At 46.5% G+C, this 62,490-nt stretch overlaps 14 protein-coding genes across 14 annotated transcripts; 4 read left to right on the plus strand and 10 right to left on the minus strand.

Moving 5' to 3' along the window:
* Positions 1 to 3,720: 3,720 nt before the first annotated feature.
* E1B28_006908 (uncharacterized protein) lies at positions 3,721 to 5,181 on the minus strand (the record flags this gene model as incomplete). Its single annotated transcript, XM_043151612.1, has 2 exons — positions 3,721 to 4,667; positions 4,722 to 5,181. 2 exons carry the CDS (start codon positions 5,179 to 5,181, stop codon positions 3,721 to 3,723), a joined length of 1,407 nt encoding a protein of 468 aa, XP_043009692.1.
* A 1,244-nt stretch (positions 5,182 to 6,425) lies between these two features.
* E1B28_006909 (uncharacterized protein) lies at positions 6,426 to 7,880 on the minus strand (the record flags this gene model as incomplete). The annotated part of the gene is made up of 10 exons (XM_043151613.1): positions 6,426 to 6,622; positions 6,694 to 6,832; positions 6,886 to 6,924; positions 6,987 to 7,067; positions 7,118 to 7,209; positions 7,263 to 7,358; positions 7,423 to 7,643; positions 7,690 to 7,709; positions 7,766 to 7,803; positions 7,856 to 7,880. 10 exons carry the CDS (start codon positions 7,878 to 7,880, stop codon positions 6,426 to 6,428), a joined length of 948 nt encoding a protein of 315 aa, XP_043009693.1.
* Positions 7,881 to 9,036: 1,156 nt separating this feature from the next.
* On the minus strand, positions 9,037 to 9,704 carry E1B28_006910 (uncharacterized protein; the record flags this gene model as incomplete). Its single annotated transcript, XM_043151614.1, has 4 exons — positions 9,037 to 9,356; positions 9,413 to 9,513; positions 9,570 to 9,649; positions 9,699 to 9,704. 4 exons carry the CDS (start codon positions 9,702 to 9,704, stop codon positions 9,037 to 9,039), a joined length of 507 nt encoding a protein of 168 aa, XP_043009694.1.
* Positions 9,705 to 14,134: 4,430 nt separating this feature from the next.
* On the minus strand, positions 14,135 to 14,615 carry E1B28_006911 (uncharacterized protein; the record flags this gene model as incomplete). Its single annotated transcript, XM_043151615.1, has 3 exons — positions 14,135 to 14,154; positions 14,212 to 14,260; positions 14,340 to 14,615. The coding sequence occupies 3 exons, from the start codon at positions 14,613 to 14,615 to the stop codon at positions 14,135 to 14,137; spliced, it is 345 nt and encodes a 114-aa protein (XP_043009695.1).
* Positions 14,616 to 14,743: 128 nt separating this feature from the next.
* On the minus strand, positions 14,744 to 15,003 carry E1B28_006912 (uncharacterized protein; the record flags this gene model as incomplete). Its single annotated transcript, XM_043151616.1, has 2 exons — positions 14,744 to 14,848; positions 14,911 to 15,003. 2 exons carry the CDS (start codon positions 15,001 to 15,003, stop codon positions 14,744 to 14,746), a joined length of 198 nt encoding a protein of 65 aa, XP_043009696.1.
* A 3,633-nt stretch (positions 15,004 to 18,636) lies between these two features.
* E1B28_006913 (uncharacterized protein) lies at positions 18,637 to 19,927 on the minus strand. Its single transcript, XM_043151617.1, has 4 exons — positions 19,370 to 19,927; positions 19,133 to 19,310; positions 18,968 to 19,080; positions 18,637 to 18,912 (listed from the first exon to the last, which is right to left on the minus strand). Exons 1-3 carry the CDS (start codon positions 19,642 to 19,644, stop codon positions 19,003 to 19,005), a joined length of 531 nt encoding a protein of 176 aa, XP_043009697.1. The 5' UTR covers positions 19,645 to 19,927; the 3' UTR covers positions 18,637 to 18,912; positions 18,968 to 19,002.
* Positions 19,928 to 22,905: 2,978 nt separating this feature from the next.
* Positions 22,906 to 25,606, plus strand: E1B28_006914 (uncharacterized protein; the record flags this gene model as incomplete). The annotated part of the gene is made up of 6 exons (XM_043151618.1): positions 22,906 to 23,099; positions 23,155 to 23,292; positions 23,344 to 24,447; positions 24,507 to 24,935; positions 25,009 to 25,113; positions 25,179 to 25,606. Exons 3-6 carry the CDS (start codon positions 23,457 to 23,459, stop codon positions 25,604 to 25,606), a joined length of 1,953 nt encoding a protein of 650 aa, XP_043009698.1. The 5' UTR covers positions 22,906 to 23,099; positions 23,155 to 23,292; positions 23,344 to 23,456.
* E1B28_006915 (uncharacterized protein) lies at positions 25,549 to 27,240 on the minus strand. Its single transcript, XM_043151619.1, has 4 exons — positions 26,780 to 27,240; positions 26,167 to 26,717; positions 25,933 to 26,113; positions 25,549 to 25,874 (listed from the first exon to the last, which is right to left on the minus strand). Exons 1-4 carry the CDS (start codon positions 27,150 to 27,152, stop codon positions 25,750 to 25,752), a joined length of 1,230 nt encoding a protein of 409 aa, XP_043009699.1. The 5' UTR covers positions 27,153 to 27,240; the 3' UTR covers positions 25,549 to 25,749.
* An 833-nt stretch (positions 27,241 to 28,073) lies between these two features.
* E1B28_006916 (uncharacterized protein) lies at positions 28,074 to 30,143 on the minus strand (the record flags this gene model as incomplete). Its single annotated transcript, XM_043151620.1, has 1 exon — positions 28,074 to 30,143. One exon carries the CDS (start codon positions 30,141 to 30,143, stop codon positions 28,074 to 28,076), a length of 2,070 nt encoding a protein of 689 aa, XP_043009700.1.
* A 1,438-nt stretch (positions 30,144 to 31,581) lies between these two features.
* On the minus strand, positions 31,582 to 34,163 carry E1B28_006917 (uncharacterized protein; the record flags this gene model as incomplete). Its single annotated transcript, XM_043151621.1, has 19 exons — positions 31,582 to 31,797; positions 31,865 to 31,933; positions 31,994 to 32,030; positions 32,091 to 32,266; positions 32,322 to 32,363; positions 32,414 to 32,431; positions 32,487 to 32,611; positions 32,664 to 32,742; positions 32,804 to 32,887; positions 32,943 to 33,124; positions 33,181 to 33,241; positions 33,298 to 33,347; positions 33,400 to 33,427; positions 33,489 to 33,513; positions 33,564 to 33,709; positions 33,764 to 33,796; positions 33,846 to 33,912; positions 33,968 to 33,989; positions 34,043 to 34,163. 19 exons carry the CDS (start codon positions 34,161 to 34,163, stop codon positions 31,582 to 31,584), a joined length of 1,581 nt encoding a protein of 526 aa, XP_043009701.1.
* Positions 34,164 to 36,870: 2,707 nt separating this feature from the next.
* E1B28_006918 (uncharacterized protein) lies at positions 36,871 to 37,396 on the plus strand. The gene has a single exon (XM_043151622.1). The coding sequence runs from the start codon at positions 36,977 to 36,979 to the stop codon at positions 37,298 to 37,300; it is 324 nt and encodes a 107-aa protein (XP_043009702.1). The 5' UTR covers positions 36,871 to 36,976; the 3' UTR covers positions 37,301 to 37,396.
* Positions 37,397 to 39,861: 2,465 nt separating this feature from the next.
* On the plus strand, positions 39,862 to 41,502 carry E1B28_006919 (uncharacterized protein; the record flags this gene model as incomplete). Its single annotated transcript, XM_043151623.1, has 1 exon — positions 39,862 to 41,502. One exon carries the CDS (start codon positions 39,862 to 39,864, stop codon positions 41,500 to 41,502), a length of 1,641 nt encoding a protein of 546 aa, XP_043009703.1.
* A 7,841-nt stretch (positions 41,503 to 49,343) lies between these two features.
* E1B28_006920 (uncharacterized protein) lies at positions 49,344 to 51,074 on the minus strand (the record flags this gene model as incomplete). The annotated part of the gene is made up of 7 exons (XM_043151624.1): positions 49,344 to 49,578; positions 49,628 to 49,770; positions 49,821 to 49,916; positions 49,982 to 50,159; positions 50,209 to 50,432; positions 50,486 to 50,621; positions 50,686 to 51,074. The coding sequence occupies 7 exons, from the start codon at positions 51,072 to 51,074 to the stop codon at positions 49,344 to 49,346; spliced, it is 1,401 nt and encodes a 466-aa protein (XP_043009704.1).
* Positions 51,075 to 51,456: 382 nt separating this feature from the next.
* E1B28_006921 (uncharacterized protein) lies at positions 51,457 to 55,784 on the plus strand (the record flags this gene model as incomplete). The annotated part of the gene is made up of 10 exons (XM_043151625.1): positions 51,457 to 52,944; positions 53,008 to 53,237; positions 53,300 to 53,549; positions 53,608 to 53,771; positions 53,834 to 53,939; positions 53,993 to 54,364; positions 54,429 to 54,698; positions 54,756 to 55,036; positions 55,104 to 55,370; positions 55,427 to 55,784. The coding sequence occupies 10 exons, from the start codon at positions 51,457 to 51,459 to the stop codon at positions 55,782 to 55,784; spliced, it is 3,786 nt and encodes a 1,261-aa protein (XP_043009705.1).
* Between the last annotated feature and the right edge of the window lie 6,706 nt (positions 55,785 to 62,490).

Raw genomic sequence — 62,490 nt, forward strand, 5'->3', positions numbered from 1 at the left:
GTTTCATTGTCAACTCGTCAGAAGCTATTTTCTTCTTGTACGAGGACAATGGAGCTATCGTAGGCTCGATTTTTGCACGAGTGATCAAAGGGGTTCCTACGGGAGCCGCCGCTTTCACTCCTAGAGTCTAGCTAACAGGATCTAAGCCCTGAGGTGCGTAGCAATCGCCTACTAACTCATTACTTATGGTCAAAGCCATATCCCTAACTTGGGAGAAAGCAAAAGGGTCTAGCTGGGAAGCCACCCACCCACTATCTACTTCTACGGGCTTTTCTGCCTGCAGGTTTCGAACGTAGTGAGGGTCCCATAGCCTCTTTCTGATCTCTCGCCAGAATGTCGGGTCTAGACATTCCGCAAACTTCTGTACTTTCTCTCGATTTGACAAACTTCCTGCAAGTTTGTCTGCTTCAAACTCAAACTCCATATTAAACGAAGTAAGCTTTTGTAGCTGCTCTTCTCCTATACCAGAGAACCTAGCCTTCAACAGATCTAAATTCTCCAGTGCTCCTATTTCTAAATCCCTAATCGACGGGAACAAATCAAACATCTCTTTCTCAAAAGCGGCCCAACTATAGCCTCTCGTAGATGGCAAATGATGTGCCAGGAGTCGAGAGGTCTCGAACTCCATTTGAATCATTGCTAGAATGATAAAAGATTCATCTAACTTCCAGCCCTTAACTTTCCCATATTGTAGGATAGCCGCCATCCATTCCCGTAGATTTCCAGGATCTAGACGGTTGAATGTGGGGAGCCTTTGTTTCGACGTATCCTTGTCTAATTCTTTCAAAGCACCTTTAGAGAACTCCGTCCAGGACTTCTTTATCGGTCTTTCTTCATCTGGCGCACCTGCTGCTACTGGGTCATTCGATATATGGGACATACTTGTTAACGGTCTTTCAAGAAACAAACTCGGGTTTAGTTCAAAAGAATAAAACTCTTCTTCCCGTAGGTCGAAGTCTGAATTATATTTGGAGGGTAGTGATGATAACGGTGAAGAAAACAGTTCAATGTCTTCAGTTAAAATCTCTGGGGTTTCGTATGGGGTTTCTAACGCTTGGTTTCTAGGACCTTGCGTAGATCTTGTATCTCGGAAAGCTTCTCTCGGACTTCTGTCAAAAGAGAAACCGGGGTTTCTTAAATCGTTTGGGATAACTTGGGTAGTCTCTCTCCCTTGCGTAGAATTGCACATAGATCGAGAAGACTGACCAGCTCTCGGTACTTGAGCTGGGGTACTAGATGCTAAAGCCGTAAGACTATGTGTCTGTAAGACTTGTTTGCCAGCCGCTAGTGAAGTGCGAGTATTACGTCGCTGTGAACTAATCTTTCTGAGAGAAGTTCTTTTGGTTTTTGTTGTTTTTATAGTTCTTGCCGTAGGGCTAAAACTACCGGAATTTCACAATATTTCGTTTGATACTGAATGTAATCTTATTTCCACCCCCTGCAGTGGTCACCAGATAATGGGCGAAGAATACCACTCAAGAGTCAACCTAATATCAGAGCTATGGGAGTAGCACCAACACCAAATCAACTCAAAAACTAGTAAACCTCCGTGTAAAGTCTATCAATAACTCTACACACCAGGAAAGATTGCAAGGGTGGACTGCTTGGCAAAGGTTACGCACAAGATCACAGTCTCAATATCGTATGAAGTTCTTATGAAATCAATGTGTAACTGCAAGTGTAAAAACACCACAGCTACGGGGATTCTAAGGTCTGTAGGGGCTCTGTTTATTGTCCAGTGGACTAAGTGGGACTATGAATTTCGTCTATGGTAAGACTAATTCGAACAATTGGAGACTATTGCCCTCGATGGACACGAAAACTAAGTCCTCGGCAGACACGAACGCTAAGACCCTCGACGGATCACGAAACAGTAATCAAGACCTCGGCGGCCTATGGACGGATAGTTCTCTAGTTTTTGACCTCAACGGTCTCGTATGGTTCAAATCAAATCTTATCGTTTCACTGCACAAAGACAGGGCAAATCTCTCTATTGGTGTCAAGAGCAGTTACTCACGGGCAACCCACTCAGGACTTTCCTACACACGGGTAGTACTCTTTTATCTACGGATACATGAGCTGTTTTTATACTACTTCTACACTAGCTTTGTAATCCTATCTCTACTTGTTTCATCTCTAAAAATAATGCATCGTAGCTACGAATCCATGTGGAAGCTTATCGCTAGGGACTGCTACATGTGCAGAATCTTGTCTACAGAGCTTTTCCGTATTCGAATCATATGTTTTGGACCAATCTGGACTGATCTTCATTTTTGTTTCAGCATGTAGAATGGACCTACATAGGCGTACCATATGGTAGTTCCGAATCGCCATAGCACATGAACAGTGTGGACTCCGAGATCCGTTGTTCATTCCTGCCTCGTTCCTAGGTACTCTATCTGTGATCTGGGATCTGTATCATGTCTTTTTGTCTTTTCCTCAGATCGGGACTCGATCTACGGTCACATCAAATTTCTCCTAGTCTGTGTGGTCCTATGTCTGATTCCTTGTCAACTAAATCCCCCGTAGAAGTAGGTACTCCTAGTATGAAGGTCTTTTGACTTTGTTAAGTTCTGCTATGAACAGTTCTGTGAAGACTACAAGTCTTCTAATAGTACAATCCCTTGATATGCCAGTGCATAGTAGAATGTAGAGAGTAGAACTCGGTGAATTACTGCTTAAGTCCTCTGCTCATAGTGTTCTACAGGTTTCGAACGGTCATACAGTTTTCTGACACGATCTACGGCTCTCTCTAACTGGTCTAGCTGTGCCTGCGGCACATCCTACTAGCGGCACTAGCTTTAACTAGCAATTTGGGCTCACTCTAGTTCTTAATACGATAAATATCGCTCCGTAGCACTGTTTTAAAGTGCAAAAAGAACCTTGTAGCATAGTCAACTAAGTCGCATTAGCGCAAGCCATCCTGAAAAGACTCTGACAAACTTGATGTCCTTGGGTTATCGGTGGTTTGCATGAGGTCGACAGCAGTTGTGTATGTGTAGTGGATATGTGAATGGAATCAAAAGCTTTCAGTTAGGGAACCATGAAGCGTGCAGAATACTCCGTTGGATATATGGCGTAAACATCTTAGTTGACTAGATAAATGATTGAGAAATTTACAAAACCCCCCACCACTAAGAACTCACCATTTTCCCTATGAAGAAAGCTTATCGTCGATTGCCTGCGTCAATGAGGCCGCATTAATGATTCAGGTGTGATTCGACGTCGGAATGAGGGACGGTAACCTCGACTGCTGGCAAGGACGGGCACACAGCTACTGTTGAGGCCACACGAATGTGTGATTTGACATTGGAGTGAGGGATGGAGAAGCTGGTAATTCGGTTAATGATCCTTTGGTTTCTACCAAGGATCCTCGCACGACTGCTGTCGAGGAGAGGGTATACATCGTAGGAGAAAGTTGGCTAGATGTCACAGCTATCTGAGTTGGAATATTCCCGGCATCACCGGATCGGCAGATAGTGGTATGGTCTCGGAATAAGCTTGAAGTCTGCGGAGCCACACAGTCGTGACATCAACTCGTCGTTCTCATTGACGGTGAGCCTGATGGCAGCGAACTTGTTTAATACAAGCTGAACCTTCTCAAATCTAAGTATGAACGGAGGTTGAAGTGCTAACCTCTGTGTTTACAAATTCCAGCGCAGCTGGAGAATATTCATTGTATTCAAATACACGTTCCATATTTTGAGTTAGATACACCTGTCACCCAAAAACTCTTGGTAAAATGGGAGGATGTCCTAAGAAATTGAAATATGTCTGTGCATAAGTTTGAAATAGTAGAGTCTCCCACTCTTTTCCCGGTCCCACAAGATGCGGCAGATTGGGATCTAGTCCACAATTCCAAATTCCAGACTTATCAACAGGCCAGTCACTCATCAACCTCCAAAAGCTTCGCAAAGCACCCACTCTATGGGCCCAAGAATCAGCCACAAACCCAGTCCTTAGAGTTACATCACTCCAGGTAAACACGTCTCCTCCGTTACCGAAAATCGCATTCACAACTCCCTTTCGATTACGGCGATGGTTGGCAACCAGTACCTTCAATTCCACAGCAGTAATAGAGGCATTTGGTTCTGGAGCAGTCTGGTCCACTACTGCGTCGAGCGAAAGAAGCTGGTGTCGGAAGTTGATGAAGGTGAGCTCACGTACAAGTCGTTTTGCCTCTGAAGTAGAAATTGTCACCGAATTCATGCTGGAGATGATAGAAGAGTTAGGCCTGTGACGGGTAAAGACTGTTTCGAGCAACTGAGTAGCAGCCTGATGGTCGCTGTCTTGTTTTGATTTCACAGGTTTCTCTGTCTTCCAAGGCCCAATTGAAGGAAGGCTGAGTATTTTCTTCCAGATGGTACCACTAACTGGCTCTGCTGGAGAAGATGACTCACGACAATAGGAAAGCCAGGCATCACGGACATGACACCACTGCTTGAGGTATAGCAGTCGCTTTTCCTCATCTGGAGACCCGAAAATGAGAGCAGGGTCAGGGACAACAGTGGTCAGTTTTGGAGGTTGTGCTGTGTCGTGGAGTATCCCCGAATGTCGAATGTTGATAGTGGCATTGATACCTCTACATGATGGCAAAAGGGGAGGCAAAAGAGGGCTCTGTACTGCCAGGTCCTCGAAGCGCGATGGTTGAGATTGAGTAGGTAGGTCTGTGAACGGTGTATTTAAGCACCAGAACTAAGCTGTAATTATAGACGACGTACCGCTGCCTCTGGCTCTAGAATGTTTTTTAGCTTGTTGTGGTGCTTTGTGGCTTTTGGGGTATGGCCCAGCGCGAGTAAAAGAAGAGGAGGTTCGGACAACACCAGTAAGACTGGATGTCGATGGAACAGACACACCGGGTGAACAAATTTGTTTATGAGATTGAGATATGGAAAATGAAGATGCATAGGCCCCAGGCAAATGCATGTTTTCAAACGGACTTTGCACATCAAAACAAGAGATGGCTGCAGAGCGAATTGCCGCAAACTTCTCGTCTGACCCAGCCTGGCAGCTAGACAGCAATATTGGGTACGGAGGCGACGCAGTCACCATGCAAATCTGAGGCGGGGAAAGCGGTACCACGGATGAAATGACTTGTTGATCGAATGCATTGTATGGCCGTATGTAGAAGACTGGTAGGTTTGCATTGAACAGCTTCATGGCATCTGAGTCGTTCCACATGAATGCCCCCATTCGGTTCTCGACGTGTTCCCCTCCTTCTTCTCAACCCACGTAAATTTGCGTTGTGTGCGAATGGAATATTTGGGTATAATCCAGCAAAGCGACAGAATAACACCATCCTCTTCGAATTTCTGACAGGCCGCACCGCAAATCCCTTATGGGCATCGATACTGATCTGATTCAGGAGAAACATAATGCAATCGTGTTCCCGAACTCTTCCAACAGCCTGATAACGTTGCGGTCCTTCGATTCATCACTGAGCATAGTATATACCGTGGTTCTATCGCGCAAGCGCCCAAGCGAGGCATCCAGTTGATCTGCCAGGTACGTGCCCAAGGTTCCCTCTTTCTGCTGCTTCCCTTTATAGGTGAATTCCATACCACTCTCGTCTATGTCCATCCACATACACATATCAGTGAAGTATGGGTGATCGTCCGCAGTTGGAAGACGCGGAATACACGATAGGTAGATGTTACGTTGGTTGATGGGCTGCGGCCATTGTATCGGGTCGTCGTCCCCATAAAGCCCGTCATTTCTGCGGTATAGATCACGAGTGGACCCAAATGGTGGTGAAGAAATGGTATGAAAATTCGGTGAAGTGATGAATTCCCGAGTTCAAGAACACAGAGACCCTATGAGACCGTCACGGTAGGTGATTCGTTCTAAGGATACCATGTTTCAGTTGACTGCTAAGAGAAAGAAAAATAGGGAGTTAACTCATGCTTGACTCCAGATGGATGCAAATTTCTGGTTAAATCGTTTGCTGTGAGTTCCAATGCCATGTTGAGTTCCTGGCTTCTGCCAAGGACGCTCTGCAACTTCTGTTACGAATTCGGTTCAGAAAACAAAGTGCAAAATGACACTGAAATATGCTAGATGGAGTACATAAGGGCATGTGAGTAATAATAAACTAGAACTCACGTTTGGGGGAGTTAGAGTTACTCGTAGCTCGCTTGCCGATCGCACAGTAGGTGTAGTCTCCCAAAGGCAGATTATAGTGAACGCGACACACGTTCAGACATAGAGTAGGTTTACCGTTCTACTCATCAACAGCCACTGATTCGAACTTGTGGCGGTTTGTTTGTGTACCCATGTGATCTGATCTAATCTAATCTGAATTCTGTCACTCCAGAGATTACAAGAATCGAAGTATCAAAGTATGTGCATATACAGTGTACTAAGTGACAGTGAAAGGTTGAGTGTTAAGTGCTGTGCATATTTTCGGAGTATTCAGATCATCATCCTCATGCCGACGCCATAGTAGGACCCTCACTTTCCCCAAGTCCAAGTTTTTGTTTCTTCAGCCATTTGTTGATCTTGTTCAGCTTCCGTTTCTCCGCTCTCTCTACAGCCTTTTTCTCCATTCGGGCTGCTTCTTCCTCCTGTGTAAGCATCACCCAGGTAGAGCTAACGATGTAAGTCGATGTTCGACAAGTAGGGCCTAAGTTTTAGCAAGTCATTATGGTCGTACTACGCAACTTTGAAACATGAAACCTGAATGGATGGACCTACATGAAACACGTCCTTCTTTCATCCCATCGCTGATGTCTTGAGATTCTTGAACAGAGCGCAGGCATTCCAAACAGTAAACCTTGAAGCGACATGAACAGGCTAGTAGACCCCTCAAGGGTTTCTCTGTCTCGGCACAAATCTGTGAAGTAATCGGTGAGTGTAGTTGAAGGTGATGTGAGGTGCATATCTTACCATGCAGCCAGCTTTCCAGTTGTCAAGCCACCTGGAATCCTGTGATCAAAAGAGGATCGTTTCAGACAACGGCGACAGGCGTACACTGATTGTTGATTTACTTCTCTGGTGTCTTGGCGGACCTTTCGATAGAGAACTTGGGATGCATCTATCTTTTTAGACTCCAGCGAGTGGTGGACAATCTTGGGATATGTCATGATTCATGGAAACGGCAGGTAATAAATTCACAAACCTGATACTTATCATTAGCCGTCAGACCTTTAAGCCCAAGACACTCGGGATCAGTCCAGAGTAGGCCAGGATCCGGGATAAGACATGTTCTACCTGCATATTCGTCAACCGGAAAGCTGAAAATGAAGGTACTGAACGTTACGCACTGAGTCCATCTAGTGCAATAGCCCTTGTATATAGGCAATCTGGTTCGGAAATGGCAGGTAACTCTTCTCCTTGATCAAGTCGCGCCTTGCACTCTTCTATGTCGCCAGTATATGTATGTCAATGCAGTGGATTAAGCTAAGCGAAGTAAGCACACATTACCTCTAAAGCTGTTGCTGCTGAACACCTCGATGCCTTCCAATAGTTCCATGGTTCGACCGAGATATTCCATACCCACATCTCTCCAAAACTTTCCCAACATCCAACTGCAGCTGTTCAGTGAGGAGCCGGGTTCCCATCTACTTGTTGAACTCGCTTCAGATTCTGCCTTCATGACAACACATCTCAATGTACGAATTTTCCGTTTCAACATATCCAGCCCACTGCACAGGAATTGAGTAAAAGGGGAGACATATTCTTATGGTAAACCTCACCTTGACATAGTATAGCTAGATTCAAATGAATGATTAGACATAGATCAAATCATAGCACTGTTAAAACTCACCCATTGCTCCTCTTCCCACTTGGCTTTCTCGATTGTTTCTGGCCCAAGAGATCAGACGAAGTAAAGTTCCGTGGAGGTCTACCGACTTACCGACCTCATAAAATGGCTCAGGCATTGACTGCTTACGACCCTTCTTGGACCTCGAACTTCGTGTAGTCGTACAATGCTTTGGCATTCGAAACCAATGTCAGTATTTCGATGTTGTTCGATTTTTGTTTAGACGCTAGTTGGGGATGATAGTCAATTTAGCTAGGAAGACACCAGATGGCGGCACAGATGGTAAGGATCTGGAGGGGTTAAATTTAGTTAAACGCGCTGGAGATCAACACGTGACAACAGTTCACCGTATACTCCGATCGCTCGGTATACGACCGAAAGGGAGATATAAAAACTGGTAGAGGAATCTATGTATTTGGTTCAAGAATCGAAAAGTGCAATTATGGAGAGTCTACTAGCTTGTAATGTAGGTACAGAATGATCAATTGATTTTTATCAGGGTTATTTTCCAGGCAAATACGGAATGGCGACTCGTGAGATCTAATTATTGCTCAATATAAACCAAGTCTCCAGGGACTCGTGGGCGTTTCACACCGTGACTTCATGATAGGTCAGTATGACGATCATATTGAGTTGAACGGAGTACTCACAGCTCTTTTGCGTGTAGCTCTATTACCTCTCTCCGAGTACCTGAGTAGAATACTGAACACCTGGCGCATGCCCAATGACGACTTTCATTCCGATCCTCTGATTTCGTGACGGGTTCGAATCTGGGAACGGTAGCACCATGATAACGGTCGTGATGATCAATCTAAGGATATGTGCATGGTATGTGAGATGGAGTGCGTGTTAAAAGGCCAACTTGTACTTACACATGTCTGCCACTTCCCAACATGAACGTAGTCTGTATAACAGTTGAGGCATTTGAATGAGGTATCGTATTGGTCCAGATGGTCGGCAGTGGTGGTCATCACCGAAAGACCACACAAAATCAAGAGGTGTATAGCGGTGCTCGTCGGCGTGAAAGTGAACTTTTTCCCCGCTAGGTCTGCACTGGGTTTACAAAAATAGGCGTTGTTGAGATGTCTGATGGCTCCTCTGGTGCTGGGGCAGAGTGTCCCGCACTGTTGGCAGGTGAATTGGGCCACGGCCAATTCGTGGCATGCGTTGTTGAGGCACCACCCCGTAACCAAGGGCAGGAATTCCTTCAGCAATCCGAGCCCAACAGCGGCTATGACAAGTCGATGACGTCCTTCGACGAAGGCCTCGAAGAGTCATCGACGCTCTTCCTGTACCCAAGCTCTGAGGTCCCGAACGATGGCAGCCCGATTGATGATCAAAGTTTGTTCAGTTACCGGTATGTTATCAGGTAGGATGATAAGGTCGGCGCATATGGGTAGGAGGCAAACGGTTTGAGGGTCAGGAAGATCCCGCCTTTTGGATGCGACGGAGGATAGTAAGTTGTAGAAGAAAGATTTGACAAGGGTCACACGGTAGGTCATAACGTGGTCCAATAAATGACCTTCAAACATGCGGGCGCGCCTGTCTTCGTCGATTATGACTTTGAGCTGTGGGAGAACGTGGTAAGCCCAATCTACTCAAAAAGAGCATTAGAGAATGTCTACCAGATGTTAGAATTCCAAAACGTACCAAATTCTTTCAATGGGGCGCATGTTTTGACTAGGTGGTGGCCACTGATAGCATCGATATCATGAAGATTACAGCCTGTGGCGAGTAGCTTGTGTTGGATACTGAGATAAGGAACATCAGGGCAAGGCAATTAAAAATCAAAGTGAAGGTAACTCACGTTGCGACCTGGCAGTCTGTGTCCTCGGCCTTCTTGCGTTCCGCTCTGTCGTCCATCCATTTCTTGGCTGCAGTTGCCAGCTATTTCCGCATCAGCCAAATGTTGCCACACAGTACAAAAACGACGCACTGCCATAAGTTCTGTGCAGGTGCTTCTGATACTCTGCAGTGTTTCTCCGTTTTGAAGGCGACTGGTCAATCCTTCTGCAAAGCTCCTCAAATACCTCTTTTCAGCACCATCCACTAGAAAGCGTTGATTAGTGGCTTATGACTAAAATCCGTCTTGGGATCGCATACTGATGAAGGGTATTACATCGTAGAGCTCTGTGGGGAGCTCGACCCCAAGGTGTTGTGGAGTGCAAAGCCTAGTAATGTATAAATGACAACGCAGTCACTGAAAAATAGTTGCCTTACATAGATCGAGAACAAGCACGACAGAGCCACTTAAGTGCTAGGTAGACCAGATCGAGTTGGACCCCTTGCCATCTCTTGCAGTCCTAATATACCAAAGGATAAGGTTCGTGGGGACGAAGAAGAGTGACGACAACAATGAATAACTTGCCTGGCACAGAGAGTGCTCCATTCGAAAAAGAAAGAAAGCCAACTGAAGACCATTCACCGAAAGTGGTGGTGTCGGACAGCCCATATCTGTAAGAGCTTTTTCCCAGAGCGCGTCGGAACAACCAAGAATCTGGCGGAAAACATTGTTCACGTTCGCCATCGCCAAAAGACCTCTGAGCCCGAGCTTCTTGAGGATCTAAAGGGCCAAGTTGAGTGAATGCGTCGATTAGAGCAACTTTTCAAACTGACTAGGACAATGATTTCGAGAGGGACGCGTCCATCAAGAAAAAGTAATGATGGTGGACGAGATGGATCAACCCCTATGAGGTCTTCGGATGGTGAGAGTCTTTGTCTCTTGGATTTCACAAGTGCAGATGGATGGCATAGCAAGACGGAATCGAGGGGCACGAGAAGAGAGATGTAGTAAAAGAGGGGAAAGGTTGAAAGGAATTACAAATCCGATCGAGTGAGGGTTAAATAGATTGTTCATTGTGCCACTCCCTTTCATCGCAATCCTTTCATTGGAAAGGAGGGTAATTCTGAGGCACGCGTGTTGTCACACATTGCCATATAGGGATACGCGGTATGACTTCTGATCTCCAGATAGATAGCGACTTCAATCCACCTGAGATAACGTGTAGGAAACATGAGGATTTGCAGAGTACTCTGTTGGATATATGGTGCAAGCCATCCTAAAAAGACTCTGTTCGGCCTCGATGTTCACATGGTCTCAGTACTGGAAACAGGTGAGATATGGTGACAACAATCGTTGACAGCGAGCAACGGCGGACAAGGTTTCCAGAACACTTCCTTGGATATATGGCGCAAGCCATCCTAGGAAGGCTCCGTTAAGCCTTGCACACACGAACTCGTGGCGAAAATATGACAGTAGTTGGGAAGATGGGATTGATACGCCTGTATACGCTCGTTTGAAAAAGTTCAGACGCTACCGATGGTTAAAACTCACCAAATGATAACCCCTCGTTTACTGAGCGAAGACATTGCTCCAGGCCTGTATTTGTGCTACGGCGAAGAGTATGTGTTGTGGGCCACGAATATTGGGGAACATGGGATACTGATGGAGCGATGGGATAGATTCGAGATTGATTTAGCCTCAGAGAGCAGGGACAATCCATCGAGGAGGTTTCGAAAGGAAGGAAATCCTCAACTACTGCCAAGGAAGGAACACACAGCTGCTGCCAAGGAAGGAACACACAGCTGCTGCCAAGGAAGGAACACACAGCTGCTGCCAAGGAAGGAACACACAGCTGCTGCCAAGGAAGGAACACACAGCTGCTGCCAAGGAAGGAACACACAGCTGCTGCTGAGGTTGCACCGATAACTCGAGCACGAGTCGAAATCTGGGTGAAGAAGCGGTGGGGAAGTAGCTTGAAAACGTCCCTGGTTTCTACAAGGGACTCTCGCACAACTTCTGTCGCGGAGAGGAACTACAGATGGAGAGCAAGCCAGTGGTATGAGGGAGAGGAGAAGTCGTGGTGTAGTCACAGCTGTGACCGCATTTCACGCTCGGCCGTGTCGGACTTTCGTTTACCTTTCTGTTTTGACAAATGACGGCGCCTCATGACCGGCAGAATACGGCGGCTGGGCTTCATGACAAGGCAGGTCAAACTTGGGGAGCTGACGGTCTGTGGGATTGCAAGGCAGCAACGATGCCGCAACCTTTGTTCAACGAAACGGCCTCGCTTATCGCGCGTTCAGATCTCAGGTCAGGTGGCTCAAAGCAGCCCCCATTTCTACATTAAGCCAAATATTTTATTACAAAAATTTACTTACTTTAGCACCAAAAACTCTTACAATACGGGATGAAACCTTTGTTCCTGTCACATCAGAGTGACGAGGGTCCATTCCAGTTGACAGGTACTGGACAGATTCCTGATGACATCAAAATGTCCCCAGTGTCTACTAGCCAGTGCTACTTCAATCCAGTGTTGCGAGACAAAAAACCATGGTGGACATGGCAGACATATTCTGAATGATATGTGTAGAGCAAGGTAAGTTGATGAAGCGGAAAAGCTATGTGATGCGACATCTCTCCCCATGTTTCTCCCCTATTATTGCCTATTGTATTATTCCACCTATTATTGCCTATTGTATTATTCCACCTATTATCACCTATTGTATTATTCCACCTATTATCACCTATTGTGTCGTTGCAACTATTATAGCCTATTGTATTATTCCGCCTATTATTACCGATTATTGCATACAATATCGATCTGCATATTATTACCTAGTATGTCGTATTAGTTTTAGCATATAGTGTAAATAGTTCAGAATATGCCAGAATAGCAAATGTTATCCATGCCATTGTAATCCACATTGAACAGTGAATACCTGGAAATAGTTATTACATGGAATACGGCGTAATAGCTAGGAATAGAATACGGCTGGGACCAAACTGGCTATTGTCAGCGGATTTCTCATATTGTTTTTGGTGTCACCTAGCAATAGCGGGGAAGGGCGGAGAATATAGGCGTTCAATGACATGGTTTTGATTGCTTGGCAAGGCAATAGCTAGCAATAGCTAGAATTGAGGTCGAACTACCGTTTTCCACCATTGTCAGACCTATCCCAGCTATCGATGGGATATTTTCACCTAAACTTGCACACAATGATAAGGAAAGGCAGAGAATAGTTGCATTAATGACGTGTTTTTTACCCAGTGTGATGTCGCAATAGCTAGGACGAGGTTGAACTACTGTTTTCCACCATTGTCAGAGGTATCCCAACTATTGCCACTAAAATTTACCTGACAATTGTAGACAAAGGCCGATAATATTGTCGATTTTCACTGGGCTTCACCTCTCATCTTTCCCTGTTCTTTACGATACATGAAGAAGATTGATTTGTTAATTGAATCCGAACGAACACAGTCGGTAACCTGGAATTTCTATGGATCACTGGGCAATCGGATTACATCTCCAGTCGGGAGCGGTCAAAGCAATTTCGGATCTCCTCAGAAATATATTTCCCCCTTATCTTGAAGGCTCCCGGCCCGGTCTGGCTCGTTTGACATTTTCCCGTCTGAGGCGGATACAATTCTAGATTGAATCGGGCTCCGGGTGATCGTCATCAAATGGGGAGATTAACGGTTTCGTGGATAATTGAATTGCGATCTGAAGATCAAGATCTTCAAGCCGATTTCCCCCCGCCACCCCTTTGATTGTTTCTCACTTTACGGGCCTTACTCCTCACTTTTACTTCCACAATCTACTTCCGATCGAGATGGATCAAGAAGGAAAGTGCGAACGGGGTTGGATGAGAAAAGTTCCATGTTAAATCCCGTATCTCTCCGGGATGGCGCTTTCGAAGGCATTTTTGGCCATAAATCGTTGACGGTTTAGAAGGGGTCTCGTCTGGTGGGGTGTGGGCCGTGGCATTACCGAATAACTGTTTTTGGCCCGAACCGAAGGTTAGATATGTATGTACATATATGGAAAACTTACCGATGCTGATGTCTTTCATTGAATTGCCCGCCATACAACGTACGAGAGTCGCCCGACCGGAAGCAAGTTAAAGCAGACGTGTCAGCAGTGCAAGCGCATCAAGTCAGGGGAACTCGTCTCGACAACGGCATATCACTCGGCATATCATCATTCGGCATTCGGCATTCAAGTGCATCCACAACTTCCAACGTCGTCTCATAACAACGCCCGTTTCATACTCTTCCATCCATCACCCTATCCGAATAACGGGCTTGCGGGCAGAGAAAATAACAATAGCGGCGTGTGTTATAGATTTATGGATTTGAATGGCATCAAACCTAGCGTATCGCTACGCTTGAACGGTTTCTATGATTTCGAGTAACGTAAGACCATAAGACATCACGAAAACAGAAAGTGGGAAACGAGAACCTCGATTTTGCGTGCTGTCCGTTTGGCCCCAGCCCACACCTCAAAAACGGGGTTTTGATACGATAGCAAACTGCGTTTTTGGAATGGGGTGTGCAAGTTTGTTTAAAAAACATGGGACCCGTTTGCTAACCTAGTAGTTGACAGATTCTGCTATTGAGAACTCAATAAGTCAGGAACGTGAACATCCGAAGAACCGGTATGCCTCACCATCTTGGGGTTGAATATAGCTATTGAAATATTGACAGATAGGAACAAGCTTTGGAGTCGGAGTTTGGAGAATAAGATTTCAGTTCATCAGTCCAGAGCGCCTCCGAGGGTAAAAGAGAACACTGAACAGGAATCCTATCGCTTAACAACCAATCCACAAATCTTTCTGAGCGGTGTGAACAACGGCAGATGTTCTCCATCCGGTGGTTGGCCGGTAACGGTCTCCAAAGGCTCAGGGCGAAGTAGGAAGTTTCTAGGCTGCTGACGGTGCATCGGTGCTCTTGCTGCTTCTCTAAATTACCATAGGTGAGTGGGATGGTTGAAAGAAGTGGTTGTTTCGCGAAAGATGTAGAATGTGGAGTTTCAATAAGATGTCGGATAATGCGCCAATATCGACCCGTCATTTGGCCAGCTTTGGATATAAATATACGACAGGTATTGAAGTGATTGATTCGTTACTCCCGGGACTTCTGGGACATTAGGAAAATTCACACCCAATGCGATGACATTCTGAGCACATACCCAAACTCTTCTAGTGCATTGCTTTCCCTTGCAAACCCCACTGCTCGATATACACGCCGGTTATGTATGATTTCATTCCAACTCTTCGGTTGATATCCCGGGGAGGCTGCAATGTCTAGAGATTCTCGAAAATGCTGAGAACCCGGAACAAGGAAGGGTATAAAGGGGTGGACTTGCCTTACAATCCGTCCTCATCTTCTTCTGCTCCTCCTTTGTAAGTATCTTTGCGGGGTCACCGAGAGTGTCATCAACAGTTGCACGCAAATCCATAGAAAATCCCCTCGTACGAACAGTGGGGTACACCAACGGGCCAACATCGAGTGGATGGAACTAGTGGAATGGAATTTGGGGGAAGTCGGACTCGTTGTATGTGTTCGTTGTGCAGATTTTGACCAAAATGGCGGAAAATCTAGGTCGAAAGAATCGGGACGACTTGGATATTGACTCACTAAATCTTCCCTACCTCCCCGCTGGCTAATCTGTGGATGGCCGTTGTGATTTTCGTTATTTTGTCTCCGAGTGTCTTGTGAATTTGCTCTCTGAACGGTTTTGACTGCAGGGAGATAAACAGAGTTACGCTACAGCCAGTAAAGTAAGCAACGAGGAAGGTTAAGAAGAAAGAACGAGCTCAACTCACCTAAAACTCCCGAATACAGAAAAACGACGCTTTGACACGAAAAACGAAAAAAAGAAGATAATAATAATGAGAAAAATCGAAGGAACAACTCTGTTACTTACTATTACACGTTGAGCGCTCCATTTAAGATGGCGGATTACGCGCACGATTGACACATAACTACTGAGTACTGAACTTTGGCAGAGGGAACGACCGCGCGGACATGATGGTGGTAGGCAGCAAGGGTTAACAGCAAACCACGTGGATTCTCACGAGGTAGGCGAGATCGGATGATGCCGAATACTTGACGAGAGTCGGACGCTTCAAAGTACCAAATCAATTTTGCCGTTCATCTGCATCGGCGGTGAGGATTGCAAATATAAAAGCACTTTGTTAAGTTAGCTTTGTTGTATTTTTTACATTATCACTGTAGCTCGTCAAGAGAAGGTCAGAGAGACCAGATGTGAAAAGGTATATAGATTCCGAATCAATCCCGAATGAAAGGTGAAGGAAAAATCTTACAAGGCAGGGGAGAGAAAAATACAATCAATAACGATCGAACGCGATATAAAAGCTGGACACATGTACGACAGTTACGAGTGCAAGAAACAAAACATTGTGATAGCAGATTCCACAAAGACGAGGGAAAAACGGAAAGATGGACACCGAAGTAAAACTTCATGCCTACACGGGTGAGTCTATCCACATTCCTAAGGTCAGGAACGTTCTATAAAATTATGAAATCTTGAAGCAGAGAAACTCACCGACATTGTATCCATCAATGATAGGTGGATTCTCCGTGTTTGGGCCTGTCAAAGCAGGCTGTGGACTTGCTGGGACAGGAGTCCGTTGTAAGAGCTGGTATTGTGCATGGGAGCGTGATGCCCGCAGTAAACAAGCCTATCATTTGTCCTCAGTGGATTATCAAATGGGGGGAGGACGATGGTAAGTGCTCACCTCCAAGTTGCGTATAAGCAATTGCGCCTCACGGTGACACATGACGATATCTTTCAGCCTTTCCCATAAGAACGACGTCCTTTGGGAATGATCACGAAGGAAGCTTGAGCTTTGTTCCTGGGTATTGGACTCGTCGAGATGTATTCGAGATGCAATCTCGGAAGCACAAGAGGTAACTCTGCTCGATAAGCTCAATCATGTATCTTTGATGTATTAAAATAAAAGAGAGAACGCACTGGTCGAGGGTCATCTGGTATCTATCGTATTCTCCTCCACGAAATGCACGCACAGCATGACACTCGTCGAAAAGGTTTGAAGCTCGGTCCACGATTCTAGTGAGCGACGACGGCGAGCGACAAGGATACCGAAGGCGAATGATAAAATATACGATGACCAAGACAACAATGGATGCACCAGAGACTCTGGCAGTGGCGGAGTCGAGTCCGAAGAGATTGAGAAGGTTGAGGCTGGCACCTAGCCCTGGTTCCCGTTCATGTTGTCGTGCCATATAGTTCCTTGGTAAGTCAATTTCGGCTGCTGAGTTGTATCGTCGTCGGTGTTGATGAGCAGCAGAGAACCGCTGCGATTGGAGAAGAGTAAGTTTTTTGAGGAGATCAAAATGCTGAGTTTAAATTTTTAGGTTTACGACGAGTTAAACAAATTCGTGACCAAAGTAGTGTAACTTGTCACCTTATTCGTAGAGCGTATAGGAACCGGTGCCCGTTCCTGTTGTGATTTGATACGGTAGACCACTTTGACCTAGGGGCGTAGCCGGCCCGGTTTGGCTATGGAATAATAGGCGCCTATTGGCCGAAACAAATGACCAACACCGGTGGATGGATTCCGTCTGATTCCTGGTCCAGAGGATGCCGAATGCAGGACCTTCACGGTTTACCGGCTTCTGTGAAGAGCCAGAGTCGAAAGAGTCCAGTGAGATATAGGAGTAAGCAGGAGGGATATTATATGACTCCACGGAAGACGTGTGATCACTGATCAGACTCGAAGGTTCAATTCCTTTTATATAGCCGCCAGTAGAAGTAATAGCCGGTGGCGTGGGTGTGAGGCAGTGCTCATAGCGTCGTCGGGAGACGTTGTACAGCTCATGCCTCCAACCTGTTCACGCGTTCGAAAAGAAGAAGACTTGTCGGGGATGACATGGTGAGTTTCTTAATAGAAAGTTTGGCAGAAGTTGTACACTTACATTCACATGTCTCAGCTATTGTTCCCGTTCGAAAAGAAGACTTGTTGGGAATGACATGGTGGGTTACTTGTTAGAAAGAAAGGTCAGCAGAAGTCGAGTCCGCGGTTTGACTTGTTTTTACGAAAAGGTAATAATCGGATGTGAAAGACTTCCACCTTTCAGCAAGGTGCATAAAAAATGCCCTCAGTAGCGGGGTCGCAGGGTTTGTGAGTTCGAAGCAAGGTTCTTTGAAACTCAAGCATGAGGACACTGGGATGTGCTCGGAGTTTTCTTATCTGCCAACTAAAACTTACTGCGGGAAGTTGGAGGAGGGACTCGGGAGAGAACTGAGATACCGTCTCTGTCTGGATCATCTTGATTACCTATATAGCCAGAGATAAGGAGGCCCCTCTGTGACCGCATACTGATGGCACGTCGGTTCCCAAATAGAACAAGAGATTCACTTAGATGGTCCTGACCTGTTTGAGTGAGAACGGATTGCCGTCGCAAAGTAGAGCGCAGATTGGTCCTGTACTGCGTAGGGGGTAATCGCTGAACTGTAAGTGGGAGTGGTTTCCTTCTGACCTCGATGAAAATAGAGTGCTGATCGGGTGTCGGATTTTTTGGGATGATGATAACGATATCTAGTATGCTCAGTAAAGATGTGGAATCTCTCACGGAACAACAGCTTTTCTTACTTACGCTGCCATGTTATTTTGGGCAATGGTGATATACCGTTGATTGCCAGGCTCTGGCCCCGTGAACCGTCGGATTTGGCATGGATGATGCCTATATGAATGTTTCCAAGCGACGAGTGGACCTGCGTCTGTTCAAGTACGGCCTTGGAGGGGCCCAATCTCGGCATGTATGATGATGAAAGTGATCTGTGCAGGTTGTAAGGATTGTCCTCTATCTAGGTGAGCGACGTTCCCAACTTCCAGAAGTAAGTTTGAGTTGATGGCGGATATACGGATGCAAATGGCTGATCCCGGATCAGGTCTGACCATTGATGCCGAAATACCTTCTCCTCTGGCGGAAGATATGGGCAGGTTTCCTCAGCACACAAAACTTTACAATTCGGTACAATGGCTTGGGATTGTTAGGAATATGGACCCATCACGGTGTACAGTTGAACCAACTAAAGATAGGACCGAAAGGGAGCTCAAACTTGAGAGATATTCAAATATGGATCTAATCGAAAGGTGGAGGAGAATCAGAAAAATATCAGGACCAGGCCGGGGGAAGGTTTTAACTTAATAAAAGAGAAAATAGAAGACAAAAAAGTGGAGCTGAGCACAGCAGTATGAGACCAGAAATAACACGGGGGAAAAAACTGGGATATAGTTAGATCCGGAGCAGATGGAGACAATAGCCCACAACAATGAACGGAGGCCAAAGGCAGACTGCGAGTCTGTCATATTAGAACCTAAATATCAGAATTGCCATCCCGATGCCTAAGGAGTCAACTATGGTTTACTTACACTTTATTTTTATTTATCAGCGACACCTACAATGCTCAAGGACTCGCCGGGACAGTAGCCCTCTGTAGGAGTTGAAATTGTGCTTGGGAATGAGATGCCCGCATTAAACAAACCTATCGTTCATTCTCAGGGAGCCGGATGTAGGCGAAAGAAGTCAGGGCTCACCTCCAAGTTGCGTAGAAGTACTCGAGCGTCACGGTGACACTTGACAACGTCTTTCAATCTCTTGCATAAGAAAGACATCTTGTTGGAATAATCATGGAGGCTGGAGTTTTCTCCTGAGGCGTTCGTCTCGTCGAGACAGTGTGTTCTGGATGCGATTTCCGAAGCACGGGCGGTTACTCTGGTTCAATGAAGTCAATCGACAATTGATCGAGATTCGAGGATGAGGACAGAACATACTGGTTAAGTGTTCGTCTGAATCTGTCGTATTCCCCTACATGAAACGCATGTGTAGCCAGGCATTCTTTAAATAATGCCGTAGCTTGACCCACGACTTGCGTGAGCGACGAGGACGAACGACATGGGTATCGGAAGTGAAGGACGAAATATGCGATGATTAAAACAGCTATGAATCCACCACAGACCTTGGCGGTGGTTGAGCTGAGTCCGAAGAGATTGAGAAGGCTGAGGCCAGTGGCTAGCCTGGGTTCACTTTCATAGAATTGAGCGGCCATTTTGTTTTGTCTCTGCCAATTTGGTGAAAAACGTGAGATCGACTCGTTCCAGGTCGAAAGCACAACGGATGGTGATGAAGACGGGGTATATAAGTATAGTCAAGAATTAAGAGAACCGTCTTTTATCGAGGGGCGAGAACTTGTAAGCAGATGCAGGGTGGAATGAGAAGGAATAGAGCAGGGGAATAAGCAGGGCAGGCGAAAGATGTGGAGGTTCACTCTTTATATAGTGCCGCGTGGGGAGGAAGTATCTGAATTATAATTTGATTTCGCTTGGGGGTCGTGGAAATTGTCGTCGGATGTATCTGAATGAGAAACAGGGGAGGGGCGGTGCCGACATTGGATGCCTATCCATAGGAGCTTTTTCTAGATTTCTGTTTCTAAATTTCGGGGATAATTGTTGGGACCAGGTTGGAAATGACGAATCCAGACCACAGATAAATTTTCCCAGATAACTTTCTAAATTCAATCCCCATATGGGAAAACCATGCATTTTTGTACATAGTTCTCTCTTGCAGGTTACTCATTGAATAAAGGTGTCACAAGCTGGATAGAGGATTCTAATTCGATTCTGTGTATTGATATATTAATGACAACGACGCGGAGAAGGGAAGACGACGATGAACAGCTCAAAATTCATTAGCCTTCATGCATCACATGACCAAATGTGACATCGCCACGGGTGTCAAATGCTGGGTTAGCATAAGCTAAGCGCGGTCTAACTACCATAAACGTCATCAGCAAGTCTACAGAGGGGGGTGGGGGGCCTCTGCAGATGAGCTGTCTGGAAAGCTCCACCTGCGCACCACAGTGGGCATAAGCGAGCACTGCCTGTACAAATGGAGGCAAAGGTTACTTATTTTGGCTGCTTACGACACATATCTAGAACTAGAATTTAGAAAAAATCCTATGGATAGGCATTGCTTCCCAATTGCTTCCAAATGGCGTCACCTTTTTGGACACATGAGACGGGAGACCCCGGACACTACTTTCGCGCTTATTTCTGATTTTCCGAAAGTTTGCTTTGTCATTTCGGCAATCTTTTTTTTTCAACTATACATCGATTTCTTCCCGTAGGCCAATTCCATCCACGACCTTGCGACACTACGGCTCAGGAGCATGTCGGGATGATTGCCATCCCCCTAGAATATTTCTGTTATTGGAGTCTTTTGCCTTGTGCTGGCACGAGGCCCCGCCGTTCTTGGGGTGTTCAGGCACTCTCGCTGACATTTCCGTAAGCTTCCAGGTGGTCTTTTGCCCGTTTCAAGGTTTCTGATTGTCAGAAATCAAAAAGTTACGCGTGTTTTACAGCTTTTGCTCACTGCGCATTATATCTCCCACGGCCTTCCCGCGTGTAATGGTGATGGTAGAATGAATGATGGCAGAATGTCGCCTGAAGCGGTAGAAGCAGCATCATGATTTCCCTCTGAGATAGGATGGTGGCAAATATCTGATGTTGAACCTCGAATGTGACCTCGGACTCTGCCTACAGACTTGTCGCTTTTCTATGAAATGAGTCTGACTTTTGGATAACCTCAGTAACAGAGGGTTTGACCTTGGATTTTCTACTTCTCCTCCCGGCCTTTCATCATGGGAGTCGAACCATGAGAGTCGCTGCAACGGGTTGACTTTGGCTTGACAAAGGGACCGACTGAACCCGTGTTTCAAACTTCCTGTGTTAATGACCCGAAGACTGTCTACGGATTCTCTATATCATTCTTATGGTCAGACAAGACCCCGGGGGTGAGCAATATTCCCTACTGCCGGCAGTGAGTAGGACAAAAGCGAACGGCATTATGTCATATGCATCCGGATCAAGTTCTGAATGTTCGATGCCGAGATCACTTCCACACCGTCGGGACAGTAATCATACACGCTGGCACTAAGAAGGAAACAAGGACAGAGTTCTCTACATTGGACAGTAGAATGATTGTTACGAATATAGTCCTGAGGACTGGAGGTGTACAATCGAGCTAAAGATAGCAATTTAGAAGCAATCATAATTCAATATTCAGCCGAAAGGTGGAGGAGTATCAGAAGAATATCAGTGGGACCAGTCGGAAGGGGAAAAAAGGTACGAAATTGAAACTGAGCACAACAATACGAGAGCAGGAATAACACGAAATTAAAATTGGGACAAAACTGGATTCCGAGCAGATGGGGACAACAGCCCGAAGATAATGAACCCGCAACAAACGACGACGGAGTCTGGAGCCAGATTGAAAGTCTGGAATATTTGAGTGTAAGTATCAGAATTGGCATCCCATGCATAACGCGTCGACTATGGACTTACTGGTACTTTATTTCTATTCATCAGCGACACTTACAGTCTCCACGATCCGGAATGCTCAAGGACACGCCGGGGAAGTAGCCCTCTGTAAGAGTTGGTATTGCGCATGGGAGTGAGAGGCACGCATCAAACAAACCTAAAGGTTGCCCTTAATGATTCGTATGGGGGAGAGAGGACAATGGCAAGGGCTCACCTCCAAGTTGTGCAGAAGTACTCGAGCGTCGCGGTGGCAGTTGACGACGTCTTTCAATCTCTTCCATAAGAAAGACGGCTTTTTGAAATAATCATAGAGGCTAGAGGTTTCTCCCGGTCCCGGGGCGTTGGACTCGTTGGAATATGTTCTGGATGCAATTTCCGAAGCACGAGCGGTTATTCTAGGTTCAATGAACTCAATTGACAATTGACAGAGCACGAGGAGAGAACGTACTGGTTAATTTTTCGCTTGAATCTGTCGTATTCCCCTACGTGAAAGGCATGTATAGCCAGACATTCGTTGAACAATGTTGTAGCTTGACCTACGACCTGGGTGAGCGACGAGGGTGAACGACAAGGGTATCGGAAGCGAAGGATGAAATATGCGATGATCGACACGGCGATAAATCCGCCACAGATCCTGGCAGTGGTTGAGCTGAGTCCGAAAAGATTGAGGAGGCTGATGCCACTGGCTAGCGTGGGTTCACTCGGATGAGCTTGAACCATCTTAATTCAGGGTGGTGACAGCAAAGGGGGAGACGATTGGGAGATGAAGGATATGGATATCCACTTTGTATTAAGGAGCAAGAAGGAGATTGGCGAACCGTGAAGGATCTATGGAGGCTCATTTATGTAGTGACAGTTAGAGCTGTTATTTGATGGATACCGACAAACAAATGTATTGGACACTTAGAGCTGTTATTTGATGGAGACGGACTTAGAAGACACTTAAGAACTTAAGAACCCGGTATGATCGGGATTGGACCTGTGTTCTCACGCTCGACTTTCGCTTCCTCGCTCGAGTTCGTCTCTCACGGCATCCCAAAATACGACAAAAATTTCTGCAGAAGCCTCGAAAAACTTGGCTCGAACTTACAAACGTCCACGTTTTTCATCCGCATCCGGTTACCTTTCGGGGGGGAAGCGCTGGACTCGAGCCGTGTTTCTTCGAATTCATAATTGGAATGCGTTTGTATTCGTTATTGACTTTTGATCAATTGGACTATACTCACGTTTGTTTATTTTAGAGATCATATCTATTTACTGACGGTCTTCTTGGTTTACAGGACTACTCGATGAATCCTGGACGTAGGCCCTAGAAGAGTCCGTCAACTTCAACCGAAGCACATTGTTGCCCTCGTTATCCTCCAACTCGGCGGGTGAAGGTGCGTACCCTCCACTCCACTTTCATTCTTGACTAACGCGCTCTTCAAAAGTTGCGAATCAGATGACCGACTTTCCATCTTAAACAGCTGACCACCAACCTCCCAATGACGCCAACTCTCTCACATCCGTAGAAATCCCCCTTCGCCCACCATCAACTCAACGAATGTCCACAAAACACCTCTACACCACCACCGAAAGCCTCGTCTCCAAATCCCTCCAAGGTTCTGTCCACCTCAACCCTTCACTCCGATTTCACGCTCCCTCGAAGTCTGTGTACTACGTACGCGATCCACCACATGGCACCAACAACGCCAACGAAGTATCCGTATCCGTATCCGTCATCTCAGGCGGTGGAGCAGGTCACGAACCAGCACACGCAGGATATACAGGTCGCGGAATGTTATCTGCTTCCATATCAGGCGATATCTTCGCTAGTCCTAGTGCGAAAGCGATTGGATGTACCATTCGGTTGGCTGCTTTTGGTTCCCTCTCCCCCTCCTCCGTATCTAGAGGAAAAGACGTGATGGTGGTTATCAACAACTATACAGGCGATAGACTCAACTTTGGTCTGGCTATCGAGAAAGCGCGGGTCGAATTGGGGTTGGAGCCTAGCTTCAACGTTAACGTTGCCATTGACAGTGTGGTCGTTGCTGATGACGTTTCCCTCCTGGGCCATTCTGAAACGGCTGTAGTAGGCCCTAGAGGTCTAGCAGGGAATATCCTAGTCTGCAAGATCCTTGGTGCGGCTGCAGAGAGGGGTCGTTCGTTGAGGGAGGTGAAGATGTTGGGAGATGCTGTGGTTGGGAATCTTAGGAGTGTTGGGGTTGGGTTGGATAGGTGTCATGTTCCGGGACGTGGAGTTACCACACAGGGGGGATACCAGCATTTACGGGAAGACGAGTTGGAGGTTGGGTTAGGGCTGCATAATGAACCTGGGGTGGAGAGGAAGAGGGTTCCGGAGAGGGGAGAAGAAGTGGTGGAAGAAATGGTTGGGAAGGTTTTGGATACCGATGGGGATGGGGATGGGGATGGGGATGGGGATGGGGATGTGTTTATTAAACCTGACGAAGACTGTGTGGTGTTCATCAACAACTTGGGTGGAATGTCCCAGTTGGAGATGGGAGCGGTGGTTAAGGATGTGGTTGATATCCTCGGTGTGTTCTCCCTTTTCCCCGTCTTTCTCGCCCTACCAACCTTTCACCGAACTATGTAGGGAAACGCAACATCAACCCGAAACGTATCTTATCCTCGTCATACATGACCTCTCTCAACGCTCCTGGATTCTCCATCTCCTTACTCAACGTCTCAAGAATACACGAGACGGTGTTAGGCACTCTAGACGTAGATGTCGTATCTCTCATTGACGATCCGACGGATGCGGTTGCTTGGGTAGGAGCAACTCGTCAGTTTAGGCGGTTCTTGCAGGAAGAACAAGCAGTCGAAGGCGAACAGCAAGAACAACCCAAATTTAAAGATGAAACACTAACAACGCCATCCCTACGGATACCCAACGCCTCCAAGGTACAATCCGGAATAACCCAAGCATGTCGTGCTGTCCTAGCCTCAGAGGCCGATATGACCCGGTTTGACTCTGTTGTTGGAGATGGAGATTGTGGGGAGACGTTTGCGAGGGGAGCTCGAGGTTCGTTCGTTCGCCGTCTTTTTCGTTTTTTGATTCTTCTCGGGCTTTTCGCTAACGCATTTTGCGTGTTTAGCGATTATGGATGCAGATCTGAGGGTATCCCAACTTACCTTACCAGGACTGATCAAACGAATCGGGGATATATTGGAAGATGCTATGGGTGGAACGATCGGTGCCCGTGGGTTTACCCTCCCCCCTCTCGTTTTGTTTTGTTTTTTTTCTAAACATTATATATATATATAGTCTTCGCGATATTCTTCACCGCTTGGTCTTCGTCTTCGTCTTCCTCTCTCGCCACGGACAAGCCTATCAGAACACCAACGACTTCAACTTCCCTCCAAAAAGCGCTAACCTCCCTATCTGCACATACACCTGCGAAACCAGGAGATCGGACAATTATGGATGTTCTCGTTCCGTTTTGTTCTGCCCTCTCTTCATCTTCATCTTCAACTCGGGAATGGGCAGAAGCGGTTAGGAAGGCTAGGGAAGGAGCGGAGAGTACGAGGGGGATGAAGCCTAAACTAGGGAGAGCTGTTTATGTTGGGGCTTCTGGGGCTGGGGCTGGGGCTGGGGCTGGGGGTGGGGGTGGGTTACCTCCAGACCCGGGAGCATGGGGTGTTGCGGCGATCTTGGAGGGGTTTTATGAAGGGCACTGCGGGGAGAGCGTTTGATGGTGTCTGCCTTGCACTTTCACGATAGGTTCATTTAACGAGGTTGCATTATACCTACAGCATGGGAATGTAAAAAAAAAAGGAAAAATACAGAATAACGACGATAAAGATATCCTTCCAGTGGCCGTACAATACATAGAGCTTTACTGCTCATTAACAAAAACAGCAGCCATACCCATACCAGTCCCTATACACATACTAGTCACAAACACCTTGTCACCGTCCGTCTTTGCAATGTTAAACCCAGTCGCGATTTGTCGAGCACCGGCTGAAGAAGCGAAAGAGGGTCAGCAACCGAACAATGATGGGGGAACGAAGGTACTCACTACATCCAAGCGGGTGGCCAAGGGCAATAGCACCTCCCCAACGGTTAACCTTCGCCTTCTCATTGTCATCTTCCCAAGGGATACCAAGCTTCTCGACAGAGTACAGGGCTTGACTAGCAAACGCTTCATTGATCTCAAAGAAATCAATATCCGACATCTTCAACCCAGTCTTCTCGAGGACCTGGGTAAGGAGCATGAGTAATATGATAATAATCGCCCTTGTTTGCAACGCACCTTGGGAATAGCATACGCAGGACCAACACCCATGACCCTAGGAGGCACACCCACCACCTGAGCAGCCACAAACTTGCCCACAATCGGTAACCCAAGCCTCTTCGCCACATCTCTCCTCGCCAACAACACAGCAGCAGCCCCATCCGAAACCTGACTGGCATTACCCGCATGCGTCGTCCCATCCTTGGCAAACGCAGGTTTCAACTTGGCCAAACTCTCCTTCGTAACGCCATCCCTCACACCGTCGTCCTTGTCAATGACGAGATGTCGTTCCGCTTCGGTTTTTGGGTCGATCCACTTAGCTTTGATAGGGAGGATTTCGCCGTTGAATTTGTTGGCCTTTTGCGCTTTAGCGGCCTTTTGGAAGGATAGGGCTGCGAATGCGTCTTGTTTGGAGCGGGAGACGGAGTAATCTGAGGCGACGTTTTCAGAGGTAATGCCCATGGGGAGGAGACAGTCTTCTGCTTCTTGGTTCTTGAGAACATCCTCAGAGTGACCGTCTACTTGAGCGGATGGGCCATAGCCAAATGTCATTGACTCCACTCCAGCGCCTGCGTGGCAATAGAGTAGAAGCTTTCAGACGTCGTTCAGGATACAGAAGCGTAAAACATACCGATTCCGATATCAATCTGCCCAGTCAATATCTCATTCGCGATCTGATTAACGGCAGAGAGCCCACTAGAACACTGCCTGTTGACCGTATTAATCGCTGTCGTATTCGGAATGCCAGCAGCGAGTGCTGCCATCCTAGCAGAACCTGCACCTCCAGAGGGAGGTAACACGTTTCCGACGACGATGTCTTCGATAAGTTTAGGGTCGAGGTTGACGGATGTATAAACATGTTTGAGAACATGCATCAACATCTCTTCTGGTCGAGTGTCTTTGAAACCGCCCTTTCTGGCCTTTGTGATGGCTGAACGGACAGCAGCGACGATGACAACGTCGCTGTCGTGTTGTTGAAGGACGCGAGTACGAGCGGAGGACATCGTTTGTGGTAGAGGCTGGTGGTCGAGGGAGGAAGGGGATGGGGAAAAGGACAGCTAACGGGTTAAATAGGCGTGCTGTGACTTGCCGGTTTCGTTCACATGTGATTCAAAGGGCTCGGTCATTGCGGGCCAATCGGTCAACCTTAACCCTAAAGTCAAACCGCTGCCCATCTTCTGATGATTGATCAGCGGAAGGTAACCAGGTTGTCTCTGTCCTTCCATCCCAAGCCATGCTCACGACCTTCCTAGTCGCCAGTTCTCCGAATCTAGAGACGACATGAAGAGCTTGGGAAGGGTTTTCGTCCAAATAGATTCCAAAAATCCAGCACATTTCCTCCCGTTTTCAAACAACCTCGAGTAAGAGATTCTTGCGCACCGCATAGTAAGTCAGAACTCTTTTTTTGCTTGTTCTTGTGCTGAAGCACTTATTCACTCTCCACCAAGAAGCTAGAGACTGATTGTCAACGAAAACGACGATGCCTAGACCCGCGTTACTATCTGTGCTACAAACGTTTAGGATATAACGCAGAGTGCGGTATCCTTTGGCCCACAGCTACCGCTACCTGTCTCGTGGAGCCCCTCAGTGGTTGACTGTTTACGACGCTGTTGAAGTTGGAGAGGTTTGAGGGTGGAGATGTCTTTGAAGATGGAACCCCACTGGGGAGAACGATGAAGAATAGACAGTCTTTGGCGGAGGAAAAGGCCGCGGATATATCGCCTTTCGATTTACTCCCGCAAAAAGGTCAACGCGAAGTTCGCTTTCCTTATGCGTATTGCCGATTTTCATCGTCAATTCACGCGGCTCAGAAAGCGCGCTTGCAGATCCACACATTACAAGGAAAACGTGAGTTATATTCACTTCAAAGTATTAGCGAGTCGGGATCAAGTACTAAACTAAGCTTCTATCGATCTATGTCTACTCTAGAGCCCCCACCATCTGTTCACCCCCTCAACTCCACACCTCGCAGCATGTATAGGGAGAATCATTATCGCTCCTTCATCAGCAGAGGCGAATCCCCCTTCCACCATCCTCTCTCGTCTCTCAATCGCAAACCAATACTGCCCCACAAAACATTTTTCCAAACTCGGGATGCCAACTACATAACATTTCTTCACCACATCCACCATCTTACACTGATGCCACCTCTCCCATGCCGTCTTCAACAGCTTACTATGCAGCGCCCTGGCCTGCTCAAACGGCATACTTCCATCCCTCGTCATTCCGAAAAACTTCTCCAACAACGCGATTTCATCTTGCGACAGGTACTCAGCAAACACCTCCTCCTTGGGGAGCACCCGGTTAGCGTAGTACCGCTCGATGCTACAGTCCAACAAAGGATGTCCTCTGACTTCGTACGAATCGCGCGTGACGACGAGGGTTTTGAGGTTGATGAGGGGTTTCAGAGTCTCAGCGAGGAGTTCATGGTCAACCTTCCAATCCGTTCTCCACCCGAACTGCGTACCGGCGGATAACCAGAGGCGGTTAAGAGACCTTAGGGAGCCGATGACGCGTAAAGCAGATTCGGGGATGGAAGTCGAATTCCAGACGATGTGTAATGAAGTTAGCTGGTCAAAGAATGGAATTGACGATGACGACAGACTCGCGGGGTGGACGACTAGGGGAAGGAGGTGTTCTTCGATGAACGATGGAGACATTGGGGAGCTGCCGCTGATGGAGCGTAGCTGGTCGTTGGCCGAGATGAACGGAAGCAGAGATGCAATTGAATCATCTGCAGCTGAAGGTTCCCTAGATCGACGGCTCGTCGTCCAGTGGAAGCTCTCTAAAGAGGTGATATGCCCTCGCTCGTTCAGGAAATTCCTCGCTGTCATACTTTCCACATCCACCTTGAGGCAGTTGACGCGCGTGTTCTCTCCCAACAAAGCATCAAGAACTGTAAAATCTCTCATTCTGATGCCGTCCAAAGCCACCGACTGGAGTTTAGGAAACGAAATGGTTCGACCGCCGTATCCAAACGAATGGTGATGACTCCCGGCATCTTTCCACACCAAACTCTTCAAATTCTTCGAAACACATCTCAATAAATCCACTGCGAAGCATCCACATCCCCCACACCCTCCGTGTTCCGAAGATTCAGATTCCGGTATGACTGGGTTATCCGCTGAACCCACATCCAGAACCAAGGTTTCCAGTGCCCAGCCCCAGCATCCGGTTCCCGTTTCTAGATTCACATCCATTGACGTGAGGCATATCCGAGGGGTGAAGTACCCTAAATTCAATGAAAGCTGTCGGACAGGACTGGCTGATGTCGACGGTCTCCCCGCTATCATCCCAAGACACCCCAAAGTCAAATCCATCATTGCCCTCGTACCTCGGGTTTCCCATTCTAGACTCGACAAATTGGGAAGACCTCGTTCGAGAATCATTGAAAGAGAGGTGTAATACGCCCTTTGGATGTCTTCATATGACCGAATGCTGTGTCGTCCGAAGAGGAGGGGGAACATCGTTTGGTATTTTTCTATTTCGTGAGGGAGGATCTCGAATGTGCCTTCGGTGATTTTGAGGTGGCGGATGCAGGGGTTTAGTCGGGTTTTGCGAGCCCCTCTCCTCAGTGTTCTCAGCTGATTCTCTTCCGACGAGCTCATATCCTCGTCTTCGTCTTTGACCTCGTTCTCGTTCTCGTTCTCCCCCTCCCACAACTCCTCGGCCAACTTCTCCAACACCCCCATCGCTTCTAGACTAAAATCCAACGTGACATCCGCAAACTGTACGGTCCTCGCGAGCTGTGAACAATCTATGTCAACTAAGGCTAAGGATTCCAAGTCGGGTTCTGTCAAGTGGGATGTGACGGAGTGGTATAGTTCAACTGGGAGTTTGACGAAGAGCGGGAATGTGGAGCATGGAGGTCGGCCGCCTGTCGCTCTGTCGAAGGTTATGGGGGGTATGCAACGGTCGTGGTGGTGAGCCCTAGTGTGGGGTTTGGAGGGAGAGGTGGTGGTGGTGCCGTGCCGCCGTTCGAGGGACCAAGTCATATTCCGTGTTTTTTTCTGTTGGGTTTTAGTAAGAGTGGTCTCTTTTTTCGCGCGAAGAAGTGGGGGGATACCGCACTTTTTATGGGGAACTCGTGGAGATGGAATGCTGTTAACGTTTCAAAGTCGTGGTTCTAGTTCGCGTTCGAGAATTCTTCCTGTTACCTTACCTACATACTTACCTACCTTACCGTACCCTCCGATGTCGTAAGTTGTGTCCGTAAAGAACACGGTGTACTATACATACATAATCGGGACATCAAGTACATCAAGTACATCATGTCAAATGTAGTTTGAAGTGTAAATACGTCGAACTCGGAACTCCGAAGGGTCTCGGACTGTATCCTTACTGCCAGCATCCAATGATTTGACTGCGACTGTCTGGCCTTGACCCAACTTTGGCCGTCTGAAGAAACCACGTATCACGAATCAGGCCCAGATAATCCACACCGGTACATATTATGCTTAGAGACGCTTTGATTTTATGTAGAACTCACGGAATGGATGTCTCCCCGAAATACGTACATACTGAAGCTATATTCAGGGTCCTTCAAAGCTTTGAAGTACATAATAAGAGTCATAAAAGAGGGTCGTGGTGACGGAAACACGTAAAGCTTCAAGTGTTTTTCAGAGTGCGGGTGGCGTTCCCTTCGAACGGGTCTGGTATTCCAAGGAAAGTACTATGTAAGTACCGTTTTTGGCGAGAAAAGCCAGACTCAACGCGCCGCACCACGCCTCAAGCTCAAGGTCTGATATAGATAGCCGACGTCTCGGATATGCAACAGCGACGTTCTTACACCCACTACATCCACACGGGTTTGCACCCTCGTAAGGTGTTCGTTCGAACTTGAAATCAACTCGTCCACGACCCTACCATAGATTACGGTATGGCTGTTGAAAAACGTCAAAAAAATCCCGAGTATTCTATTTTTTGTGCAGTCCCTGATCATGTAGGTATGTAATTCCGAATCCGCCAATATTGTGATCCCGATACTAGTAACTTCCCGTCAATGGATACCCTACCGAGATAATCTCGTGGACTACTTGAGACTCGAGGATGCTCTGAGCAAGATCTGAAAAGATTCAAGCATTCAGGACAGGGCGCTGATCTAGGGACGAAGAGACTGATAAACACTTCCGAGTCGCTCGATGACAGGTCGGACAGAAGAAACCTACTATCAGTTAATCAAGATTGTCGCGGGATGTAAAGTAGAAACCCGTTGCAAATCACGCCGGATGCCACAAATAAGGGGGTAAAAAAATATTGTTATTGATTTGCACTTTCCACTACATGCTTCCAGATAAACGACAAGATAAACATAATCTTCCAAGCGACGGACTAAAGAGTTCATGGCCCTACTCCCTTCCCAACCATGAAACCTCTGAATAAATACCACACGAGGAGTCAAACTTCACGGAGAAAAGAGAAAGTAGAACCAATCTACTGCTCATCCGCAGGAAGAGCGTTGTATGCCGGGCAGAGTCCGTCCCATTGGACGCCGGGTCGGACAGTCGCCTGAGTCACTGCAGGGTCGACGAGCATGACACTACCCAAACCAGCGGCCATGTGCCACATGATATGGCAATGGTAGATCCAAGCTCCTACTTTGTCGGTTCTGAAACGAACGACCGTTCCTGCAGCACCAGATCCGGTGGTCTAGAGAGTAAATAACAGAGGAATGAGCTGAGGGATGTCGATGAGGGACAATGTGGAAGGGGCTCACGTCTCGGATGATCGGGTTGACGGTGTTGTTGACGGTACCACTGTCGGGCTTGACGACCCATAAGTTCATCTACGAAAGGAACAATAAGAGAACTTGATCTTGGAAATGGAAATTTTGGGTTTGACTTACACCGTGCATATGGAATGGATGAAGTTCGTCATCATCGCTGCAGGTTTGAGTGATTCATCAGTAATTTAATCGAGTTTAGGGAGAGCCAGAAGCTTACTTGGATGGGAAGACGACTTCCACGGTCTTGTGTTGCGGAAGGACGATGGTGTGTTCGGAGACGTTGAACTGGGCTTCCGCACCATTCTGGATAACCTTGAGGAGGGTGGGGTTCTGCCTGTCGGGTTGGTAGGAGATATTGTTGATCCTCCAGCCGGTTCCGTTTTGGAGGGGGGTCTATGGGTGCGGGATTAGAGACGGGCGACCGATAACAAAAAAACAAGCAACTTACGAAGGCGACCGAGAAGACAAGTTGAATATCGGCAGGGGGAGGCTACGGGGAATTGAGTCAAGTAAGAACATTCGTGCGTCTGTGTTACTTACTGGGTTGTGGACGAGGGGCTAGAGGTTAAAGCGAGTGAGACATCGTAGTAGTCTATAGTAAAAAGAAACCTACGCTAATCTGAGCTTCAACAACCTGGTGAAGAGCGCTGCCAGTTGGACCCTCGGTTCTCGGAGTGGTAGGGTCCCTATTTGGAGCTCCCGAATATCTCAGAATCGCACGAGAGAACGTGAGATTTTCTTAAGTAGGATCGGTCAGGGACGTATCCTACTTGACGGAGTCTGTACTCACGGTTCGGGTTGCTAGCTGCGTTACCACCACTGAAGGGTGCATTGATCCAGTAGTTTCCAACAGGTTGATTTGCGTTTACCTATCAAATAAGCCGTAGATTTGGTGGCTATTTTTGAGGATGGACAAGGTAGAACACGTACGACGACCGAGTATCGTTGACCAGCGAGGATAGGGATTTGGTTTCCGCTGATAGGGTTGGTGTTGACACCGTCAGTTTCGATGATCTGTGAATCAGTGTCAGTTGAGAAAGTTTCAGTGAGGTAGACGTGAAGAACATACCGTGAAGTTGTGGCTATCGATAGAGAAGTTGTATGCAGCGCGAGCAGACTCATTGATGATACGGAGACGGTAACGTCTGTGCTGAACCACGTTCACAACAGCGAAGGGAATAGCCGGGCCGCCGTTGAACCTTCCGACACCGTTGATGAGACCAGTATCAGCGACGGGGATCATGTCGTGAGCTAAAGCAAGATGTAATCAGTTTCAGCACAATTTTTGCTACTCGGAAGTACCCTACCGGCGAAGAACGCAAGAGAGTCAACAGATGAGTTGTGCCACCAGTCAGCCAATTGAATGATCTATATGAGATGATTGGTTGGTCAGAGATTATATTACTTGAAGGCGGTATACATACAGTGTTGAGGTCGTCCACATCATACAAATGCTTCTGAGGATCTTCGGGGTCTGGAAAGGATTTCAGTGAAGCTGAAGTCACGACGATTTAGATCGCACTAACCGTAAATGATCAATGGCCCTCGGAAGCCCTGCAAATAGAAATAAAACCATGAGTATCAAGATCGTACCCCATGACTCAAATTCACGAACATCGACGTATTGGACACTCAGTTGACTACAGAACATGGTGAGCCATCTCCATGCACGCAAGTCGAAGATGCTTACCTGTGGTACCAGAAAGTTCCGGCTTGGTTGGGGTCGAGTTGAACATCTTGAGTGAAGGAGTGGCCGGGAGCGATAGGGCATTGCGCGACGAAAGCTTGGCCCTCATCGAAGTTTTCAGGGGCTTGGACGAATACTCCGTCCAGATTCTGGGAAAATTCGTCAATTTTACCGTGTCACGACTAATGTAGTCTCATCCTTACCAAAGAAGTAACGCGACGCATTGTGGGATCGGTCTAATTCTTCGTCAGAGCTTTGCAATAGACGACTACGTTTAAGACTCACGAGGCGGTTGTTCACGGTGATCACAAGCCTGTCACCCTTGTTCGCAATAATGGGTGCCGCGGGGAATCTTGTTGAAGAGTAAGATGAACCGCCATCAATGTCGACGAAAAGGCCACACTTACTGTCCATTAGCCACGACAGTGCCTAAACAGATTGTGAGCCGTCGTCCGAGTGATGGAGTATTTGACTTGACTCACTTCGAGTAAAACCATCGGGTGCCAAATTCCTGTTGACAACGTTTATTGTCGTTGACACTGTATTTCCGGATACAAAAGCCGCAGGCAGGACCGCCGAGAGAAGGTAGAGGAAGTTCTTCATGATGACCAGAGTCCGAAGAATGTCGAACCAGACTCAGCGTCTGTTCTTTTATACCTCTCGTCCCGACTGAATGGCAACGAAAAATGCCTCGAACCGCAGTTCGGGTGTAGGAAAATTCCTGAGTGCATTGAGAATATGTCTCAGGCGAACGGGCGACATTGAAGAAAAACCAAGACTCAGGATAGGCTCGGATGAAAAAGGGAATGGATCCGCCTAGATAGTAAGGTACGGTCTGACTCAATGGTGAGTCAGTAGAGGACAGTTTCAATCACAGAAGTCGCACCTTGTGGAAAGAGCCTTTCTAGACGAGTTCCCATCTGTTTGATTTCTCTGCTTTCTTCCCAGGGCCAACAAAAAGACGCAGAGGCACATATTCTCCATACCGACCCACTGGAGAACGGGACACGTGTGCAATAAACCCGTTTCTCTGATGGCCACGCGAAAGGTCGTGGGTGTTACGAGCAAAATTGACTTTACTCTCAATAACTTCAACAGGAGTGATGAGAATCTGTAACGTGGGGAACTGATTCCCAGCGGATAGACGTTAATATAAAAATAAAGCTCCGAACGACTGATTCACATGGAACTTGCACGGTCCCACCAAGAGACAGACGAAGAAGAGTTATTTGAATGATTGGAAACTTACTAAACAAATAGTTTCGCCGAAAAGTCACTCGATTGTCGGACTGCCTGCTGGATTTCTAACGGAAGACAGAGTAAAACAATCGAATAGAATGAATGACGCATCTCATACCTCTGACTACTTTTTTCATCACTGTGATCTGATATTCCCAGGTGTTGTATAAGTACAACATATCCCTGTGAGAATGTTTTGGAAATAATACACGGATACAGTGAGGAATGAACTAACCAGTAAAGAAAGTCTACTTCTGCTTTGCGGACCAGGTTTCCTCCATTTTATTTACTGGACTGAAATGCATCAACTATGGCGCGAGCACCAATTTGAAGGTTCAACACCCTTGTGGAAAAACGGATTGGCGATTTTTTTCGCTTATAAAATGTCTCCACAATGGACGAATGGGGTCGAATGGGTTTAGTTGAACGTTCGGCAGCTCTTTTTTGATGTCAAAGATTTGCCTCGTCTGTTAATGCTCATAAACGCAGAGAATTAGACTCACACGGAACCCTGTAAACCTCATCTTCTTGCGCGAACTTCTTGCCATTTGCGCGAGTGATATGGGAGATTGGGACCCTACTTGGACCTCAACGAGACCCCAAATACTGGATAATAGTCCCGAGTTCTGGCTCTTTGAACCGCTATATTGCTCTACAAGGTGCAAAGTCTTGTGGCTCAGCGTCGGGGTACATAGGTGAATGGTGGGGCCGTTGAGGGTGATTTGGAAGGTGGCCAAATATTGTGTACAAACAAAGGTACTTTTCCGGAACCCGGGCCGCCAGGCACTTCTACTCCCACTTTCTTCAACTTATTCCTTTCTCAGGCTACTCAGGCTACTCAGATCCTTCCAAGATCTCACCTTCACTAGCCTTCGGCCGACGAGACAGACTCGCCACTATTCGAGGTCATATTTGTTGAGGTTGAGCGAATCGTACTACCCAGAATCTCTGGCGATCTGCTTTGTTTTCTAACCGTATAGTCATCATGGACAAGCCAGTTTTGCCTTGAGGGCAAAGTGAGGGACCTAGGATTCTCTGCCATCTTAGCGGCACCGAAGGTCGCCCGGCACCCTTTCTTCTGCCGCCCGGTGAGAAGTCGCCTCTTTTTGATTCTCAGGTTTCGTTACTGAAGTACTCACGGTAAACTCACAGGGTAAACCAGGTTTAAACTCTACGGTCTCCTCGACATAGCGGATTTGCCCTCTGAAAGAACGGGTTGTCTCATAGGCAATGGTCACTGCTGAGGATGAACTTGTCCAGCTTCGGAACTTGACTTATGTCGTTGTTGGTTCGTTGGGGGTAAGATTATTTTTGAATATCTCGTTTCTGCATATCTAATTTTACCCGCGTACCTACAATCCAGGTGATGATTTGGGACATCCTGATCAACATCGGGGTCGATTATACTCGAATTCGAAAGAATGAGTTTTCTCTTGTGAAGGGGATTTATGTGCTTTCGAGGCAAGTTCGGCCCTTCAAGGATTCGATTACCCTTCGACGTATGCACCGATACGAACAACTCTATCCAGATTATCAGCTCTTGCCTTGCTTTTTTGTGAAGCAACTCTCCAAAGTGTGTTTTCCCTTTTTATTACTGTCAAAATATTTCTCAAGTATTCTCTCGTAGCCGCCTCAATCAGCCCGAGTCAGTGCATCACCCTCAACCACGTAGCCACATCCCTTTTCACCGTCTACGAATCTACGACACATCTCATCCTGTTCTTTCGCCTACGCGCAGTATACGCGGATATACCATTGGTCATCGGAATCTTCTTCAGTCTCTGGATCATCGTTGCCGGTACTTCAGTGCTCTGTCCGTTCGCCGTCTCTGCGGCGTCAATTCAATTTCCCTTTCAACCCTTCAGCACCTGCGTACAGCAAAACGTGAATATGGTCTTTGCTCAGATTATCTTGATCACTGGGACAGCCTACGCAAACGTTAGTTCCCTCGCTATTCTGTGGCGCCTGTTGCCCTATTCCACCATTCCAAGCGTGAATGACGCACTTGCGGGAACCAATGGTTCCCGGATCTCAATTTGGAGTATATTGTCACTTGTATCAGGTGAAAGCCTGCCAATGTTTTCAAAAGCCCTTTTTCGTGATGGTCAGTTACACTACCTGTAAGTCATACTCACGGCATCGGAGGTTTTACATACTGATTGCCTTGGGAAAGCGTTATGAATACGACGAACATAGCCATTCTCATCGGCATATCCATGAAATCGATACCTGTGATTTATCGTTTCGGCCTGGTGTTTCCGCTGATCGTGGTCAACAACAGTTTGGTGTGTTATGTCTTTCGGAGCGTCGGAACAGCGGCCGCGGCGGCAAGGTATCAAGAAGGGAGGAAGGAATCGTTGCCTGTGTTTCGCCACCCATTCAGTCAGGAAGATGAAAGATCAGGAGGACCTTTAACTCGACCTGTGCTGATGGATGGATCTGATACACTTTGCTTGGATCGAGTATCAGAGGAAAACACCAGGATTGGCATGGCGTTGTGATATCATGTGCGTTAACTGATAGTGTACTACCGGCCCGATTTACGACCACTATACCCATTGAACTGCGCGAAACATTCCCAGTGTAAACCTCCTCCCTGCTTAGAAGAGTAAGGGTCTGCCACAAGGCTTGCATTCCGGGGTATACCAACTCACCCGGTGCACGGCAAGAAAAAGTATAGCCATCAAGGATGTTTCCATGTGACCGAATTGACGTGGGTAGTCTACCACGAAATCGAGGGAATGTCCATACTCGTTACGGGGACTCCGGATGTGGCGTCTTCGCTGGCCTGGCTGGGACGACCCATCGGGGAAATTGACTCTTTCCGAGCCTCGATGGTTTTGATGGAATAACTGAAGTCCAAAACAGGCAGGAACGACACGAATGACGCGTATTCCACAGCTAATGGTATTGATTCGACAGGGCACGAGTGAAAGAGACTATGAGGCGCCCTTCGTAAATTTGTCGTCAAGTTGATCAGCTCGGCCAAAGTACGCGTTGACAGAAGCGAGATTGATGATACTGTCGCCCTTTTCATGTAAAGTTGATACGTGTGGACCGACTGCTCCCTAACAAACTCCAAAAATCAGTCGATAGATAACAGAATAACGGTGTAAAAAAACGCACTCAGGAAGCTCGGCGATGTCGTTACAGCGCTTGCACCACCTTCTTACAACTCTCCTTCGAGAGAGATCCGCTTCCGATGTGGTACTTGCGCACGCCGTACTTCTCGACGAAATCCTTCCTGTCTTCCGCACCTTCATTTTCCTCCAGGTAGATGATGAAACTGTTGGCGCCCTCCATTGCGAATAAAATGGCAGTAGCACGGCTATGATCGTGAAAGTAAGTGGTGAGGAAATAAAGATCGAGGTTCGGAAGGAGACTAGCAACGTGACCATGATCGTGCCTGAGGCAGTGTCGTGGACAGGTCCACGAGTCCATGATCTTCCTTCCTTGCTCAGGGTCAACTATATATGGACATCCATCATCATCAACTGGCGGCAAGAAATTCTTTCAAGTCAGGGCTTCCAGACCTGCAAGAAATGAGAACCTTCAGGTTTAGTTACTGAATGTATGGGTTTGGAAACGTTTCTGGATAGAGCGAGGTTTCGGTGAGCATAGTTTCGTATTGGCCAGCTGAACAGTGAACATGAATCCTTGTTTTTTTCAGAAACACATAACGTTACCATATACTCATGTACTCCCAGAGTCCTCCATATGGAATCACAACCTGGCGATCTGCCCGCTAGCACCCTGGTCCTGGAGGCGGATACCATTGTGAAAAATTCTGTTGCATCTGGACTGGGGCAGCCCAGTTGGTACTGCTCTCATTGGGAGATAGAACCGGACAACGAACCAGGGGAAGAGAACAATAAACCTCTGCATACCTTCATGTATGCATTCCTCCCGCTGAGGATAATGTCGAAAGCAGCTCAGGACAGGCTCGGTTCATTCGGTCAATATGCTTATGGACATTGTTGCATACTACAGGTATGGGTTTCGCTCGGCCAGGTTTTGGGAGCCTCCGTCTCCTTCCGTTGTTACTGCCACCAGAGGGCTCGTCTTCAGAATCACTGGCAATTTGGATATCAACGTAGTAACGACGGGCTTCCAGATCCTTGCCAGAAACACTCTGCTGTACTATCTCAATTTCGATTCCACGTGCCCAGCACAATTCGCTCCTGATGTTCACAGGATGGCTGAATAATGACACAATCCAGCCCTTCTTTTCAGCTTTGGTTCCAAGAGGTAACCAATTTGACAAATCTGTACACCCAAGTCGTCACATGGCAAACTGATAGGCGGGACGGCATCCATTGCCGATACAATGCGTTGCGCCCTCACTGCACAATGTACTATCATTTGGTAGGTGTTGAAAAATTTGGGAAAGATTGCTCCCAGAAAGTAAACTCCCGTTGTTGTTTGCCCTTCAGCTTTATTCAGAAGGTAGTAAGAGATATATAGTCTCTATATTCCATGTAAAATGACCACTCACAAGGGATTCCCATATTTATTGATGTGCTGTTGCAAGGTCTCGAGAAAGGGGAGTGTTGAAAAGAAAATGTCCATCAGCGCCGGTTGACCCGTAACCACCATATGGTCATCCTTCCCACAAGGTAACACCCTGGAAAAAAGGAGCACTAGAATATGAGTCAACTAGGCAATAAAACAATATCCTCAAAAGAGGGCAGCTTAAGCAAACGAGCGACATATGCAAGTGACATACCTGTGAAGAGCAACAATACAAAAAAGACCAACACAACTGGAGCTGACAGGACAAAAGAACACACAGTCCGCCGCATAGCAAGCAATGCAGCAGCCAGCACAAAAGACATGCTACAGAGGTCTCCACTGGGGAAAAAGATCATCAGGTCCAAAGAAAGGGTGGACAGCAAAAACGGTGCGCCAGGTGTGAGCAAGACACTCACTAACGAAGAGACCACAGACCACAATCACACACCAACCCCGAACTCATCCACACAGATACGAAACATGCTGACAGCAGAGAGCGACATGGAAGATGATATGTTGGAGATCCAATCCAGGAACATCACATGGGGACATGGAGGAAGAGTTCCAACACTCAAAACCAGCAGATGCCAGCGACATCGACATGGCAATAAACATGATCCAAGAACATGCCGAAAACATTCAAAACAACGCCGTAGTGACGATGCACCAAATCATGGCAAGCGAGATGAAGACAATGATGACCCAGTTCACAGCTCAACAAAGAGACACAAACAACAAGCTAGAAGAGATCCTCAAACAGAACTCAAACCTCAATGGCAGAATCCGAGACTTAGAAAACAAGCTCGACAAGGTCAACCAACAAAACGACACGATGAGGCAGATGATGGCAGATCTGATCGCTACTGGGATTCCGCACGGGGTCGACGCCTACTCAAGCGCAGTGCGGAACCAGGACAAAAGAGGAGACACCACGATGAACAAGATAAGAGCCAACGCCAAACCATCAATGCCCAACCATAACCAGTCAAGCAAGACCAAGAACACTACGCCGAACAAAGCCACGGCAGTACACCACCCCTCGAGGCTAGTGGTTCGCTTTCAACCGGACGGCATCCAAGAACATGACAAGGTCAGCCCCGAAGAACTCACCAGGAACATCAACAACGCCATGTGGAATGCAAATGTGGTAAGAACAATGCAAGGTATTCCAACCAAAGACCCACCGCTGGTCGTAGCAGCCCGATACACGGAAAGAAACTCCAGCCTGGTGATCTCAACATGCGAGGACCAAACAGCAGACCACCTGTTGGAGTTTTTCAACAATTTCAAAGGAGCTCTAGCCATAGACATAGGAAAGTACAAACTAGAAGCACACGCCGACAAGAAATGGTTCAAGATACAGGTAGATAACGTGGCCACCCTAGACTACTACAGAAACGTACTAGAACCCGACGCCATTCTAAAGGAACTGGCAACGAACAACCCCTCAGTACAGGAGCTAACGAAGATAGGCCACCTATCGATGCCTCCAAGATGGCTGATACCTGCCAAAGAACTAAAATGCCAGTCAAGGAGAGGATCCTCTTTCATATTCGCAACAGACATCGAAGAGAAGGCGATAAAAATCGTTAAAGGAGGACACCTAGTGCTCTTTGGCCACTACTGTGGAGTCTGCCCATTCCAAGACAGACCGCTGGTCCAACAGTGCAACGACTGCTGGAGATTCGGTCACTTCACGAAAACCTGCAAAAACCCGAAGGCATGCAGAATATGTAGCTCTGAGGAACACAACGAAAGCCGCCACCAATCAACTTGCTCCAACTGCCAAGCAGTAGCAATGGCAGAGGGTTATGAAGACGACATGATGGGCACATGCGACCACCACCTTAGATGCGGCAACTGCTACCAGGCTGGAAACACCGAAAACCTGACACATGCAGCGAACAGCAGAGACTGTCCCATTCAAAAACAGCTATACGGCACAGCAAGGAATAATGAAAAGTCGGCGATTAAGAAGGGAACCCCATACCAAATCACGAACAAGAAAACATGCAAACCCAAGAAAAAGAACGACGTAGTCGCCACCGTCACGATCTCCAACCGCTTCAGCCTCCTCAACCCGGATAGTGACATGGCAGCAAATACCACCACCACACAACAGCTAGTGATGTGCGGGCTTGGGCCTGTAAATTCTCAAGCCCGAGCCCTGAGCCCAAGCTCCGGGCACTAAGCCCACGGCTTGGGCCTGGGCCCAGGCTTACTGTACAAATTTTTAGTACATTCTATGAACCCAGAGCCACCTTCCTTTGTGTCTGTTGAACTTAGTGCCAGAATTTGGCAAAGAAAGCCGTTTGGAAGTAATCAGCAACAGTGGGGCCAGCAGCCGGCATATATTTACGGCAAATTTACGGTCATGTGAATTATTTATATTAAATTCAGAGCCGGCCATTAATACTTCGGTGTAATGGACCATTTTGGTAACCTGCCAGTCCCGAAAAAGATGTACATTGATTACATATTAGAAGCCCGGGCTCAGGCCCAAGGCTTGGGCTTTCCAAACTGCAAGCCCGAGCCTTGAGCCCTTCAAAGCCTTATCCCGGGCTCGGCTCGGGCCAGCCTAGGGCCTGAGCCCGAGCCCGCACAACACTAACAACAGCCAACCCAGGAGAACGACCAAACTGCAGGATGGTCATGAACGCTGCAAAGCACAAAATCAATACAAGACCGATCAAAGTTGCGCAACTTAATGCACAAAAGAACAAGCATAACACACTCTCACTTCTAAATGAGACCTCAACACCTTTTGACATTCTTCTATTTCAGGAACCGCCGTGGACAAGGATTGGTAGTGACAAGAAAACAGGGACTAGAAAACATGGGTCGGTTAACATGGCAGGATGGACTACGATCCTACCAATACCAGACAGAAGCAATGATGACCTGCGACCCTCAGTCATGACCTACATCTGCAAGAGGGAGGACTTCAAAGTCGAATTACGAACTGACATGAAAAAGGACCTGGGTATTCAATTCCTGGACATCCATCAAACCAGCCAACAATCAGTAACAATAGTCAACATATACAATGTGCGCGAACAAGGCAATAACTGTGCACTATGGCGACTTCAAAGAGCAAACATCCTGTTCTCAAACCCAACCATCATAACAGGAGACTTCAACCTTCACCATACGATGTGGGCTACTGGAGAAGGAGAGAACGACCCCCTCACATGAGACGTAGGAGAGTGGTTCCAGGACAATAACTGGTCGCTCATGAACAACAAGGGCAAAATAACGCATCCGGCCAGACACCCAGGAGAGAGGCCATCCGTCATCGATATATCCTTTACAAACAGCAAAGCGTTTGACAAGGACATTATCTGGGATTGGTTCGTAGATGAAAAGTTAGCAGGCACCTCGGACCACTATGGAATTCAATTCAAAGTAGACGCCGAGGAGATGGAGATTGAAAATATCGCTGGAGTGAGGTTCAACATCAAGACTGTAGATGCCGGAGAGTTCAACGAGACATTAAGGGGCATGCTAGAGGAAAGAAAGGAGGATCTATCACCTCTGCTAAGTCCCGAAATACTATCCCATGAAGAAATCAACCGCTGTGAGACAAAACTAACATCAGTTTTACAGGAAACTCTGGAGAAGGTAGTGAAAAAGAAATCCCACTCGCCGCAAGCAAAACCATGGTGGGACAAGGATATGGATGATGCAAAGGAGAAGATTGCAGAGGCACAATCAGAACAAGCAATGCACGAACACCTAACGGGAATATACAGCCCCGCTATCAACCAAAAGATCAAATGCCTTCGAAACTGGTTCAAGAAACTAGCTAAGTTCAAAGTACGCACATGGTCAAATGACTTACTTGAAAAAGCAAAAGGTCACAGCATTTTCGAATACACCAAATGGGCGACTGGAAACCGCAATTACCTGACTCTGCCCATATTTCAAGGCAAAGGGAGGCCAATGGCAGTAACACACGAGGAGAAATGCGAAGCGATTAGAACGGTAATGCGACTTAGTTGACTATACTACAAGGTTCTTTTTGCACTTTAAACAGTGCTATGGAGCGATATTTATTGTATTAAGAACTAGAGTGAGCCCGAATTGCTAGTTAAAGCTAGTGCCGCTAGTAGAATGTGCTGTAGGTGCAGCTAGACCAGTTAGAGAGAGCTGTAGATCGTGTCAGAAAACTGTATGACCGTTCGAAACCTGTAGAACACTATGAGCAGAGGACTTAAGCGGTATTTCACCAAGTTCTACTCTCTACATTCTACTATGCACTGGCATATCAAGGGATTGTACTATTAGGAGACTTGTAGTCTTCACAGAACCGTTTGTAGCAGAACTTAATGGAGTCAAAAGACCTTCATACTAGGAGTATCTACTTCTACGGGGGATTTAGTTGACAAGAAATTGGACATAGGACCATGCAGACTAGGAGAAATTTGATATGACTGTAGATCGAGTCCCGATCTGAGGAAAAGACAAAAAGACATGATACAGATCCCAGATCACAGATAGAGTATCTAGGAACCAGGCAGGAATGAACAATGGATCTCGGAGTCCGCGCTGTTCATGTGCTACGGCAATTCAGAACTCTGGATCCATATGCTGGAACTACTTGGACACACAAAGTCCATATGATTTGATAACATCAAAATGCAGGATAAGGTCCATAGGCAGGAAATACCATATGGTACGCCTATGTAGGTCCATTCTACATGCTGAAACAAGAATGAAGAACGGTCCAGATTGGTCCAAAACATATGATTCGAATACAGAAAAGCTCTGTAGACAAGATTCTGCACATGTAGCAGCCCTAGCAATAAGATTTGCATGGATTCGTAGCTATGGTGCATTATTTTTAGAGATGAAACAAGTAGAGATAGGATTACAAAGCTAGCATAGAAGTAGTATAAAAGCAGCTCATGTATCCATAGATAAAAAGAGTACTATCCGTGCATAGGAAAGTCCTGAGTGGGTTGCCCGTGAGTAACTGCTCTTGACACCAATAGAGAGATTTGCCCTGTCTTTGTGCAGTGAAACGATAAGATTTGATTTGAACTATACGAGACTGTCGAGGTCAATCTAGAGAACTATCCGTCCGTAGGCTGCCGAGGACTTGATTACTGTTTCATGATCCGTCGAGGGTCTTAGCGTTTGTGTCCGCCAAGGACTTAGTTTTCATGTCCGTCGAGGGCAATAGTCTCCAATCGTTCGAATTAGTCTTACCGTAGACAAAATTCATAGTCCCACTTAGTCCACTGGACAATAAACAGAACCCCTACAAACCCTAGAATCCCCATAGCTGTGGTGTTTTACACTTGCAGTTACACATTGATTTCATAAGACCTTCATACGATATTGAGACTGTGATCTTGTGCGTAACCTTTGCCAAGCAGTCCACCCTTGCAATCTTTCCTGGTGTGTGGAGTTATTGATAGACTTTACACGGAGGTTTACTAGTTTTTGGGTTGATTTGGTGTTGGTGCTACTCCCATAGCTCTGATATTAGGTTGACTCTTGAGTGGTATACTTCGCCCATTAACGGCACTATATCAAGAGCCAAAGGAGCTACCTGGTCAAGCCAAACCAGACCTCAACCTCCAACAAGATCATGACTTAGAGTACATAGGAATCACAGACGATGAACTAGAGCAAGCACTCAGAGAAACAAGCAATACATCGGTTCCAGGTTACTCACAGATATCGTACCAGTGCATAAAATGGGCGTGGGCGGAACCTGGTGGAAAGCAGTACATCGCAGCACTGATTAAGAAGTGCCTACAAGCGGGATACCACCCCAAAAATTGGAGAAAAGCAATAGTGGTAGCGTTACAGAAACCAGGGAAACATGTGTTCTCTAAACCAAGATCATACAGGCTGATAACACTTCTAGAATGCATGGGGAAACTCCTGGAAAAGATAGTCATGAGGCGACTGACATACAGAGCGGGAAAACTGGGCCTGGTCCCAGACCAACAATTTGGAGGACGTGTGCACAGTTCAGCAGAAGACGCGGTCCTTATGTTCGTGAATGACGTACATGCAGCATGGAACCATAGAAAGGTGGTGTCTGCTCTTACCTTTGACATAAAAGGGTACTTTGATTTTGTCAACCACAACAGATTACTTGTGGAACTACGCAAACTTGGATTACCACTGGAAGAAGTCCAATGGGTGGCAAGCTTTCCTACAAACTGGCAGGCAGCTGTCTGTATCGATGGTGAAAGGGGACAAATGAAAGAGGTGAAGAACAGGATCCCACAAGGTTCACCACTATCACCGATACTTGCAGCACTATACTCAGCAAAGCTGCTCAAAGTTTTAAATCAGGAGAGTACAATGCCATCTGGATGTAATGTGTCTTCACTCACAATGTTCATGTACGTCGATGACAGAAAGATTTTTGTGGCTTCTGACTCAATCCACTACAACTGTAAAACTCTGGAATGGGCATACTATGAAGTTGAAGGCTGGCTGAAAGCAGCCAGACTCTCCCCGGACATGGACAAGAGAGAGCTGATGCACTATGTAAAGAGGAAACAAAAAGGAGATGGGTCAGAACCGGAATCAATAGTCTTCAAACGGGATGAGGATGGCAAGAGACGGATAGTTGCACCCCAGTCAACAGTACAATGGTTAGGCGTGCATTTCAACTGGCACCTCCGTTTCGAAAAACATGTGAAGATAGTGGCTGCATCATGCCATGTGGCAGTTGGCAACCTCACCATGCTCGCAAACACAGTACACGGCCTTCACCAAGTAAACATGCACCAACTATACGTGGCATGTATCCTCCCATGAATTCTCTTCACATGTGCAGCCTGGTGGAAGGGCACCCGATACCAAATAAACCCACTGGAGAAAGTTCAAAATCGAGCACTAAGACTCATATGTGCAGCATTCAAGACCACCCCAACAAAAGCCCTGCAGATAGAGGCCTCCATTCCACCAATCAGGCATAACGTTGAATTAAGGTTGAAGAAGAACGCAATTTGCCTCAATAAACTTCCAACATCACACCCCCTAATCCAGCGACTCCCAGACACATGGTGTTCAAATGAGCCCCCTAGTGATCCACCCCCACTCCTGCAGCGAAACTCGAACCTAAAAGCTGATGCCAAAAAGACCACACCACTACTTGAGGTGGCGAAACACATGTCACCAACTTACGAGCGCCTAGACCCGTACCTGGACGAACCTTGGGGACGGTTCAACAGCTTCCCAGGCCAACTCTCAGTGAACCTGGCAAAGCCCAAGGACGATGAAGGGAAAGAAAAAGCAGCAAGAGATCACAAGGAAAAGATAAAAATGCTGGAAGAAAACCTGAAGGCACTGCTAGTCTACTCAGACGGGTCACTCATGAAGAAGGGGGGCTTCCCTGCAGTAGGAGCGGCTGTAGTTGCGTACTACAAGGGCGAAGAAGTAAGGAATTGGAAAATAGGCCTAGGGAGAAGGGCTGAGGTATATGACGGAGAAATGGCAGCACTCAGCATGGGTGCAAAGATGGCACTCAACATATGCACAAGAAGACCATGGATAACTAACATACACTTCTTTGCAGATAACAGCGTAGCCACACAATCAATCTTTTCCTTACAGGCGCAGGCGGGACAACTATACGCCAAAAACTTCTATAATGACATTACAAAGTTCTTAGACAGACGACAGGAGAACCAAGTCGCCATTGAATGGTGCCCAGGACATAACAACATCAAAGGAAATGACAGAGCAGACCAACTGGCCAAAGAAGCAACTATGATGGCATCTACCGCACCGATATCAGTGACAAGGTCAAACACGCTATGCAGAGCGAAGGCAAACACACAAAGGAACTGGATCAGAGAATGGAAAAGAGAGGTGAAAGAAGGGCATTTCGCCATAGCAAACAGGCTAGAGCCTAAGCTAAAACCTACGAGACGATTCCAAGAAACAAAGCAGGAAATTTTTGGCAGACTGATTCAGTGCCGTACAGGCCACACATTCACAGGCGAGTACCAAAAATGTTTCCATATAAACGAGAACATTGACTGCCAGTGCGGCGAGACCATAGGGAACACATCATAAGAGAGTGCAAGATATATGAAGACCATCAAGATATCCTTCATGAAATTTCACGAGACATCTCAATTGCAGAAATACTGGGCACAGAGAAGGGAATATGAGGCTTAATGAAATTCCTCGAAGAGATGGGGGCCTTCACATTTTTAGGGAAGCCTAGACTGGAAGAAGAAACACCATCACTAGAAGAAGTTGATTGGGGAGGTGATTGGGACACGGAATGGGACAACGGTGGTTAGGTGGACCACAGTCAGATCTCCTATAAAGAGTCGGGAGAATGGTTATGGATATATGACATGGGATATGGGATATGGGATATGAAATTATAGCACCTCGGTGTGAAGCGACGATGGGTGGCCAGAAAAATTTAGAAGGCACACAATACGACAACAAAAACTTACGACAAAATCTCCACACACAAGCTATACAAAGAACTGGCGATAATGCCATCAGAGGCAATGAACAAAACAACCTGGAGAAACACTGGCATCGAGCACATCCATGCGTCTTAGTACTAGTCTACTTGTACCACGTAAAACTACAGAAACAAAAAAAAATAAAAAAATAAAAAAATGTCACAATCTGTCACGCCTACGTCATTCGGCAAATCCTCGGCATTGGCTCATGTAGGGTGGCCACGTCACTGACGCGACACCGTCTTGTCTTACCAATGTCACGCTCAACCCAACCTCCAGAAGAATCCCTTGCTCCTCACGACTAAGAGCAACAGGGACTCCGGAAATTGATAGGTAACCTCTTTATACCTCTCTCAACTCTCGCTCCCTTTTTTGTAGAAGCTCCTAGTGTGTGGCTTAAATCTGATGGCTATTTTCACCTTTTTTTTGCACTTCTGACACTTGAAAGCCTGCCGAACAGCCTATCCCCCAATAAAACAAATAAATTTATCACACACACATGTAGATCTAGTGCAAAGCAGTATATTCCGAGAGTTTTGTAAGCCATGAGAAGTAGACAAGGGAAAAATCACCATTTTTCAACACCTACCCGCTTTTCAACCCGGCGCCAACGATAGTAGGCGTTGGAGGGAACTCAGCGTATAGGCGAGCCAGCCAGCTCATTCCTCGATTCTCGCACCATTCATTTTTTTCTCTATTAGTCTGCTCAACACGTCATTTGGTGCTATCTACCACAGCAAAATATTCGTAGAGATAATACTTTATCTAAGTAACTTGATAATCACACATAACTCTTCACAAGAAAATTTGGAGAAAAAAAGTTCAGAAAGAAAGAGTACGACTTGCGATGATCACGTTTCATCCCGGCAAGGGGGCTGCCGTCCCGCCTATCAGTTTGCCATGCGACGACTCGGGTGTACAGATTTGTCAAATCGGTTACCTCTTGTTTGGTTCACACTCTAACAGGTAGAGGACACCACGAAACGGGGACCAAAATGTTCATTCACTGGTCAATACCCTCAGCCACCGTTAGTGACTCTCAGCATGCCCTTACCTGATCCGGACCTGATACTCAAGTTCAAATTTGATCATAGACTTCCAGTCTGAGGGTAAGCAATCAGGTTGACCTAACTGGGCAAGGGAGCGCAGTCTGGTGATGTCTGACCATCAATCGTCAGACTGATTCAAAAAGCCAGGTTCACCAATATGATCTGCCAATTTCAGATTGAGCGACAAAGCCAGATCGAGCGAGAAGGTCAGATTGAAAAATACGATCAGCCGTCACCAGACTGAATGAGATGATCAGATGTCATCCTATGGTCAGATACTCAGAAAGGGTCAGTTCCCACCAGTATGGTTTAGTTGGGCAGCTATTATTAGGAATTACTACACATTCGCTCACAGTGAACGGATTTGTTGATGCAGAATATATATGCATTTAAAAATAACTATACATGAACAGTGCGAGGAAAGCAATATGGACATCAACAACACAATGAACAAGAGAAACCGAACCACGATAACAGTAGGTAAAATAAAGGCAACGAGTAGGGAGAGATGGAGATAGCAAACACTATACGTCGCCATCGCTATTCCCACTGTCACTACCACTGCTAGCAGCCGTAGCCGCAGCAGTGTTTGCGGCCATGGCGGCCTCAGCCTCCTTCCTACGGGCGTCTTCGTATGCGGCAGCAACAGCTCGTTCTCGAGCACGCTCGCGCTTGAGGAGTTCTCGACCAGAACCTTGTGCAGGTCGACGGCGTGTCTTCGGCGGATCAACCCGGCCTTTCTCATGCGCAAAAAGGTGCCTTGCATTGAGTGTCAGTTGGGGTAAAAACGAGTTAAGTCCAGACTTACATATTCCAAAACTCAATGATCTCGTCCTGGAATGCCTTCTGGCCATCGTAAAAATATTCCAGGAGTGCCTCGTAGAAGTCACTATAAGAAAATGAACCGTCGTGCTCGTCCCATGAGGTAGCCGTAGACATAGCGAATCGAGCCTGGTGCCGGTAATCAGTGAGCATATACTTGCGATGACTGATAAACTTACCAATACCGCGGTGTATGCAATCAGCTCGGGGGTGATGGCAGATATACCCATAACTTGAGCATTGTCGGCCTTCTTCTGTTTTGCCTTGACACGATTCTTTGGAGGTTCGCCGGAGGAGGACGGGGAAGTTAGAATTCATTGAGCGCACTTGAGACGCGGACCACTTTCATGAGTAATAATTTACTAGAAAAAGTAATGGGACTCACACGAATGAGGAACGGAGATTTGAAGAGACCAGATGCACGTTCCCTAGACTTCACAGCATCAACGTCATAGCAAAATGCTGGGATATTGTCAGCTGTAATTTCAACTTCGTCCCCGCGGTATTGTTCCAGTATGCTAGATAAACTATCAGCGTAGGAAGAGGAACGAGGCGACACGTGCTCACTGCTCTTGATCAAGTGGGTCACCATCCCTGAATTTAACGATATCACTATCTATAATCCAATATTTGCAAATTAGGTCGTTGTTAAGACCACGGTCCGCTTTGTTAGACTTCAGATCTTGAATGGCACTTTGTCGTGTGAAGGGATCAGGGCTGAGTAACTTGTGTATATTCTGCTTGAGCATCTTGTTATCGTTGTAGATAGTTTGATTGGCAACCTGGCTCATCTAGATGACAGTCAATATGAGGTTCAGATAGAAAAACTCGGAATTCAACAGACCTTATTTATGATGTTGGTGAAACCCTCGGCGTCTGCAGTCTCTGCGCAATAATCAACAAAGTCGCTCATAAGCGGTCGAGTTTTAATGAGCTTCTCAAAGACTTCTGTGCAAAGGCCCGCAGCTTGTTCTTCATCTCTGATGGATCGCGTTGCATAGGGATCAATGCTTATTATCCATTGAACTTGGACATAAAACTTACTCGGTTTGGGGAACTTCATTCATTTCATGGTCATCTTGTAGTATTGCATCCCAGTCCGCGTTGCCCTCAGCCTTGAGACCTTCATAAATGACTGTCTGAAGAGCGAGAAATGGATTGATGGTACGGCGAAAGTATTTGGCAATTGCCATCAACCTCTCAATGACGGGCTTGCGCGAAGGATCTTCATGTATGGCTGCGGCTCTGCAAACTGCTATTCTATGGTATGAAAATCTCGTTGGGGGGTAAACACACCGTAAAGCCTTTTTCCGCTTGTTCTTTTCAACAATCTTCACAGCCTGCTCGAAATGTTTTCGCTTTTTGTCGTTGAGGCCAGTTCTAGAATCAGCAGCTTCACTTTGACGTCGAGTCTGATTGGGAGTTGATTGCATCGAGTCCGAGTGCGAGTAGGGTAAGATAACATATGAGGATGTGGGTGGAGAAAGAGAAATGGGGGTCTTTATAGTCGTCTTGTCTGCTTCATTTATGGCACTGATGTGGGTGCGGATGTGGGTGCGGATCCACAGAGATCCACTCCTTCTGTGGAGCAGAAAAATGCAAATGGCAACCGCACCACTGTGACAGTTACTCGTGGTTACGCCCAAGTGACCCTGTGGCAACGTAAGTTCCCCTTTCCGGCGTTGAATTTTGTAGAACGTGTTCAGCGTCACTTCAGCACATAGTTTCCTTCTGACTCGACAACGGGTGCAAGTCTTAGTCCGAAATCATTGTTGTTTTCCAACTTCGTTTGTTACGGTTCAACATTCAACATTCATGCCTTCCGGAGGATCTAGAGGTGGTGGAAGGAGTAGGGGAAAGGGCGGTAGAAACGGAAAGAATCGGATGTCAAAATTGAATGCAACCCAGGACATTGCATATGAGAGTCAGGAAATCGAGTTCGATCTGGGGCTCAATGACCTGGAAGCTGATGATATTAAACCGAAAGGCAAGAAACGAGTTAAATGTTCCCTCTGTGGGCAAAAATTCGGTTCCCTTGCTTCACATTCAAGATGGTGCGATGGCGATGCAGGGAAATTGTTGGAAAAGCGTAGAAAACTCCAAAATGCAGTGTCAGAGGAGGGTATGATGGTAGACTCGGAGGATGTGCCAGGGGTAGATATGGTGGAAAACGAGCCTCACGTTCAGATCCAGGAAACCATTCAGATTCCTTCATTATCACAATCGACACGGCCTCGTCGAAAACATCGAATGCCTGCAAGATACACAGATTTTGTTGTTGGTACTCAGAATGCAATGAATGACATTCCGATTCCGGCCAATTCTCCACGGGTTCATGATCAATTTTCACCTTCGTCTTCCCACTTGTCACCAGAACACGAGAACTCTCATTCGCCAGCTCCAATCTCCGAACCCATCTTCCTTTCCGAACCCAATAATGCCTCCCTGTTTAGAATCCATCGGTACTTCAGCCCACAAAATGATCCATACATCAGTATGACCCTCGCCGACACTTCTGACATCTCCTCCGGGGAAACAGATCGCTCCAGGAGTGATGTTTTCGGCAGAAACGCAACAGACACAGTGGCCTCAAACGATAATCACAGTCTCTTTCCGAATCCTACCCTCCATCGCCTCATGAAATGGCACTATGACTCTAGTCGTTCGAAATCACTCAAAAGTCTCGATAGACTCGTAAAGGATGTTTTCCTTCAACCCGACTTTGACGTCGAGCACCTACATGACTTCAGCGCCAGAGCTACTGCTGCTCTACTGGATAAACCATTTGGGGAGGGGCCGGAGAGTACCGGCGTGCCTTTTAAGCACTTCGATGGATGGATAAATGGGTCTGTTCAAATCAAATTAGTTCGAGCAAGGAACCACGTCGAAGAATCCGAGGCACCAACTGTGGACATCAACAAAGTCTATTACCGTAGGCTTTTTGACGTGATCAGGGCTGAGATGAAGGAACCCTATACAGCGCAGTTTTTCCTCAAGCCGTTCATGCTGTTCTGGCAGCCCTCAAATCGCCCACTCCAGCGTGTGTATGGAGAGGCTTACACCTCCGACCGCATGCTCGAGTTTGAGGCTGAAATTATGGCCAAGATTCAAAACCTTCCCAAAGGAACCATACAGCACGAAGTCGGAATCGTCGCTATCGCTTTGTATTCCGATTCGACATTGCTTTCAAATTTCGGCAAAGCGTCAATGTGGCCGGCGTACTTCACGTTTAGTAACTGGTCAAAATACCCTCGTCTGAAGCTGGAATCTCATGCTATGAACCATATTGTCTATTTCCCCTCAGTAAGTTCCCTTAGCTTATTTCATTGGGGAATATCCGAGTCCGATCTCATTATGATGATCTAGTTACCGGCGACAATAAATGAACATTACGAAACACATTTTGCTAGTATCGCGCAGGACGCCGAGCTGAGGTTCTGCAAAGTGGAACTACTACAGGCCATATGGCATCTTCTTGTATCGGATCCAGAATTTTATGATGCATATGTGAACGGTTACGTTGAAGAGTGTGCTGACGGGATTATGAGGCACCTCTTTTATCGTTTTTTCTGCTACTCAGCCGACTATGTCGAAAAGTAAGTGCTTATCAAGTAGTCATTGGGCAAGTCGGAGCATGATCACTAATGTTTCCTTCTAGGGTGATGCTTGCTTGTATAAAATTCCTTGCCCAACACCCTTGTCCACTTTGTCTATTGAAAAAAGAAGACATGCATAGGTTGGGCACTAAGGCGGACATGAAAACCCACGAGACGTTGGCACGGGAGGACAGCGACGACCTTAGGAAAGCTATTAAAAAGGCACGACAGTTAATCTTCGATCATGGCTATTCCGTTTCGAGTAGAAGGGTTCAAGACCTTCTGGGGAAATATTCCGCTCAACCGATTCAAGTGAGTTTAGCCTTTTTGCATGCGATTCTCTGGCTGTCTATTGACATCAGTGGCTTAGAGCGCATTTTCTAAACTTTACCAGCCTCATGGACTGAACCACTTCCTAATGTATCCGCCAGACCAGTTTCATGACAACACCGGAAGGTCTTCCGATTATCAAAAGCATAATGTGAGAATTTTACAAGCAACAAATAAAAGTCACGTCGAGTACTTAAATTGGAGGTATTATTCGTTCTCATTTGTTCCAGTCCCAGATGAATCCCGTCTCATCTTTTCATTAACAGGTATAGGCAAGTTCCTACATTTGGAAATGGTACAATACGTAGATTCAAGAAAGACGTTGCCAAGTTCTCGAAGTTTGCGGGACGGGACTATGAGGATGCTCTTCAGGTAAGGGTATTTAACCATATGTTCCACCGTTTTTTTGAAAAGCAGCTTGTTAGTGCGCAATGCCATGCTACGAAGGTCTCTTCCCAGATGAGCTCGACCCTTTGATCCAGGACCTCACCTTCACCTTCGCGACATATATCAGCTATTCAAGCCTCCGTCAACACACCGATTCTACTCTGGCAACATTCAAGACAGTGACGAAAGAGTTAGGAAGATCATTTCGTGAGTATGTCCGGGCTGTGACGGACATCGATACTCGCGAGAATGACAAAGAGGTTGAATCTCGCATTAAACGAAATCCTGATGGAGGGACGGAGCCTCGCAAAAAATGCTTTAGCTTGACCAATTACAAGACTCATGCCTTGGGACATCAAATTGACGCTATCCGTTATTGGGGAACAGCCGATGGAACCAACACACAGGCGGTGCATTTGTTAGCGGATTATAGCATTCTCATTCATTCTGACAGCCATCCAATTACTACGATAGGGTGAACGCGAACACCACCGTGTCAAACAATTATACGGCGTAACCAACAAGCATGATTTCGAAGGCCAAATAGGCAAGCACGTTATGAGACAGCAAAGACTACACTGGGAAGCGGCACGTACTAGTGCACGGGTACCGGAGAAATTGAAACCAGAAGAGATGCCTCCTGACGATCCCTCTGCTCATCATCACATTCCATTGTCTGAGAAGAACCCCATGAGATTCGATGTTCTATTACAACCAGGTCTTCCCCCCAAACCTGGTCTCCAAGTGAGTACCTATTTGTCATCACGGCGTACATTCCAGAGACTTGATAAAAATTTCTAGAACTTCAAGCAGAAATTACAAAGGCACTTACTAAGCCAGATACTTGACGTAGATCCAGAGGGCTGCCCTGACCATGAACTCTACAAAGTGGTCTTTGTGGGTAACCGGTTCTTCAGACACCAGAAATTTCGAGTCAATTATACAAGTTATGATCTGCGCCGTAAGCAAGACACAATTGGATTCAGGCGCCGCCCTCACATCATGTTGCTCGCTGATAATCCCGATGCTTCGCATCCTTACCTCTATGCCCGTGTCATAGGCATTTATCATGCCAATGTCATGTATCTGGAATCTGGATGCAAATCCTGCAAAGCGCATCGTCAAACGTATGGATTTTCTTTTCATTAGATGGTTCCAGCTGGACGAAAGTTATCCATGGGGCTGGAGAGCAAAGCGGCTGCCTCGGTTGCAGTTCCTGGATGAACACGACCCTGATGCCTTTGGTTTCGCTGATCCAACAGATGTCATTCGAGCATCACACTTAATTCCGGCATTCCACTATAACACAACACAAGCTCTCCTTTCTGAAGGCTCTTTGGTTCGCCTCTACGAGGAATATTATGATGGAAAATATGTAAAAGAGGATGAAGATTGGGTTTACCACTATGTGAACTTGTACGTGGCTGTTGGTCTTATCGCCGTTAACCGTTCATAAACTGATCAAACAACAGCTTTCCGGATCGAGATATGTTTATGAGGTACCGTGGCGGGGGCATTGGACATGCAACAACAGACCGGTATACTCGCCGACTCGAAGAAGAAGCTACTCAGAACGACGAAGCTCTTCCAACCTATGATTCATCGGGGATCCGTATTCACTGGCAAGACGATGACAACTACGACGAGGAAGGCAAAGAATCGGACTTGGAGGATATAGACTCTGAGGATTTTCTTGACTCTCTTTCTCAGAGAATGGTAGGTGACAACGACAGCAATGACGACTTGGACATCGAGAAGGATGAGGCCAATTCGGAATCGTCAGACAGCTCCTCCAATGGAGAGGAGAGTACTGATGAGGACTATGATTGAGGGAATGGGGACACACAATTTCTGTGAGTCCAATATTTTACTTCCAGTGATACATATGTGATCTGAAACCTCAAAAGTCTATGCTATACCCACCCATTCTATATCCATACATAGCACCCATGTTGAATAAATTCTCAATTAAAACAGCTTATGGTACTTAAACACGTCAAAAAATCATTTGATTTTTTTGCGTGAAAAATTTCCCCGCAGAGTCAAAACGGTGTCACGCAGTTGGGGACATTCGTCGCAAAGTCAGCATTGTGAGATTTTGTGTGGATTTTTCCCCCGCAGAGTCAAAATGGTGTCGCACAGTTGGGGACGTTCGTCGCAAAGTCAGCTTTGTGAGATCCGCACAATCATGATTTCCGAATTCAATCGCACAATCGAAAAAAATCTCACCGCACAGTCCAGATTGTGTGTTTTCTCCGCAAAGTTGCGATTATTTTCGTCGCACATTGAAATTCAGATTTTGACGGTCCGGCTATTATTACCCGGTCAAGCCAGTCAGCTTTTCTGCTTCGGCACTCTCTTCGGCAGTCACGAGTAGCAGTGACGTACCCAGAACAACGTGTCCGGCAGACCGACAATCGGGCGAGCGGCAGACCACTACGTGCTGTAAATAGCTGACAACAACACTGGTCCTAACACATTTCTTCATCCCCTTCATTGTATTGTACATTGTACTGATTATCTTTGGTTATCTTCTTTGTTTACCAGTTGTTTATTTGTTTACCTACGGCTTTAGTTTATTTGGTTACCTTGGGTTACATTCTTTTAGTAGATCGTCGCTCGTTCTCATACTTTAGTCTATCTTGAAATACCAGTGGTCATCTCAGTTCTCTCAAGTAGTTCTTTCTTTCTTGTGTGTGGTCAGCATTTCATGATGCTGCCCCCACAGTAGTGATAAAGATCAAGGATAGTAAGATATAATGGCCATGAAGTTTAATATGAGCTTTTCACACATTCCAACCAAGCAACCTGCTTTGGAATAAGAGTAGATGAAGGATAAGCACATTGTTTCACTGGGGTCTTCACCCAGCTTAACCTCCCTATAATCAACCCCCCTTCTGAGTCCTTACTTATTTCTGCCTTAATTTTATCAGTACCAGTCCCTTTTACATATACCCCAGTCACAATCTTCCTCAAACCTGTCACACTGCATCAAGGAACACTTGTTAATATTTGGCTGATTTATGTCAGGAGATAGTAGAATAATCAGTAAGTACTCAAATTATTGCTATTCATTAGAAGACATTAACTGACAGCACCCAGAAATTACAAGCCTATACCTGAGGCAAGATTAATTTTTGAAGCAATCAGTCACAGGGGAGATATGTGAGTGTGGAGGAAAATTGCTACTAAACATTCTAACTATGGTATTCTGTAGAAGGGGCATGGGGATTTTGCAGACCAGATTGAAAGACAAGGTGAATTTAAGAACATAAGACCAGGTAAAGGACATGTAAGACCAGGTAAAGAACATGTAAGACCAGGTAAAGAACATGTAAGACCAGGGAAAAAACAGGTAAGACCGGGGACAGAACAGGTAAATAAGATAAATACCAGGTGAGACAAAGAAAAAGCTGGGAGAAAACTGGGAATGTACATGCAGTTAAGGGCTTGAGGTCAGTGTAAGTGCGCGTCGAGACAAAATCGTGGGAAAACTGGACCACAACGCTGTTGCACTGCCACTATTCCTTTGTCCTTTCATACCTCGATCGCTAAAGCATCGAGTTTGCTGGGCATTACCTTACGTTCAGCAACAAGTCAGTGAAGGTATGTGACAGGGCAGTGAAGGTAAGTGATGAGGCGGTGAAGATAGGTGAAGATAGGTTGACAGGAGCAGTGAAGGCAGGTGGTGGAGACAAATGATGGCTGTGATACAACGATCCAGACTATCAAGCATTGAAGCAACTGGAGGAACAGATTTTCAGTGGCTTGGACAAGGCAGGATTGGCAGGTAATGAACAATGGGGACTTAATGCAGGAATACACCAAGTATGTACCCTTACTACAAATTCTTTGAGTATCTTGGAATCTCGTCAAGAAACAATGAGTCGATTATGAGGTGCGCATTATATGCTTTATTTTTCGATTTTTCATTGACTATTGACTCATAAATTATAATATATTAAAGGCTGGGCCGGGATATCACAAAGATGAATACATGTTGCGTTGGAGAGCTGAAGATAAGTGTAGAAAGGAAGATAAAGAAGAAGAACGAAAAAGGTACAGCAACAAAAGCGACCCAAACCAACCCGATACACCAAAAGTGTAAAATCTAGACAGTAGAATAGACAGACAAGGTACTGAGTATATGTGAATGGTATAGAATGAGTACATGTGAGTTCTGGGGTAAATAACTTACAGGTTCAGTTTTCAAGCCCAGTCTTAAACCTAGCAAGTATAAGTCTGGATGGAGTTGAGTCAAGTAGAGGGTGAGTACATAATGAGAACAACCAAGTATAGTTGGAGAACAGGTGAGAATTACCACGAATTGTTTGAGAACAGGTAAGTACAGTGTAAGAACAGGTAAGAATACAGTGAGAACAGGTAAGTACAGTGTAAGAACAGGTAAGTACAGTGTAAGAACAGTTTGAGAACAGGTAAGAATACAGTGAGAACAGGTAAGAACAGTTTGAGACCAGGTAAGGACAGTGTAAGACCAGTGTAAGAACAGGTGAGAGCAGTGTAAGAACAGGTTAAGACCAGGTAAGAACAGGTTAAGACCAGGTAAGAACAGTTTAAGTACAGGTGAGAACAGGTTAAGACCAGGTAAGAACAGTTTAAGTACAGGTGAGAACAGGTAAACATACATAAGAACAGTTTAAGACCAGGTGAGAACAGGTATCTATCTGTCCTCAACATTCCACAGAGATAAATAAATAATACTGGGACTGAGTAATTTCTAATTTCGATGCCTCTGTATTCAATGAATTAAAATAGCTAAATAAATTTTGAATCAGAGGGATTTTAAGAGCAAAGTATAGATATAGAGGCCAGTATACCCACCAGTTTTCGGACCTTAGAAGTGGCAGCTGCATTGTGTAGCTGGCCATCGAGGAAGGTAACATCAGTGGTGCATGTACCGGTGACATTGTGGATATGCCCAAGCCGGCCATCAGTAATCAGTACTTGGTGGCACTGCGAGACACAGCCACCGATGTGAGTGAGAACAAATTAAAGTACAGACAACACAGCCACTAACACGATGTGAGACCAGATTAAAGTGCAGGTAAGTACAGAGTAAGTGAAGAATATCAGTACTTTTCTGACCTCAAAAGCTGGTCTTTAAAATCTTGTGGCCCCTGTAGCAGTGTTGTCAAGGGCGGTGGCATGCCACTGCCTTTGTCAAAAGGCAGCAGGGCGGTGCCTTTGAGGCGGGCACCTGGTGCCTTGGTGCCCCTCCACTGCCTTTCCCACGACGTCTGGTGGTCACGCGTGCGCCTCTCAAGTTTATCGTGAGAAAGCAATAATACTATACACTTTAGGTACATTGGGTCAACGTACTACATACTACCGGTCCACCAATGCCTGGATATTGTCATCCAGGTCAAGTATCGCTCCATCTGAACCTGCTCCATGAGAGCCTCTGTCAATCAACTCTGAGAATTCTGCTTCCTGTTGAAAAAACTTATTAGCTCGCGTTCTTAGCTTTTCCATCCAATGAACTGAGCTGAAATTAAACAACTCAGTAATTGGCACTTTGATAGGTTGACCTAATGAACCCGAAGCTCGAGGAATTGCGATTGCGATCGCTGGATCAAGATCAAGATCAATGTCCTCAGCAACCATTTGCTCCATACGTGCAACCATTGCATTGAACTCGTTAGATGTATCTGAGTTTGTAGTGCGGGATTGGGAAGGAGCTGTTAGGAACGAGTGAGAAGACAAATTTGAGGGTGTCTCTGGTCGATCCAGCGGTGTAGTTGGTTGAGATAGATGTGGTGTTGAGGGTGAGGGCTCCTGATCAATAGGAGTAAGATCAGTAAATTTTCGTTTCAGTCGAGTCTTGGCTTCCCCAGAGTGGTGATGTTCATCTCGAATAAGCATCTTTAGCTCGGCAAGATTTGAGAGTGTTGTTGTGCTAAGCCGGTTTCGTAGCTTGGTAAGTATGTTTCCGAACACACTGAACAGCCTCTCGCAAGATGCAGAGTTAGCAGAGATGGATAAAACTCGCATTCCGAGTTTGATAAGAGGAGGTTCTGAACTGGCTATAGAATCACTTCGACCTGGAAATGAGAAACCATGGTAAAGTTCCAGAGGATTTGGTTCAGTATCCTGTTAAATGGTATTTTTAGTGCATGAAGATTTGAATAGTCAAATGAAATATACGTTTTCATCTGCCTGGATACGATGTGATTCCATAGCCAATGTCATAAATGCAAACGGTCCCTTATGTGCAAAGTAATCTTGGATGTTCTGGAGAAGGTGGGAAGGTGGAGGAGATCGGTAAAATCGTTTCCACAGGCGTTGCATCAATGCAGCAATCCCGTTGAAACTGAGGAGCTCAATTGTATGAAAGGCCGCCATGTCAAGGTACGGATTGAGTATTGCTGCAGCAACAAAGACATCTTGATCACATTTTGACCAGCGATCTTCAATACTCCGGAGCACAGCCTGTTTGACTGCTTGGTCATGTTGATTTCGAAGCTGAGAGAATTGGAAATACAAGAATCCAAACGTGAACAAAACTTGATCGAGGCGACAGGTTGCAGCTTGTGTGACGTTAGCTGCGATTGCTAGTGGCTCCAAGTGATTTTTCATGCTGTACATATGTTTTAATTGATACTACAAAGATGGATTAATAATGTACATACCGGTCAATGGATGACCAGAAATCGTTGTCTCGTATAATTCCTATCATTTCCAGGGCCTTCTCTTTTGCCTTCTTATTCCCAGTCACCAGCTGGCGCTCATTATCTGGCTTCAGAAGGTCTCCCTGTGCCAGAAATTGAAGTGTGGGCCGGAGGTCCAACAAACGACGGAAGGCAAGATAATGTGCCGTCCACCTTGTGAGAACCGCTCGGATGACAGTGCGAACAGGTTGGCGGGTCTCAATTTGCGTTCGACGAATCAATGCCAGTACATAGGTTTTGCTTCGGAGCCAAGTAATAAGGTCCGTTGCGTCGGTACTGTAAGTAAGAAACCCCTTGTTCACTTTGAAATAGTCCCCGACAATAAGGTTTATCTATAAAGTTTTTTGTCCCTATCATATTCACGTCTGAGTATATAACTCACCTGATGGGTGTAGCAATCTGGTACTACAATGTGTGGACATTCTTGAGCTAGCAAACGACGTGCCTTTCTCGCCTCGCCAGAGGCATCCGTCGTAAAGGCAATCACTTCGACTCTCCACTTCTCCTCCATAATTCTGATAACGTCCTTCATCTGGACCAGAAGGTTCTCTGCCGTCTTCCGCTCCAAAGATGCATCGTGGACTTTGACTGTGTGAGTCTACCCAAAGGAAGGTTAACATCCACGACGTACATTCATTATTTATTACATACTTTCTCTCCGACCGTTACCATGAAACCAATAATATGAACTGAATTGATACCACTCCACCCATCTGCTTGTAGAGAGCCCATACGACCTTGTAAATCATTACGGGCAATGACCTGCATCTGGGTTAGCGCTTCCGGAATGATGGTGCGTGTGAGTCGTCCACGAGATGGATTCTGTGCGCTAGGTAAAAACTCCCGAAGAAATGCCTCCCACTCCGGATTATCAATCCACGACAATGGGAATCCCTGTGAGGCTGTGAGTCTCGCAAGTCTGGTCTCAAACCGACTCTGATGAGAATCGCTCCACTGAAGGGGAGTTGTATATGTACGCGCACTGTTGCGTCGGGAACGCTTGGCGGGTGGCGGAAAAAGGACGTCCGAGCTTCCGGAGCATGAGACCGTAGAACCTACTTGGGAAACAGAGTCGCCGGGACCAACGGTATCAAGCACAGAGAGTGCAGGCGAGCTCAACCTACTCGGAGGCATTTGCATGAAAGGTAATGTTCCTGAACTCCAGACCATATCCGTATTGAGATTGATGGAAGGATAGTGACCTAAAGGCTCGGAGATCTGAGAGCTTGAGGGAAAAGGCAGCGAGGAGGAAATGTTTGACACTGCAGGTCGAACTGGGGAGGCCTGGCGATTTCGCTCGGATTTTGATTGCAATGCAATCGCTTTCACAGCTGGGTCTTGGAGAGGACACTTGATGAGGTGATTAATGCATGTTTCAGAGCGAGCTTGGAACCAAAATGCATCATCGGAACTGAAAGATCCCGGTGCACGGCTTGGATCACGATGAGCTTTCGCAAATACTGTTCTTGTCTAAGTCAATTTGAATGGGTCAGAGACAGAGTATGGCTCACGTTCTGCCACAACAGTATCCCGTGATCGTGCTAGTCCTCCATTGCCAGTAACTGCCGCATCTCGTTCTTGACACCTCTGAACCTCCCGTGCTAAGCACAACTTGCAAATGATCTTGGCCTTCCCGCTATGTAGGGCAGCAGGGTCATTCGACTGAAGACCAGGATGGTCCTCAAAGTATGTATGGTACCATGCACGCCTCGACATTCTGAAGGCGAGCGAACGTACCTGCTTGGTTGTCTTAAGGGATTGGAATTGGGAAGATGGATGATAAGTAGATAGATTACACGGCGTGGATCGATATCGATGAAGTCACGTTCAACTTCCTAATCTGGAAA

The sequence above is a fragment of the Marasmius oreades genome, chromosome 4, assembly GCF_018924745.1.
Source record: "Marasmius oreades isolate 03SP1 chromosome 4, whole genome shotgun sequence".
NCBI lineage: Eukaryota > Fungi > Basidiomycota > Agaricomycetes > Agaricales > Marasmiaceae > Marasmius > Marasmius oreades.

What these genes read in the sequence shown, in the direction of transcription:
- E1B28_006913 (XM_043151617.1), bottom strand. Translation starts at nt 19,644, where the DNA reads ATGGCCGCTCAATTCTATGAAAGTGAACCCAGGCTAGCCACTGGCCTC. An exon ending in TTCAGACGAACACTTAACCA is followed by an intron (nt 19,311 to 19,369) that starts GTATGTTCTGTC and finishes TCATTGAACCAG; the next exon opens with AGTAACCGCCCGTGCTTCGG. An exon ending in TACTTCTACGCAACTTGGAG is followed by an intron (nt 19,081 to 19,132) that starts GTGAGCCCTGAC and finishes AATGAACGATAG; the next exon opens with GTTTGTTTAATGCGGGCATC.
- E1B28_006918 (XM_043151622.1), top strand. Translation starts at nt 36,977, where the DNA reads ATGAATACGACGAACATAGCCATTCTCATCGGCATATCCATGAAATCG.
- E1B28_006915 (XM_043151619.1), bottom strand. Translation starts at nt 27,152, where the DNA reads ATGTCCTCCGCTCGTACTCGCGTCCTTCAACAACACGACAGCGACGTT. An exon ending in GCAGATTGATATCGGAATCG is followed by an intron (nt 26,718 to 26,779) that starts GTATGTTTTACG and finishes ATTGCCACGCAG; the next exon opens with GCGCTGGAGTGGAGTCAATG. An exon ending in TGGCCACCCGCTTGGATGTA is followed by an intron (nt 25,875 to 25,932) that starts GTGAGTACCTTC and finishes TCGCTTCTTCAG; the next exon opens with CCGGTGCTCGACAAATCGCG.